This window comes from Pogoniulus pusillus, chromosome 40 (genome assembly GCF_015220805.1).
Source record: "Pogoniulus pusillus isolate bPogPus1 chromosome 40, bPogPus1.pri, whole genome shotgun sequence".
Lineage (NCBI taxonomy): Eukaryota > Metazoa > Chordata > Aves > Piciformes > Lybiidae > Pogoniulus > Pogoniulus pusillus.
The window spans coordinates 3,135,470-3,201,022 of record NC_087303.1 but is presented as its reverse complement, the minus strand read 5'-3'; the positions used below and the strand labels follow the sequence as shown (position 1 = coordinate 3,201,022).

Genomic DNA, 65,553 nt, shown 5'->3' with positions numbered 1-65,553 from the left:
GTGGCCAGATGAGCCCAGGGAGGTGAAGGACTTTGAGTACAAAGTGCAGCTTTGATGGTGAACTCCTGAAGGGAGAACTGAGCAGGGTCTAAGGAGGAGTCACCCCAAGCATTGACCCTCTCTGCAGTGGCATTTCCCAGAGAGGGGAGAACCAGAGAGAGGATGTTCAGAGATCCTGCTGCACAGAATTCCTTGTGGCCACGAGGAGAAAATGCCAGGGACAACCTGGCTTGGCTTAGCAATGGCAGAATTGTTCCCTTTCATGCCAAGGGCAGATGCTCTTCGTAGGAGCTGTGCCAGGATTTGTGTCCCCTCCTTTATTGAACCCCAGAATGGCTCAGGGTGGGAGGGAGCACAGAGCTGAGCTGCTCCAAACTCCTGCCGTGCCCAGGGACACCTCTCAGCTACACTCAAGCTGCTCAAGGACTCGTCCAGCCTGGCCCTGAACACCCCCAGGCAGGAGGCAGCCACAGCCTCCCTGGGCAGCCTGGGCCAGGCCCTCACCACCCTCACACTCAACAACTCCTTCCTCAGCTCCACTCTCACCCTGCTCTGCCTCAGCTCCAAACCATTCCCCCTTGGGCTGGCTCCAGACCCCCTCAGCAAAAGTCTCTCTGCAGCCTTCCTGCAGGCTCCCTTCAGGCACTGGCAGCAGCTCTCAGCTGCTCCTGGAGCCTTCTCCTCTGCAGGCTGCACCCCCCCAGCTCCCTCAGCCTGTGCTCACAGCAGAGGTGCTCAAAGCTTCTCCTTCCCTCACTCTTTGGGTCGCTGTGGCTCTTTCCAGGAGATGAAAGGCCTGCAGACCCAGTCTGGAGGGGATGTGAGTGTGGAGGTCAATGCCACCCCTGGCATCAACCTGATGGAGAAGCTGAACGAGATGCGCTGCGAGTACGAGCGGCTGATCGAGAACAACCGCAAGGAGGTGGAGAGTTGGTACGAGGCCAAGGTAAGGCACTGGGGCCTGGGCACTGAACCCTCCCAACGGCTGCAGAGGGACAGGAACTGATCACTTCCAGTGCAGGGGCCACTGAGTGATGTGGAGCAGTAGTGGAGTAGCAAGGCTTGGTGTAAAGCTCAGGGAATCTGCCCCCCAGCAGCAAGAGGATGAGACTGAGGGGGCCAGCTGAGGGAACCCCCCACTGCCAGCCCACCTCACACCTGTCTGCTCACCAAATGCCTCCATGCTGTGTGTGATGTTTTCAGATGGAAGAGGTTAACCAACAGGTCCACTCCAGTGGGCAGGAGATACAATCAAGCAACCAGCAGATCTCTGAGCTGAGACGTGAATATCAGAGCCTGGAAATAGAGCTGCAGTCACAGATCAGCATGGTGAGTCCAGGGCTGGCCTTCTGCTTATCCTGTGGCACCAGAAGCAAAGCCTGGTGGCACCCTGCAAGTACCCATCTGTAGAGGATGGAGGCTGCTGGGTTACTCATCCTCAAAGATGCTTTGTTGTGGCTTGTGAGGGCCTTCCACTTGTCCACCAAACCAAGCTGAGGTGGCCACATTCCCACCGAGGTGCTGCTTTGGTCTCCCCCTGCAGATAGACTCCCTGCAGTCCAACCTGGAGGACACAGAGCGTCGCTACAACCTGCAGCTGCAACAGATCCAGGCCATGATCGGGCCCCTGGAGGAGGAGCTGGCCAGCATCCGCTGCGAGATGGAGAGCCAGAGCCAGGAGTACAAGATGCTGCTGGGCATCAAGACCCGCCTGGAGCAGGAGATCGCCCAGTACCGGGCACTGCTGGAGGAAGGGCAGCAGGACTTGGTGTAGGTGACCCAAAAAAACGCAGCCTTGGTGGCCCCAGGGGTTGGGGGGTCCCAAACATCATCAGCCCAGGTAGGCAGGACAGGCTCAGCCCTGGGCAGCGTCCCCTGGGTCTCAGGTACCCTGCACTCATCGGCAGCCCAGGGCAGGATGTGAGTCAGGTGAAGAGAGCTCCGCGCAGGATCCGTGAGCTGCTGCTCCGGGCAGGGAAAGGCTCACACAGAGCCCAGCTCCACCTGGCTCCAGCAAGGGGCAGGAGCTGGGCAGGCAGGAAGGCTGCAGGCAGGGAAGTGATCAGAGGTTTCCAAACCTCCTGAACGTCTCTGCAGCTCTCTGAGCCTTCAAGGCTGCTTTGGTTTCCCTTCTGCAAGCAGCCTGCTCCTGCTCCTCAGAGGCACCTGAGGACACAGCCCAGGCTCCCCTGGCTGCCCCTGCAGCTGGTAGCACAGCAGTGCCCTGAACTGAGGGCAGCAGTGCCAGGTCCTGCAAGAAATACCTGAGCAGAACAGGGGTGAGGCAAAGCCTCCTGCACTGAAGCTGCAATCCCAAGAGGAGTTGGTTTCTGACACTCCATCAGGCGTCTGCTGCCTGTGCTGGGCTCTAAACAGCAGAGTTAGAGCTGAGAGCAGCACAGGGCTCCTGGCAGGACCTGCAGGCAGATTGCTGCTGAGAGCAGGAGGGCACCTTGGTAACCAACACCTTGGTAACTCCTCTTTTGTCTTCTCTCTCTTTGCAGGATACCATCAGGAGGCATGGGAGGAGGAATGGGAGGAGGCATGGGAGGTGGTAGAGGTGGTGGCTACACTTCTGGAGGAGGAAGAGGAGGAGGAGGAGGAGGGGGTAGCATGAGTGGTGGATATGGAGGTGGTGGCATTTCCTCCGGCGGTGGAATGGGAGGAGGAAGCAGTGGAGGAGGAATGGGAGGAGGAGGAATGGGAGGAGGAGGAATGGGAGGAGGAGGAGGAATGGGAGGAGGAGGTGGAGGAATGGGAGGGGGAAGTGGTAGTGGATGTAGTAACATTGGAGGAGGAGGAGGAGGAAGGATCTCAGGAGGCATCAGCAGTTCCCACTCCTACACATCATCATCCCAGTCCCAGTCCTGCAGGAGCGGTGGTGAAAGCCAAGGTGAGAACAGGATCCCTGCCCTGCCCTGCCCACCCCATTCCTGATCACTTCCACACTGTGAGCCTCCCCTTCTGGAGGGCAGGAAGCATCTTGAGGAGTGTTTGGTTTCCTTTCACCACAAATACCTGCCCAGCTGTGAGCAAAGCTAAGCTCAGCTCAAGAGCTGCACCCAGACCTGGTCCAGCCAGCAGCCAGCAGCCAGCCATGGGCTCAGCCCTCAGCTGTTTTCTTCATCCTCTCACTCCTTGCAGAACCTCACAAGCAGCCCTGCCTAAAGCAGCCTGAAGTTTGCCTTTTTGCTTCAGGGATGCTCAGGGACACCTGGAACAGCTTCTCTGCTCTCTGCAGGTCCTGGTGGCACTGCTGAAGCAGTCAATGGTTGCTTTGTTTCCCCGCAGGCTGTGGCAGGAGATCTTTTGACTAAGAACACACCTGGAGGACCCTGCAGTGCAAGACCTTTCAAAGAGAAATTGGCCCAAATCCTTTCCCTTCCCCATGCTCCTCGAGGGAGGAAGCTGCTCTTAACAGCTCCTCAACGTTCCTGATGCCATCTGCCCAGCCAGGCCCATCAGAGCTGCTCAGAAGGGCTCCTGCCCACCTGCCATGCACACTATGGGATGCTTTGGGGTTTCAATCATGGGCACCTGGGACTCTTGCTTCAGAGATTCAACCTGTTTGCTTCTTGGCTTCTCCTGTGTCAGGAAAATGGCTCTAATAAAACTTCACTTCTGTCTGATGCAACCAGAACCCTGTGTGGAGGTTTCCTTCCATTCTCTAGAAGAGAAAATAAAGAGCCCTGGCAGAGTGGGGCTCAGGCAGAGAAGGAGAGTTGGGAATGAAGCTCAGAGTGAGAGCACAGCTTCTGAGTATGCAGGGCAGACCCTGATGCTCTTGGAGCTGCCTGGGTTGTGCCTCTGTTCGCAGCACTGAGCCAGAGACCCCTGTGGAGCTGGGCTCCAGGCTCCATCCCAGGCAAACATTGGCCTGGAGCAGACTGCAGAAGCTCAGCACTGTGGGAGTAAAGCTGGCACCAGCTGAGTGCCGGCAGGAGGCAGGGGTGGCTGTGAAAGCAGAGAAGTGTTCCAGGTGTGATTCCCAGAAACTGAGCTGACACTCAGAGGCTGAAACTGGGAGTGCACAAAGTGGGGAGCTGGTATGGGACAGGCAAGAAGGAGGAGTCCAAAGGAAAGCATTTACAGGACCCCCACAAAGCTCCTCGGGAGATGCTGACAGCTCAGCCTTGGCCTTCCAGAGCTGACAGATGCAGGACTTGTTCCTCACTCCATCCTCAGTCTGCTCTGATCTCATCTCAAACCACTGCCCCTGTGCTGTCCCTGCAGGCCTTTGGGAACTGCTCCTCTGCAGCCTTCAGGTCCTGGAAGGCTTCCTCTTCTGGAAGGTCCTGTTACTTCTTCTGTAACAAGGAGCCTCTTCCTAACGCCCCTCCAGCTCGAATCAATCCCCTCACGCTGTGGAGAAGCTGGTTTGGAGGTGGCAGCTCACAGCAGATGCCAGCAGCTCCTTGTGGCTCCCTTCCACCAGCCAAGGGACTCTTGTGCAGGAGCTCCAAGGAGTTCCCTGAGTCACGGGAACTAAGGTGGAAAAAAGCAGCTCAGAGCAGCCTGCCCTGCACAGGCAGTGGAAAAAAATACCCAATGGTTTCTGCCTCTGCTTTGTGTTGCAAGACACTCTCTGAGGGTGGGCAGAGCCAAGTCCTTGCAAGGAGCTCAGCTGATGAGGACATCTCAGATCTAATCTCTGCTGCTGGAGATTTTTCGCCCAGATCATTTTTTTTGTGGCTTTATGTAACTCCAGGAGCTGCTTGGGGAAATGTCCATTTTAACCTGGGGATGGAAAGGTGGAACCTCAGCCAGCTCCCTCCCCCCACCAACACCTCCCCCCCCCCCAGCTTCCTCTGAAGCTGCTTCAAACTCAAATGAAATCAATAGTTCACAGAACCCCTGAACGGCTCAGGGTGGAAAGGAGCTCAGAGCTGAGCTGCTCCAACTCCTGCCATGCCCAGGGACACCTCTCAGCTAGACTCAGCTCCTCAAGGTCTCATCCAGCCTGGCCCTGAACACCCCCAAGCAGGAGGCAGCCACAGCCTCCCTGGGCAGCCTGGGCCAGGCTCTCACCACCATCACACTCAACAACTTCTTCCTCAGCTCCACTCTCACCCTGCTCTGCCTCAGCTCCAAACCATTCCCCCTTGGGCTGGCTCCAGACCCCCTCAGCATAAGTCTCTCTGCAGCCTTCCTACAGGACCCCTTCAGGCATTGGCAGCAGCTCTGAGGTGTCCCTGGAGCCTTCTCCTCTGCAGGCTGCACACCCTCAGCTCACAGCAGAGCTGCTCCAGCCCTGGGCTCACCTTTGTGGCCTCCTCTGGACTCACTCCAGCAGCTCTGTGTCCTCCTGGGGACACCAGAGCTGGAGGCAGCATTGGAGGTGAGATCTGAGCAGAGCAGAGCCCAGGGGCACAATCCCCTCTCCTGCCCTCTCCCCACACTCCTCTGGCTGCAGCCAGCACACAGCTGCCTGCTGGGCTGCAGGAGGCACTGCTGGCTCCTGGGGAGCTGCTCAGCACCCAACACCCCCAAGGCTCTTTCTTCAGGGCTGCTCCCAACCCACTCTGCACTCAGCCTGGGTTTGTGCTGGGCTTGGCCTGAGCCAGCTGCAGGACCTTTGATAGGAAAAGCTTTTCTGTGTCTGCCCTTGCAAAACTCTGCTTTTGTGGCTGGCATCCACTCTCTTTGCTAAGGGAAACGACTGCAATCTCCTCCCTGCACTCCCAGGAGAGGTTAAATCCCACTTGAACTCCCCAGGATGAGCAGGGAGAGGAGAGGAAAGAGTCAGTGTTAGGGTTTCTCCCACGGCAGACGAGGGGGAACAGGTTTGGCCGTTGCCAGTGAACGGGGGCAGGTTTGTAAGCAGCCCAGGTGCAGGTGGAGCAGCCGAGCGGCAGCAGAGGGCTGCAGGCTGCTGGGCTCCGCAATCGCTCCCTGTGATCGGGGGCAAGACAAAAGCTGAACCGCTGAGTTTCACCACGCAGAAGGCGAGAGAAGGAGCCAGCCAGGGAGGAGCCTTCATTAGCTCTGTTACCAGAGATGTGTTGTCAGATACACAAAGCTGGGAGCTGGGACACGATCCCCACAATCCCCAACACAGCCACCCCCGGCCGGTGACGGTGCCTGCCTGCCCTGAATCAACAGCAGCATACCTGAGAGGAGGGGTAATGCCTCAGACAGCGCAGCACATCACTCTTGGCAGCGGCAGCAGGGCTGGCAGCCTCCATGGGAAGCTGGGCACCCTCCCGGCGACACCCACCCTGCCCAGCATAAAAGCCACCGGCGAGGACAGAGCCTGCAGTCTGCTCTGTGCCTCCAGCTGAGCAGGGGACCCGCGCTTGGGGCTTGGGATCCGATTTGCTTCCACCATGAGCTGCAGCATCAAGAGAACCTCCAGTACCTCCTACAGGAGCGGTGGAGCTGCCTGCGGGGGTGGCGGTGGTGCTGGTGTGGGCAGGAACTCTTCGGTGTCCTGCCGGCGCTACGCAGCCTCCTGCTATGGGGGTGGCAGCTACGGGGGGTCAGGGGGCAGCATGGGCTACGGAGGGGGCATGAGCGCTGGCAGCATGGCAGGAGGCCTCTGCGGTGGCATAGGAGGAGGCTTTGGTGTTGGTGGGGACCTGCTGCTGAGCGGCAACGAGAAGGTGACAATGCAGAACCTCAACGACCGCCTGGCAGCCTACCTGGACAAGGTGCGGCGGCTGGAGGAGGAGAACGCGCAGCTGGAGCAGCACATCCGAGAGTGGTACAGGAAGCAGGCCCCTGCTGCTGCCAAGGACTACAGCTCCTACTACCAGGCCATCGAGCAGCTGCAGAACCAGGTAGGACAGCCCCAGCTAGCAGGGCTTCATCCCTGCTTGCTCCTGTTCTCCTTTCCAAGGGCTTGCTCCTGCCCTCGGGCACCAGCTCTGAGGGGCTGGCAGGGGGCTCCTGGGCAGCCTCACTGGGGGTACCGACAGCTGCAGAGCTGAATCTCCCATCTCTTGGGTGAGCAGCCCTGCCCCAGCACTCCTCAAGGGAAAGAACAAATCCCTGGGGGCACAACCCCAGGTCAGGCAGAGCTGCAGCCGGCCCAGGCGTGCTGGTGCATGGATCTGAGATCCAACCTTGCCAGGTGGCTCCAAACCAGGCCCCTGTGGTTTCCAGCCCCACACAAAGCCCCAGCTCCTGGAGTTCCTCATCTGCCCTCCCCTTGTCTCTGCACCCTGCTGCACACAGCAGAGGCAGGACCAAGCCCTTCCCTGTCCATCACCTTTCACTGGTACCAAGAAAGGAGAGCAGAGAGAGGGTGAAGAAGCAGATCACAGGGACAAGGCTGAGGCCATTCCTTGGGACACTGGGAGAAGACTCTAAGGCAAGAAAGAGCAGCCCAGAATGGGGCTTTGGGAGGATGGTTTGAGACAGCCCAGGTTTCATTGGAGCTTTAGCCTCTGCCATGGCCTTGCAGCACTACAGGAAGCCATTCCACAGCCCCCAGCAAGTCCCTAGCAAAGCTTTGAGTCCTCCTTCTTGCCCTGGCTTCCTAGATCACAGAAAGCCTCCTCTGCAACCTCCTCCTTTGCAGATCATTGCTGCCTCTGTAGACAACAACAGGCTGCTGCTGGACATTGACAACAGCAAGATGACAGCTGATGACTTCAGGATGAAGTGAGTGCCCCTGGGAGGGCTTTCCCTGGGGACAGGGCAGCACTGCCCTGACTGCTGGTGCTGATTGCACTGGGGTTGTGAGCTGGGACAGAGGTTGCTGTGCACCACCACCACCTCCTTCCCCACAGGTATGAGAACGAGCTGGTCATCAGGCAGACTGTGGAGGCTGACATCAATGGCTTGAGGAACCTCCTGGATGACCTCACTCTGGTTAGATCTTCCCTGGAGTCTGAGCTGGAGTCCTTGAAGGATGAGCTGATTGCTCTCAAGAGAAACCACGAGGAGGTAGGACCTGGTGCTCAAGAGCATGGCCAAGACATGGTCCTCTGGCTCTGCAGCCTCCCAGAGCTATAGGTAGAGTCAGTTCAGCCTTGTGCCATGAAACTGTCATGGTCTGGCCACCAGCACTGACCCCAGCTCCCTCCTGCTCTCACTGGACTCCCTGCAGGAGCTGAGGCAGCTGCAGGCACAGACTGGTGGTGATGTGAGTGTGGAGGTCAATGCTGCCCCTGGAGAGGACCTGACCAAGATCCTGAACGACATGAGGCAGGAGTACGAGCAGATCATCGAGAAGAACCGCAGGGAGGTGGAGCAGTGGTACGAGGTCAAGGTAGGAAGCACCACACAGCAGGGCCCCTTCTGCGGGGAGCCTCAGAGCCCTGGCACTGGGCACGCAGAGCTTTTGGCTGAGCAGAGGAGGATGCTCCCCTGCACTCCCCTCCCGCACAGCACCGGGGTGCAAGCTCCTCCCCGAGGGCTCCTCCTCACTTCCACTCTGCTTTGGCTCCAGATCGAGGAGGTCAATCGCCAGGTCACCTCCAGCAGCCAGGACATCCAGAGCAGCAGCCAGCAGCTGGCCGAGCTCAGGCGTGAGATGCAGAACCTGGAGATCGAGCTGCAGGCTCAGCTCAGCACCGTGCGTGGGGGACAGGGGCCGGGGAAGGTGAGGGGTGGGCAGGGCCGGGCAGAGCTCTGCCCTTCACCTGCTGCTTCTCCTCTAACAGAAAAACTCCCTGGAGAACTCCTTGGCAGAGACCGAGTCCCGCTACGGCTGCCTGCTGCAGCAGCTGCAGAGCCAGATCCACTCGGTGGAGGAGGAGCTGGCCAGCATCCGCTGCGAGATGGAGAGCCAGAGCCAGGAGTACAAGATGCTGCTGGGCATCAAGACCCGCCTGGAGCAGGAGATCGCCCAGTACCGGGCACTGCTGGAGGAAGGGCAGCAGGACATCGTGTAGGTGTAGCACACGGTGGGGAGGGGATGCAAAGCAGACTCCTGCCTCTGCTGCCCACACAGCCCCACCCCAGCTCTGTCTGTCTGTCTGTCTGCCACTGACTGTCCCCTGCCTGCAGCTCCCTTGTGGATTAATTCCTCTCCTTTTTGCAGTGCTTCCCAAGGAGTTGGGAAATCCTCCCAGGCATTTTCTTCCACTTACTACTCTCATTCCCCGGGTGGAGACATGGCAGGTAAGGCTGCAGTGCTGAGGGACGTGGTTGTGAGTGGGTCATACCTGCCCCCATGACTGGGATGGTTTAGTGGTGCAAGCTGGGCAAGATTCCAGCAGCCCAGGAGAGAGAGAACCTCACTGACTGCCGTGGGGTAAAGCACAGCAGGTTCTGCCCTTCCCTCTGCCTAGATCTGCACTCCAGCAGACGAACTCTGCAGGGCAGGAAACAATTCTTGCTCCTTGGGGTGACCCAGCACAGCTCTGAGACAGTGCCCTCAGCACTGCTGGGCTTGGAGCCCCTCAGCTCCTCTTGCCAGCCTAGGCTGCCCAGGGGAGGGGCTCAGGTCCGCAGGGAGGCTCAGATGTCCCCCTAAGGCCATGCTCTGCTCTCTCTTTCCACAGGACACTCACGAGTGTGCTAGAGAGAGAGCTGAAAGCCACGGTGCTGGCACCCTCCAGCCCAGAATCCCTGACCATGGGCAAGGACAGACTGAACCCATCTGCAGCACAGCTGGTGCCAGGGGAGGGAGCTGGAGCAGCGCCTGGGCTGCTGCCTCCTCACCCCTCTGCCGTTCTGCAAAGCTTCTTGCACTCAGCTTCTCTTGGGGCAGGGCTCCTAAGGGCTTCCCTGCTGCTGCTAGCACAGCCTCAATAAACCTTCCCTCTGCAATGCAAACCAAAGCAGTGTCTGAGAGCTTTCCTCTGCCCCCAGCCAGGGCACTCAGCCAGGGCACCCAGCCAAGCATGGGCTGGCCTGGGCTACAGCTTGTCCACCCTCTGCTGGTCCCAGCACAGCCTGCTGTGCACTAAGGAGATGGACACCATGCTGAGACTGTATCAGAGACTAAAAGGAGCTGTCACCAGTTCCAAAAGGTGTCAGCAGCAGGAGGCTGCTGCCTGGGGAGAGCTTCGCTGCCCTGGGGAATGGCTCTGAGCTGCTCCTGCAGCAGGGGACAAGTGGACAGCACTGAAGCTGCTGTCCCTGAGCAGGACTCTGCAGGTCTACAGGAGCAAGGGGCAAGGCACCAGCCCAGGGGGGCACATCAGAGGAAGAGGAGGGTAGGAGTGAGGCTGTGAGGATCACAAAACCACACAGCAACATCCAGGCTGGCAAAGCCCCTCAGGTCCACCAAGTCCATCCTAGAACCCTACTCTACAAGATTCACCTTAAACCATATCCCCAAGCACCACATCCAAACCACCCTGAAACACATCCAGGGTTGACTCCACCACCCCCCTGGGCAGCTCATTCCAGTCTCTGACCACTCTCTCCATGAAAAACTTTTTCCTCATACCCAATTTAAACCTCCCCAGCCTCGGGTTGAGGCCATTCCCCCTTGTTCTGTCTCCAGTTACCTGTGGGAAGAGCCCAGCAGCAGCCTCTCCACAATGTCCCTTCAGGCAACTGCAGACAGCAATGAGGTCTGCCCTCAGCCTCCTCTTCCTCACACTAACCATCCCCAGCTCCCTCAGTCAGTCCTCATAAGATTCAATCTCCAGGCCCTTCCTCAGCTTTGTTGCCTTCCTCTGGACCTGCTCCAGCACCTCCACAGCTCCCCTGTATTGTGGTGCCCAAAACTGAACACAACACTCAAGCTGTGACCTCATCAGAGCCAAGTCCAAGGCACAATCACCTCCCTGCTGCTGCTGCCCACAGCAGTTTCAATACAAGCCAGGATGCCACTGGTCTTCTTGGCCACCTGGGCACACTGCTGGCTCACACTCAGCCCCCTGGGCACATTGCTGGCTCACATTCAGCCCCCTGGGCACACTGCTGGCTCACACTCAGCCCCCTGGGCACATTGCTGGCTCACATTCAGCCCCCTGGGCACATTGCTGGCTCACACTCAGCCGCCTGGGCACACTGCTGGCTCACATTCAGCGCCCTGGGCACACTGCTGGCTCACACTCAGCCCCCTGGGCACACTGCTGGCTCACATTCAGCCCCCTGGGCACACTGTTGGCTCACACTCAGCCCCCTGGGCACATTGCTGGCTCACATTCAGCCCCCTGGACACACTGCTGGCTCCCATTCATGTCCTGTCTATTACAGCCCTCAGCTCCCTTTCTGCCAGCAGCTCTCCAGCCACACTGCCCCAAGCCTGTAGTGTTGCTTGGGGTTGTTGTGCCCCAAGTGTGGGACCTGGCATTTGGCCTTGTTGAAACTCATCCCACTGAAGCTGGCTCATTGATCTAAGCCTGTCCAAGTCCCTCTGCAGAGCCTCTCTACCCTCATTCAAATCAGCACTGCCACCTAACTTGGTGCCATCTGCAAAGTCACTGCTGGCACTCTCTGTGCCTGAATCAAGGTCACCAATGCAGATGTTAAACAGAGGTGGTCCCAATGCAGACCCTTCACCTCTTGAGAGCCCAGCAGAGTGCTGCAGGCTGGTGGGTGAGGGCTGGGGAAGGCACAGATGGAGCTGCTGATGAAACCCATGGGAGCAGCTCCCTCCTCACCCAAACCACAGCTGACTCATCAGCTGTAAAACAATTAATTACCACTAATTGTTTCTGAGGTTGTCCACTCCCTGGAGATGGATCCAGCAGTGGCATCCAGCAAAGCTCTGCCTGCTGCTGCTGGTTCCTCTGCCAGCCTGCAGTATCTGTTTGTGGCTCTGCAGCCAACTTCACCACTGAGAACCCAGTACTTGGAAAGGCTTCACAGCGCTGCTGCTTCAAAGAAGCCTTTGGATTCATAGAGGTTCACAGGCTGTGGTATAGGCAAAAGGTCTCCCAGGGAAGGATGAATTCAGAGCTCTAGTGGTCTCCTCAAATGGCTGAGGAGCTCCACAGCCTCTGCAACAGAAGATGTTCAACCTCTGTTTGTCATCTCAGAGATGCTAAATGGCATCTAAAGAGACCTGAGGCTTTTGGCTCGTGAATCAGAGTCCTAGAATGGCTCAGGGTGGAAGCAACCTCAGAGCTCAGCTGCTCCAACCTCCTGCCATGCCCAGGGACAGCTCTCAAGGTATCCACAGCCTCCCTGGGCAGCCTGTGCCAGGCTCTCACCACCCTCACACTCAACAACTTCTTCCTCAGCTCGACTCTCACCCTGCTCTGCCTCAGCTTCAGACCCTCTCAGTAAAAGTCTCTCTGCAGTCTTCCTGCAGGATCCCTTCAGGCCCTGGCAGCAGCTCTCAGCTGCCCCTGGAGCCTTCTCCTCTGCAGGCTGCACCCCCCCAGCTCCCTCAGCCTGTGCTCACAGCAGAGCTGCTCCAGCCCTGGGCTCACCTTTGTGGCCTCCTCTGGACTCAACTCCAGCAGCTCTGTGTCCTCCTCCTGCTGGGCTGGATGGACCCCAGGGAAGTCCCTGCTGGTGGGGGGGTCTCAGCAGAGCAGAGTCAAGGGGGAGAATCCCATAACCAGGCTGAGTTGATGTGAAGCTTTGATCTTGGTAACTATGATTGTTCTTTAATTGGTAGCTTTCTAATTACCTGCAGGCCAGGACCCGTTGCTTTGCCTCTGTTGCTGGGCTTGAGTCAGGACCATTAAAGTTTAACCATTGCCTTCTCACTGGGTGTGAGCCCTTACTCAGAATTCCTCCCTGGGTTGCTGCAGTGCCCCTTTTGTCCTCACCGCTGAGCTGCTGATTGCTGCTTGCTGCTGATGCCAGAGGTGTTGATTTTCCATCTCCTTCCCAGCACCGTTGCATCACAGCCTCTGACCCAACGCTTCCAACCCTTCCCAGCACTGTCACTCCGAGACATCAGCAGCAGCCTCGGCTCTGCCTCTCTGTTCCTCTCTGTGCTTTGAAGCTGATCTGATCAGGCTTCCCCCCTGGCCAGGCTGGATGAGACCTTGAGCAACTGAGACTAGTTGAGAGGTGCCCCTGAGCATGGCAGGAGGTTGGAGCAGCTGAGCTCTGAGGTCCCCTCCACCCTGAGCCGTTGTGCGTAGGCAGAGGCAGCAGGGAAGGGGCTGCTTTCATCACCTCTCTTCAGGACAGAAATGACTCCAGAGAACAAAGCCCAGCAATTAAGATGAGTCTCTCTCTGAGTAGCCAGCAAGAGCCTATCTGAAAGGGAATCTAACAGCCGCCCACCTGGGGTGATGGTGCAGGCTTGGGCTGAATCAGCAGCAGACACAGTACCCATGGGGAGGGCAGTCCCAAGCTCCAGCAGAAATTCCCCTTGGCACACCACTCTTGGCAGCAGCAGCAGGGCTGGCAGCCTCCATGGGAAGCTGGGCACCCTCCTGGTGCCACCCACCCTGCCCAGCATAAAAGCCACCGGCGAGGACAGAGCCTGCAGTCTGCTCTGTACCTCCAGCTGAGCAGGGAACTCACACTTGGGGCTTGGGATCCGATTTGCTTCCACCATGAGCTGCAGCATCAAGAGAACCTCCAGCACCTCCTACAGGAGCGGTGGAGCTGCCTGCGGGGGAGGTGGCGGCAGGAGCTCCTCAGCGTCCTGCCGGCGCTACGCCGCCTCCTGCTATGGGGGTGGCAGCTACGGGGGGTCAGGGGGCAGCATGGGCTACGGAGGGGGCATGAGCGCTGGCAGCATGGCAGGAGGCCTCTGCGGTGGCATAGGAGGAGGTATTGGCGGTGGCATAGGAGGAGGTATTGGCGGTGGCATAGGAGGAAGCTTTGGTGGTGGCATAGGAGGAGGCTTTGGCGGTGGCATAGGAGGAGGCTTTGGTGGGGACCTGCTGCTGAGCGGCAACGAGAAGGTGACGATGCAGAACCTCAACGACCGCCTGGCAGCCTACCTGGACAAGGTGCGGCGGCTGGAGGAGGAGAACGCGCAGCTGGAGCAGCACATCCGAGAGTGGTACAGGAAGCAGGCCCCTGCTGCTGCCAAGGACTACAGCCCCTACTACCAGGCCATCGAGCAGCTGCAGAACCAGGTAGGACAGCCCCGGGCCTGGCACTGCATTGCTCTTCTCCTCCTCACCTCCCCTTGTCTCTGCACCCTCTTGGCCACAGGGGAGGAAGGACCAAGCCCTTCCCTGGCAGTCAGCCTCTCTTACAAGGAGATAGGAACAGGACCTCCTGGTAGACCCAGCATGCAGAAAGCCAGCTGCTGGAGATCTCCCACCACAGATGTTCTTGTCCTCCCTCCTCCAGCAATGTTCCTTTCATCAGAGCCTTGGGGAAAGCCAAATTCTTGCCCTCCCCCTCCACACACACCCTGAGCATCTCCAGACTGTTCTGTGGCTCCCGCATCACTGCAGGAGACAAACCCAACCCTTGTAACAAGGCCTTGACAAAGCTTTGGGTCTTCCTGTCTTGGATGCTTTGGACACCAAAAAGCTTCTCTTCAACCCCTCTCTCCTGCAGATCATTGCTGCCACCGTGGACAACAACAAAATGATCCTGGAGATCGACAACAGCAGGATGACAGCCGACGACTTCCGCATGAAGTGAGCGCCCCTGGAGCCCTGCTCCTTCCCTGGCCACAGATGGGGACAGCAGCCCCCAGTGGTGCGTCCCAGCCCATGCAGTGACTGTGCAGTGGCTCCCTGTGCCCTCTGCAGGTACGAGAACGAGTTGGTCATGTCCCAGACCGTGGAGGTTGACATCAATGGCCTGAGGAACGTCCTGGACGACCTCACTCGCACTCGCTCCGGACTGGAATCTGAGCTGGAGTCCCTGAAGGAGGAACTGATGACCCTCAAGAGAAACCATGAGGAGGTGAGGTCCACCCCTAAAGGTGCACATCGAGTCCATCCAGCCACGTGTTGTGACACCATCATGCCCTTGTCCCTTGATACTGCCCAGTCCCCACCTGCCCCAGCCCCACCACTGACTGACCTCTGCTCCCTCCTGCTCTCCTGCCCCAGCTCCACCACTGACCTCTGCTCCCTCCTGCTCTCCTTCCCCAACCCTAGCACTGACCTTTGTTTCCTCCTGCTCTCCTGCCCCAGCTCCACCACTGACCTCTGCTCCCTCCTGCTCTCCTGCCCCAACCCCACCACTGACCTCTTCTTCCTCCTGCTCTCCTTCCCTAACCCTAGCACTAACCTCTGCTCCCTCCTGCTCTCCTGCCCCAACCCTACCACTAACCTCTGCTCCTCTGCAGGAAATGAGGCAGCTGAAGGCTCAGACTGGTGGTGATGTGTGTGTGGAGGTCAATGCTGCTCCTGGGCAGGATCTGACCAAGATGCTGAACGACATGAGGCATGAGTATGAGGACATCATCCAGAGGAACCGCAAGGAGGTGGAGCAGTGGTATGAATCAAAGGTATGGAGTGGGGATGGGAAGGGAAAAGCCACTGGGGAAGCACTGCAGCAGCAAGGGGGGAACAGGCTGGGGCTGATGTGCCAAGGTCAGGAGCCATAGATGCATGCAGCAATCTGAGGCTGTCCTAGATGAGGATGGGCTGATAAGGAGAGGCTCCACAGCCTTCTTAGCTCTCAGGCTGTGAGCTGCCCCCTGAGAGGTCTTCCGCCTCTGGGGTCTTCCTCCCACTGGCACTGGGCATGCAGAGCCTTTGGCTGCTCCCCTGCACCCCTCCCGCACAGCACAGGGGTGCAAGCTCCTCCCCAAGGGCTCCTCCTCACTCCCACTCTGCTTTGGCTCCAGATCGAGGAGGTCAATCGCCAGGTCACCTCCAGCAGCCAGGACATCCAGAGCAGCAACCAGCAGCTGACCGAGCTCAGGCGTGAGATGCAGAACCTGGAGATCGAGCTGCAGGCTCAGCTCAGCACCGTGCGTGGGGGACAGGGGCCGGGGGAGGGAGGGCGGGCAGGGCCGGGCAGAGCTCTGCCCTTCACCTGCTGCTTCTCCTCTAACAGAAAAGCTCCCTGGAGAACTCCTTGGCAGAGACCGAGTCCCGCTACAGCTGCCTGCTGCAGCAGCTGCAGTGCCAGATTAACTCGGTGGAGGAGGAGCTGGCCAGCATCCGCTGCGAGATGGAGAGCCAGAGCCAGGAGTACAAGATGCTGCTGGGCATCAAGACCCGCCTGGAGCAGGAGATCGCCCAGTACCGGGCACTGCTGCAGGAGGGGCAGCAGGACATCGTGTAGGTGCCAGGGGAGCTCTGCCACTGCTCCTCTCCACTGCAGGGCTTTTGGGGGTGCTGTCCGTAGCTACAGTCTAAGCACAGGAGATTGCTTCACAGCATCTGCACTGAAGTGTGGAGATCACAAGCTGGGAGTGCACAGCACAGGGCAGGGCTGCAGGGAATCAGCCTCCCCCCGGGCTGGCTGTGCAGAGGGAATCCCATGGGAGCGGTCGCTGTGGAAAACCAAAGAGGAGAACTGAGCTGTGGCTGCTGCCTCCTGTCTGCAGCTGAGCAGAGCTGGGCTGGGCCAGCACAGCGATCACCTCTGCAGGCTTCTCTTGGCTCTGCTTCCAGAACCAGCCAGGAAAATGCAGTGAAGGAATGAGCTGGAAAGCTAAAAAGGGATGCTTGGGAAGAGCAGGAAGAGCTGAGCTGCTCTCTGCAGCTCACCTGTGTCTCTGTGGATGCTTTCTCATTCCCTCCACTAAAACTCCTTTCCTTGCATAGGTCATGCCAAGGAGGGGGAACGTCCCACTGCTATTCCTCCTCTTCCTACTGTCATGGGCAGTCCAGTGACAAGTCAGGTAAGAAACCCTGCCAAGAGGAGCCTCATTTGTCCTGCCCCACACCTGTCTTTCCCCTCCTCTCCTGGTGATGCTGCCCCTCGTGTGACAGCTTCCACCCCTGCCATAGCAGAGGGATGAAGCCACCACCAGCTCTGCCCAGCTCAGGGTGCCTCAGCTTCAGGAGCAGGCTGAGCTCCTTCTCCACACTCTGCTAGCACAGAAGGACAGCAGTGGAGACACCTGCACTGCCTCTGCTGCAGTCTCTTGCCTTCCCCTCCCAAATTAACAGCTCCTCTCTCACCCCACAGGACAATCCAAGGTGTGTTAATCTGCCACCAACGTGCTGGGCTCCCCTGACCTGCCTCCTGCCACCTGAGCAGCCTGGCCCTCAGCATGCTCACACAGAGCCCCCTCTGAGTGCTCCCCAGACTGCTCTGCAGATGCTCAGGATGAGATTCCCAGCACCTCCTCAGACCTGCTGCTTCCTCCTCTTGTGCTGCTCTTCAGAAGCTCTCACTGCACCCTCACCCCCTGCCTGCAGTGCAGCTGTTGAGCACTTTCTGCTGCTAACACAAGGCCTGAATAAACTTCACTTCCCTGCAATGCAAAGCAAACCTTGCCTAGCATCTCCCTGGTGGGACCCATGAGACCTCTGCACAGAGACACCAAGGTTGGGTGGGCTGTGCGAAGTGATCACCCTGACTCAGCCAGGTGGTGGTTGGGTGGAAGAGCAGAGCCGCAGGAGGAGACTCACATCCAACCCGAGAGTGACACCTGTAGGGAAACAGAGAGGAGGGCTGCAGGGAGCTGCTGCTCTGCCAGCTCAGCAGCTGGGCTGAGGCCATTGGGGTTCATCCACCCCACGATCCCAGCAGAGCTTTGGCAAAACCAAAGCACTTCCCTTGGGGCCACTGAAGGTGACACCAATCCCACTCTGGCAGCCTCTGCTCCCAGCCTCCAGGAGGGCTCTGCTCTGCCCAGGGCAGGCTCAGGAAATGAGAGCTGAGTGTGCCAAGGATCCTCCCTGGGGCACTAAGCCCAGCTGCTGGAGTTGTTCCTCCTGGCACTGGGAGCCCAGGCTCAGGGCTGCTGGTTCACAGCAAAGGAAATGAGTTCTCATTTCACAGGCAGCATTCCCAGCTCCACCACCCTGCCATGCTCTGAGTGAGCAGGGGAGGAAGGCAGCATGCAGCCAAGGTTCACTCTTCTAGAACTGCTGCAATTCATCTTCCACACTGCCAGGATCTGGGCTTGCCAGGAGTTTGAGTCCAGCATCAGTAAGTTTGCAGATGACACCAAGCTAGGAGCAGTGTGGAGCTGCTGGAGGGGAGCAGAGCCCTGCAGAGGGACCTGGGCAGGCTGCATGGGTGGGCAGAGGCCAAGGGGAGGAGACTGAAGAAGGCCAAGGGCAGGTTCTGCACTTTGGCCACAACAACCCCAAGCAGCACTGCAGGCTGGGGCCAGAGTGGCTGAGAGCAGGCAGGCAGAGAGGGCCCTGGGGGTGCTGGCAGAGAGGAGCTGCAGAGGAGGCAGCAGTGTGCCCAGGTGGGCAGCAGAGCCAATGGCATCCTGGGCTGGCTCAGGAGCAGTGTGGGCAGCAGAACAAGGGAGGTTCTTCTGCCCCTGTGCTCAGCACTGCTCAGGCCACCCCTGGAGTGCTGTGTCCAGTTCTGGGCTCCTCAATTCAGGAGAGATGTTGAGGTGCTGGAAGGAGTACAGAGAAGGGCAGCAAGGCTGGGGAGGGGCCTGGAGCACAGCCCTGTGAGGAGAGGCTGAGGGAGCTGGGGGGGTGCAGCCTGCAGCAGAGGAGGCTCAGGGCAGAGCTCATTGCTGCCTGCAGCTGCCTGCAGGGAGGCTGTAGCCAGGTGGGGTTGGGCTCTGCTGCCAGGCAGCCAGCAACAGAACAAGGGGACACAGCCTCAAGCTGTGCCAGGGGAGGTCTAGGTTGGGTGTTAGGAGGAAGTTGTTGTCAGAGAGAGTGATTGGCACTGGAATGGGCTGCCCAGGGAGGTGGTGGAGTGCCCATGGCTGGAGGTGTTGAGGCAAAGCCTGGCTGGGGCACTTAGTGCCATGGTGTGGTTGATTGGCCAGGGCTGAGTGCTAGGCTGGGCTGTCTGAGCTTGGAGCTCTCTTCCAGCCTGCTTGATTCTATGATGCTATGAACTAAAAGAAGTGAAACTCCTCAGTGGCTGAACATGTGGGAACCTGGATCCCAGTGGCTTGCAGTGGGCTGGGCAGGCAGCTGAACAGGGTCTGCCACATCTCAGGTGACTCAGCTGTGCCAGGGATGGGTCTCTACAGCCTCCCTGGGCTCTCTGACACCCATCAATCACTGTGTCCTGGCAATAGCTTTGCACTTGCACCCTGGTTTGCAAACAGATTCGGGTCAGGTCCCTTTGGTCACTCAGGGTTATGCAGAAAGGCCTCCAAGAGTCCCCAGGGCACAGCCCAGGGCAGAGCTCCCAGCACACAGCCCTGACTCAGAGCATTCTCCAGAGGACAAAGGGGATTTGTGCCAGAGCAGACAGCTCCCTGCTGAGTCACCCCAGGGCTCTCCCCTGCAAGCCAGCAAAGGCTCCTGCCCTGCCTCAGCCTCCCTCGTCCCTCCCACACCCACCACTGCCCACTGAAACCCCAAAGCTCCCAGCCCCAGGCACCCACCACAGCCCTGGGGATGGAACCCCACAGGTTAGATGGGAAGAAGGCTTCTGGCCCCAAAAAGGAGCCAAAGGTGTCCTGGGTTGGCTGTGGGCAGCACTCCTGAGGCTTCCTCCCCTCTGCTGTGCCTCAGGAGGGAATGGGGAAGGAAGAATCCTCTGCATGGGGTCTGCTGACCCCTGCTCTGCTGAGCATCTTAAGGGAAATGGAAGTACACCCAGAGCTGAGCTGAGCTGAGCTGAGCTGAGCCAAGCCAAGTCAAGCAGCCCCTGGCCTGCATTTGGCTCTGCTGGCTGAGCTACATGGGGAGCTCAGCAGAGCCTCGTTTGTCCATCCTAAGATCAAAGCCCACCCAAAGGAGCTGGGCTGAGCTGACTCACTGCAGAGGACAGGAAAGAGAAGGGAGGAGTTTTCAGCTCCACATCATTCTGCTGGCAGGTTTTGGGGTGATTTCACACAAAGTCAGCAAACCCAGAGCAAGTCAAAACCTCCTGGATGCTCTCTGCAGGTGTTTCGCTGCTGCTGAAGTTGGTTTGTTTCTGTGTTCAAATCCTTCAGCAGCAGGAGTGGCTGCCACAGCCAGGCAGGGAGCCTGGAACCAGCCAGGAAGGAGCAGGAGCCTTGCTGAGGAGGAGGCTGAGTGCTGGTGCTGCACTGAGAGCAGAGCCCTGCAGGGGGGACTGTGGAGGTGCAGATGGTGCCTGCTGCTGCTGCTGAGCTGCAGCCTCTGGGTGTGTTTGAGTTCCTCAGCTCTGGAAATGAATCATCTCCACCTCCACAAGGGAACCTCCCCAGGAGCTTAGGTGAAGGTGAGAGAGGGGGAAATAGCTGTGTGCAGGAGAATCGTGAACAGGAACCTGAACTGAGCAGAGTCCTTCAAGGGGCTGCATGCTGGGAAGGATGTCCAAGAACCTGCAGGGTGACCAAGAACCTGCAGAGTGTCCAAGAGCCTTCAGAGTGACCAAGAACCTGCAGGGTGACTGTGGAAGAATTTCTCACCAGTCGAGGACATAAAGTCATAAACATGGGTAACTGGCACTGAGAACGTCCTTGGTTCCCAGCGAGGCCAGGAAACCGAGATGTAAACAACTGAGCACCCCACACACAGCTGCAGTGGGCAGAGACTAGATAACTAAGGGGGCTGGAGTGGGTGGTCTGGGAGGCTGACCCTTAGAATGTTGTGATAAGTTAACCTATGCACACCTTACATGTAACTCTGGACCCTCTGACTGTAACCAATCTTAAGCTGAGCACGCCTCTTGCTAGAATGCATATAAGTCACTGTATCACGGAAATAAAGTGGATTTGACCATCTAACCATATTGGTGAACAAAGAGTCATCTTCCCATAGCGCTCCACCGAACGTGATTCCCAACATCTGGCGCTCGAACAGAAGAGTCAGGACACAAGCCGGCCGCAGGTGAGACTGCGTTGGGGGCCGGAGGGTTGGCCCGAAGACAGAGGGGTCCGATCAACTTGTGGGACGTTCTCCGTATCGGAGAGAGTAAGCGTCATTCGGTGCCGCTGGGCCGGGTAGCGCTGCCCCGAGGTGGCAGTAGTCTGGACGTTCATTTCCGGAGTGAACAGCCCGTGTGTAAGGCAGGTAAGGCCCACAGTGGATTTGCTGGGGCACTGCGTTTGCTGGCGTATTTATCTCGTGAGAGAAGTTCGCCGGACACTGAGCTCTGAGAGCTGCTGGCCCGGGCGTATGCGCAGGGTCATGCGAGTAAAGAGCCTCCCGTGATTTTAAGATCGAAAGTGCAGCGGGAGGTCGGAGACGCACTGTGGGACGCGGTTCTTGGCAACGGAACAGACTTTGAGTCGCCCCGCCAGCTAAGTCCCGCCCGGCGGGAGGTGCTCCGCGCGTTACTAAAGATGAAAGCCGAATGCAAGGCGGCGGCGGTGGTCTTCCTGGTACTACTCCTAGCCCTGCCGGCCGCTACGAACAGCTCTGACGCGTGCACGGCGCCAGGTTTCTCCTCCACCCCCGCCCCGAGCGTCTCAAAGAGAGAAGGCTCCGTGGTTCGGTTTTTCGGTCTCGGCAGAGCTGCTTCTGTTAAAGGCGTGGCTGGGAAGGTTGCCAGCTCTGTGGCGGAGTTGAAAATGAGCGTGCCGTACGATCCCGGCGGGCACCCGTGTCGCCCGCCCCGCGCGCCCGCCTCCGCCCTCCTTCCCTACTGGAGCCGTGTCCGGTAACCCGATTGTAGCCACGTTGACCGCAGGAGCGATACGCGGTTCGCAACAAGGTTGCCGGCGATTTGCCTTTATAGTACCATCTGTGACTGAAGCAGAGCCTGCGAGCCGCTCTGAGTACACAACTTTGCCGCGAGGCATGCAGACCACACCAACTCTCTGCTGATTGTTCGTTGCAAAGCATTTGCAAGCCCCCGAGAAGAACTGGGCGTGTGCAATTGTTTATCACTATGTGAATGACTTTGTTTTCTGTCCCCGCTGATGAGTCTTAGTCTCCGAGAGACATCTCGTCTTGCTTCAGCTCTGTGGGCTGCACGTAGAAAGCTAAGGACTTTTTGATCGGTCTAACTGGAGCGCTGGGAGAGATGCGCTTGGGACTGAGTTGCGGCTGACACACCCATGATGGCGGCTGCCCGTAGCGACTCACTGACACACCCGTGATGGCGGCTGCCCGCAGCGACCCGCCGGCAGCCAGTTACAATCGCTTCTCAGCTTGGAAAAGTTTTCGGACCTGCCGCGCGGAGGGCGGCTGCCTGCCGCTGTGTGTACTGTGTCGAATCTGCCGCTGTAGCCCGCGCGTCCCCGCGGATGGCTGCACGCGATACAGGACACCGCTTTTTAGTTTTTCAGCCGGTAAAAGACGTTACTGAAGGTACAGAGGAACGGACGGTAAAGAGAGAACGGACCGACGGCAGACGCGACCGCACCGGACGGCTCGGGACCCTCCCTTTCCCGCGGCTCGGCGGAACAGTCTTCAGATCCGCCCCCTTCACCGCCGCACGCCCGCCCATCTCCGACGGACCGCATCCCAAAGCCGAGGGGTCTCCCGCGAGCCTTCAACAGCTGGGGGACTGAGGGAGCTGCTGAGGGGTCGGTGGGGTGGGAAGGATTTATGGGTTTCCTTGAGTCGTTTCAGAGTTTAGTCAATTTGCGTTTGTATAGCTACAGGGAGATTAGCGGTTCGATAGCTCACAGCTTCACCTCTGCCTTTTTTTCCTCCTCTCTCTGTCTTGAAGAGCCTGAGAGGACAGACGGCAGTTTGGAAGTTTTCAGGGTAGATTTCATGTTGTGTACCAAGGATCGATAGTGGGATGGGAGTCGGACGGAAACACCAAGTGGTGGCTGACCTGAAACAGCTGGGGGTTGGGCGAGATGGAGGGCCGAGGATGAAAGCGGCGCTGCGGCTGCTGGCCTCCTCCCCCTCCTCCTCCCCCCCCTCTAGCCACCTGTGGAGGGCCCGCGGGGCCCCGTTCCCCCCCCCGCCCGTTGTTTCTTTTACGGATTTTTTTTTTCCTTGCTGGGAGGCAGCGAAGCCTCAAAGCTGTTTTGACAACACCAGATGCGAGGAGAGAGCTCTTCACTGAGGGACTGATTGGATACTGGAATGGGCTGCCCGGGGAGGTGGTAAAGTCACCGTCCCTGGTGCCCTGGAGCTGTTCAAGGCAAGGTTGGACGTGGCGCTTGGTGCCATGGTCTGACCTTGAGCCCCGTGGTGAAGGGTTGGACTTGATGACCTATGAGGTCTCTTCTAACCCTGATGGTACTGTGATACTATGCTACTGAAGACAGATGTCAGAAAGTTTATGGGAATGATAGCAAGAATGATGAGGATGACTTAGGACCATTTTTGCCCCTGTTACAGGCATGGACACGCACAGGTGTATTTTTTTAGTCACCTGATGATAACAGTTCGGATTCGAAATGATAGCTGATAGTTCCTGACTGGGGTATTTACCATCGCCTTACTGGTTAATTCTTTCTACAGACTATGCAACAATGACTTTTGCACCCACTGCTCAGTGGCAAAAAGAAAAAGAGGGAGATTGCTAGGATATAGCAGAGATGCCAGTGCCACTGACCATGGGTGGAAACTTATACAGACATGGAAGGCACCAAGCAGGACAGACTAGAACTCAGATGCATTGCCTCTCACAGCGAAGGGTATAGGCACTGAGATCCACATTGCAAGTCACTAACCAGATTCTGGACTAGGAACAGGGAATGATAGAGCTTGTAGGCTAATGCCAGTCAGCTCCTTCCCCCAATAACAGATAAAGACAGGACTAGTATAGAAGTTTACTGGAACAGCTGCTAATTGCATGAAATGAGCCTTGTGACAATTCTGACTTTTCCCTTTTCTGAGAATACCATGGTATTGTTATCTTCTTGGATTTTCTTTGCTTTTCTTGAGGTTCCTATAGCTGATAGATTCTTAGGGTAAGATAAGTTAAGACTAAGGGTTTGTAGTTTTGGGAACTTAGGACATAAGGATGTTATGGGATGTTTTTCTTGGGTATATTTAGGCATTATTGAAAAGGGGAATATGGGTTAGAGGACAGTAGGATAGCAGAAGAAATCTTTTCCTTTTCGGGATTTTTCTAATCACATCATACAGACTAGGCCAGTGGATCTGCTAGCCTAGGCAATGGATGTGTCTGCATTTGTTCTTGTATCTGCTTGTGTTTGACCATTTATCTTCACAGGCCTTGATGAAGACCAACCTGATTATGACCAACCTGTTTTTCCCTAAAGTAAGCAGAAGTTTTGCTCAGATGGCAGAACTGTGAAAGGACTTGAAAGAAGCACTGACATGATGATTGTATTTGTATGGATCTTTAAGGTTTGGACCATGGCTAATGAATTTGAGTATTTTTTACGAGTTTTCAGTGATTGTGGTTTAATGGAATAGGTTCAGTTTGACAGCTTTGTAAAGGCCAAGGCCCACTCAAATTGGCATAAGATGGCAATGTGACTTTTTTCTCTTGCAAGGGCCCTGCAAGAGGTAAAAAGACACTGCCCTAAATTCTAAAAGCAGATGAAGAACTGTGGGAAAAGGCCTAAGTAGAATAGACTGATAGTAACATCTAGGGCATATCTTTGTATTGTATTTAGAGGTCTGTAGTTCTTAAGCACAATAGTCAGACACAGCTCATAGCTAAGGAGTGTAATGAGAACATCGAGTGAATCCAGAACTATGGGAGTCTGAGAAGAATACTCGACAGCTGAGTGATCTGCGAGTCTGCAGCGTCGACTGCCACTCAGAGCCAGCGCAGACGTGGCACACCTGCACTCTCCTGTGACTGTGATGTTCGTCTGCACTTTTGGGTTTTTGAACGAATGACTTACTGTCGCTTGCAGAAATAGCTTTTGGGATTGTTAGCTAAGCTTGGGTTGTTAGCTTGCCAGACTAATGCTACTGATAAAAGCTCTAACAGGTTTATTCTCTTTGTGGTTTTAGCACTGTTGATTTGTAGCTGCACCATTCACCCTTGTGTTAAACAGCCTATGATAACTTCCTTAGCAATGAGGGCGGACACTGCGGTTCAGACAACACTGACAAGGCCCATATTAGACCCTTAGGTGCTTTTGGAACAAACAATTGGTGTTATGGTGTCAAAGCATCAAGAACGGGCCGAGGTCATCTGTTGTGGAACAACAGAACCGCTAAGGCACTTCCCACTGATGTGTTCCTTATTTGTGGTGATAGAGCGTGGCAAGGCATACCAAGAACGTTTATGGAGGTCCATGTTATCTGGGTAAACTGACAATGTTTGCCCCTCATCTTAGTCAGCTCAGGGACCTAGCCCAACGCCGGCCTAAGCGATCTTTAAAATTGAGTCCTAGTTGCAATGACAACGTTCAGTTATTATCTACAGCTGCTCGTGTTGCCTTAGCTGTATTTCTACCAGGAGGAGCAGCTGGAAAAGCATTAGTACAGCTAGAGAGACTCGCGTGTTGGTCAGCAAAACAAGCCAACGTCACCACAAAGGTTTTAGGACAACTATTGGTTGATCAAAATAGCCTTCGTCATGCCCTATTGCAAAATCGAGGAACCGTTGATTTTCTTTTGATAGCCCAAGGACACGGCTGCCAGGACTTCGAAGGGATGTGTTGTTTGAATTTATCAGATCATGGTGAGTCCATTCACAAGAGTATAACCTGGTAGAAAGGCCGTATTGCCAAGATCGAAAAGGAAACATCGACTTTTGATGACTGGTTGCAGAACCTGTTTGGGACAATCCCGGGGTGGTTAAGCAGCTTATTAGGAGAAGGCTTACAGCTATTTGTCATTTTCATAATAATTTTGCTATGCACTTGTATTGTCTTTGCTTGCATTAAGAAGAGCTTAACTAAGGCAGTTAGCCAGGTGTGGGTCGCTCAAAAAGAAAAAGAGGGAATTGTGGAAGAATTTCTCACCAGTCGAGGACATAAAGTCATAAACATGGGTAACTGGCACTGAGAACGTCCTTGGTTCCCAGCGAGGCCAGGAAACCGAGATGTAAACAACTGAGCACCCCACACACAGCTGCAGTGGGCAGAGACTAGATAACTAAGGGGGCTGGAGTGGGTGGTCTGGGAGGCTGACCCTTAGAATGTTGTGATAAGTTAACCTATGCACACCTTACATGTAACTCTGGACCCTCTGACTGTAACCAATCTTAAGCTGAGCACGCCTCTTGCTAGAATGCATATAAGTCACTGTATCACGGAAATAAAGTGGATTTGACCATCTAACCATATTGGTGAACAAAGAGTCATCTTCCCATAGCGCTCCACCGAACGTGATTCCCAACAGGTGACCAAGAACCTGCAGAGTGTCCAAGAGCCTTCAGGGTGACCAAGAGCCTGCAGGGTGACCAAGAACCTGCAGGGTGACCAAGAACCTGCAGAGTGACCAAGAACCTGCAGGGTGACCAAGAGCCTGCAGGGTGACCAAGAACCTGCAGGGTGACCAAGAGCCTGCAGGGTGACCAAGAGCCTGCAGAGTGACCAAGAACCTGCAGGGTGACCAAGAACCTGCAGGGTGACCAAGAGCCTGCAGAGTGACCAAGAACCTGCAGGGTGACCAAGAACCTGCAGGGTGACCAAGAGCCTGCAGAGTGACCAAGAACCTGCAGGGTGACCAAGAGCCTGCAGAGTGACCAAGAACCTGCAGGGTGACCAAGAGCCTGCAGGGTGACCAAGAACCTGCAGGGTGACCAAGAGCCTGCAGTGTGACCAAGAGCCTGCAGAGTGACCAAGAGCCTGCAGTGTGACCAAGAGCCTGCAGGATCTCAGCCTCCAGCCCATGTTCAGCTGTCAGCTGTGCACAGCTCCAACAGCCGCAGGTCCTTCAGCTCTGAGCTCACTTTCCAGTCTCTCCCACTCTCATCTCCCAGGTGTTGGTGCCCCCAGGGCCAGCCTGGCCAATGCAGGCAGCTGTGGCAGGGCCTGGGTCCCTCCCAGCCCCCACCAGGGTCTCACCCAGTGAACCCATACAGAGTTGTGGGAACGAACTCAACTAAGATTAGGTTAATTAATGAGGCTGGAGGTGCCTCTGGTCCACAGCCACACTCGGTGCCAGGCCCAACAGTGGATGCCAGGGGAAAGGTGTTGCCTGCAGCCAGCCTTTGCCATGCCAAGCCAGCGTGGGCTGGTAATGAGTGGGTTAAGGAGCAGGAATTGCAGCCCTGCACAGCAGCTCCTCAGGCAGTGCCAGGGCAGGGAAACAGCTCCTCAAGTGCTGGTTCTCTGGGTCTGGCCTCAGTGTCTGCTGTAGTGTGAGATACTTTGGGGATCAAAGCTTCACACCAGCTCAGCCTGGCTATGAGAACAGAATTCTGCCCCCCTGAGGATCTCTGTGCCTCTTCCTGCAGCATGAATCACAGCCAGGGCAGCCTGGCACTGCCTGGCTCTGTTTGGGATTGGCGGTGCCCTCGCCATTGCTGCTGCCTGCAGAAACCTGACTGGGCAAGGTGGCCTCTTGCCAGCTGAGCAATCGACTCCAGAATCCTTTCCAGCCCCAGCACAGCTTGCTGAGATTTGCCAGCCAGGTGCCAGGGCAGAGGAAGTGTGAAAATGCATCCAGAGCTTTGGCTGCCCCCCAGCAGGGCTGGGTCCCTGCTGAGTCTCTTCCCACTGCTTTTACCCGTGCTGAGGAAATTCTCTTTTCTTTCCCACCTCAGGCACTGCCTCAGCAGCAGAGCCCTGGGCTGCCAGAGAGGTCAGGAGCTTAAAGCTGCTTCGGTTTCCAGGGCAACAGAGACAATGCTGAGGCATTGCCCAAGGCACACAGCAGAGCCACCTGCCTGTGCCAAGTGTTTGCACTGCTCCCAGGGGCGGAGTGTTTGAGCTCCTCGCAGTTCCCTCACACCCATCTAAGCAACACCATGGAGGTGACACTGAGAACACTGAGAAATGCCACTGAAAGTCCCCACACCAGGGAGCTGAAGAGGAGTTCATCCCTGCCAAGCCCAGCTCAGTTCACTGTCTGATCATTGCCTTTCTGCCATGGAGCCCTTGGCCAAGGTTGAGACTGGAGATGGGGAAGAAATTCTTGCCAGTGAGGGAGGAGAGACACTGGCACAGGCTGCCCAGGGAGGCTGTGGTTGCCTCCTCGTTGGAGTTGTTCAAGGCCAGGTTGGATGAGGTGGGAGGTGGGAGGTGGGAGGTGTCCCTGCCCATGGCAGGGGTTGGCACTGGCTCTGAGCTCCCTCCCAAGCCAACCCATTCTGGAGTTCATAGACTCATGGAATCAGTCAGGGTTGGAAGGGACCACAAGGAGCAGCCAGTTCCACCCCCCCCTGCCATGCCCAGGGACACCCTACCCTAGAGCAGGCTGCCCAAAGCCACCTCTAGCCATGGGGCCTCAACCACCTCCCTGGGCAACCCCTGCCAGCCTCTCACCACTCTCCTGCTCAACAACTTCCTCCTCACCTCCATCCTCACTCTCCCCACCTCCAGCTTTGCTCCATTCCCCCCCACTCCTGCCACTCCCTCACAGCCTCAAAAGTCCCTCCCCAGCATTTTTGTAGCCCCCTTCAGACCCTGGCAGGCCACAAGAAGGTCCCCTGGGAGCCTCCTCTGCTCCAGCCTGCACAGCCCCAACTCTTTCAGGCTGTGCTCACAGCAGAGCTGCTGCAGCCCTCTCAGCATCCTCCTGGCCCTGCTCTGGACACTCTCCAGCACTTCCACAGCCCTCTTGTCCCAGGGGCTCCAGAGCTGGATGCAGGACTCCAGGTGGGGGCTTAGCAGAGCACAGCAGAGGGGGAGAATCCCCTCCCTGGCCCTGCTGGCCACACTGCTGCTGCTGCAGCCCAGGCTCTGCTTGGCTTTCTGGGCTGCAAGTGCACACTGCTGGCTGCTGCTGAGCTTCTCCTCCAGGAGCACCCCCAAGTCCCTCTCCCCAGGGCTGCTCTGCAGCCTGGCACTGCCCAGCCTGGATTTGTGCTTGCCATTGTCTCGACCCAGTTCCTCTCCTCATCTTTCAGCTCTGCCCCCTCCCCTGACTTTGACTCTCATCCCTGAGTGCAGGAATCAGGGCCCCCTCCTGCACTCCTCCTCACCAGATCTCATTCCCTCAGCTGTGCAAAAGTGGAAATTTGGAGGAGGTTTGGAGTGTTCTTATCTCTGCTCTTACCTCTCCTCTCCTAGCACTGCTAGCAGCCCTGGCAGCATATGCTGGGACCTGCCCTGGCAGCAGGGAAACATTCTTGTCTCTGCAGCTGCTGGCACCTCCGGGGGCTGTGTGGCAATGAGAAAGTCGAGAGGATTGAAAAGAAATGATTAACGATGGGACAGAAGAGAAGGAAGCCAAAAGCTGCCACTCAGAGCAGCCCTTTCAGCCCCAGCTGCAGCTCAGCACTTGTAGCATTGCCTCTTCCTACCAGGAAGCTCAGGGAGGGGAAAAAAAGCCTCAACAACAGCCAATTTTGTGTTTAATGAGACTCCAGTGCCTGTGACCTTCATCAGGAGAGAAAACCACCCCAGGCTGTGGTTTATAGAGGGCAGAAGCCATGCAGGGTGGGGTGGCTGAAGCTCTCCTGAGCAAGGGAAGAGATGAAGGCTGAAAATGTGCCTGCAAGAGACTCCAGGAGCACACAGCCCTGGTGGAAGCAGAGGCAGGAAGGAAGAATGATTCCCCCCCTGGAACACTGAAAGACTGAGAAGGAGGAATGAGGACAACAACCTGGCTGTGCTCAGTCATCCAGAGGAGCACCCAGGGAGCTGCAGGCACCACCAATGCAGGATAAACCTTCACAGGGTCCATTTCACTGCAACTGCCTGGGAGCAAGAGGAGCAGGACGTGAGGAAAGCCAAAGGTGCAGCAGTGGCAGCTGGGGGCCACGAAAATGGGTCACAGGATAACCAATAAATGCCCTGGAGCAGCAGAAAGGGGGCTGGGAAGCAGCAGGGAAGAGGTTGAGAAGCAGCAGGAAGGGGGTTGGGAAGCAGCAGAAAGGAGGTTGGAAGGCAGCAGGGATGGGGTTGTGAAGCAGCAGAAAGGAGGTTGGAAGGCAGCAGGGATGGGATTGAAAAGTAGAAGGAAGGGGGTTGGGAGGCAGCAGGGATGGGGGTTGTAAAGCAGCAAGGATGGAGATGGAAAGCAGGAGGAATAGGGTTGGGAGGCAGCAGGGATGGGGGTTGGAAAGCAGCAAGGATAGGGATGGAAAGCAGGAGGAAGGGGCTTGGGAAGCAGTAGGGATGGGGGTTGGAAAGCAGGAGGAAGGTGGTTGGGAAGCAGCAGGGATGGGGGTTGGAAAGCAGGAGGAAGGGGGTTGGGAAGCAGCAGGAATGGGGTTGGAAAGCTGCTGCCCAAGGGCCTGATCTGATAGCAAAAGCCTGTGACACACTCGGTGGTGTAACCAAGATCAAAGCCTTCCTCCACCTGGCACAGCCTCTGACACTTTTCCTCTCCTGCCCCTTTCAGCTGCACTGCCCTGAGCTGGATTTCACTCCTGGGCAGCTGTTGCCCCTGTGCTGCAGCCACCCTGCCTGCAGTGCAGCACCAGGGGGTGTCTGAGGGTGTCTGCCTGTGCTCCAGGGGTCTCAGAGGGGAAGCAGAAGCCTCCCAGCTCCCAGTTTTCCAGAGCTGCATCCCACAGTATTGTGCAGCAGCAGTAGTGTGGATTTTATCCTGCAGTGCCCCAGATGCAGATCTCTGAGTGCTGGGGAGTGCAGGGGGAGTCCCCAGAGGGAAGGTTGCTGCTCCCTGGGTAGCAGGGCACAGATCAGGTCACTGCTCCCCTGTGAGCCTCCTGCACCTCTGCTCAGTGGGTTTGGGTTCCTCATGCTCTAACTCTGGGCTGCACCACCCCCACCACTGCCCTGCAGCTCTGTGCCACCCTGACACTCTTCTTCCACCTGCTCCCAGGGACCTGCCAGGCAGGTTTTTCTTCCCCAGGGCTGAGCAGGACATTCAGCTCCTCAGCAAGAAGCTGCAACGTGTCCATGGCAGCCAGAAGTGTCCTCTGCAGCTCTGGCTGGGCACTTCTGCTAGGCAGCCTCGCTGGGCAGGTCAGAGCCTTCTGCCTGCTGCAGACTCCACAAGAAGCAGAGAGCAAGGCTGAGATGTGCCCAGGCTGCAGAGTTGGGCCAGGGGAAGGCTGAGTCAGGCTGTGTCCCTCTCAGGTGAGGTAGCCTGGCCCTGAATCACTGCAGGAGCCCTCTGGCCCAGGCTCGCTGCCGTGGGGCAGGTGGTGCAGCTGCCTCAGCCACCTCCCAGCCTCTCTGTTTGCTCTCCTCCCCTCCCTGCCCTGGCCCTGCTGTTTGCCATCTCACAAACCAGCCCAGCACAGCCTTGGCCTCAGCCCCTCCTGGGGCACTTTTTGTGGCTACAGAGAGACCAGAGGGCCCCACACATGTCCCCTCTGGCTTAGCTCTTCAGTCTGGGACAAAATGCCTTCCTGCAGGTCCACCACAGCAGGCACCTCTGCTCCAAAGGTTGTGCCCAGGGGAAGGCTTTGGAGCTGGAGGAATTTCTGCTCAAAGCTGGATGCTTCCTGGAAGCTGCCAACACTGCTGGGGCAGCTCTCTCCTTCCAGCTTCAGAGCAGTCCCAGGGGGATGGAAGAAGGGAGGGAGGGGTGGGAAGGGAGAGAATGGAGGAAGAGACGTGAGGAATGCTCCTGCCCTGGATGCTGCTGAGCAGCTGGCAGCAACAGCAGCAGTGCTGCTTTGGACAGTTCCTGCTGGGCCTCTGCAGGCATCAGGAGGAGCAGAAGGCTCAGGGTTTGTGTCCCTTCTGCTCAATCCTCTCTTTCAGGACCCCAGATGGCACCAGGGACCTGTTCCTGCTGTTGCTCACTCTTCCAGTTTGTGCCTGCCTCTGCTGTTCCTCGGGCAGGACTCCTGGCTCTGGAGAACAGGAGACTCCTCCAGACCAGGCATGTTCTGTGCCAGGCTCTCTCCTCTGCTGCCAGCCCAGGAGGAACGGAGAGCAGAGAAGGAAACACTGAAAATCCCTTCAGGAAGAAGATTTCTTCTCAAGGGAAGTAAGGAAAAGGGTGGGAAGCTGTGCAGGGCTGTGCAGCTCTTCCCCACCTGGGCTCCTCTCAAGCCCTTCCCTGGCTGACATGGACACAGCCACTGCATGCCCACGGTGGCAGGGCAGGGCTGGGCTCTGCCTTTTGTCCCCAGCCAAGTGAAGCCCAACTGGGCTCTGGAAGTGAGGCCACCTCTGGATCCCACCCTCTGCTCCCAGGGGGAGGGAATGGGCTGCCGTGGGTGCAGGGATCCGGGCAGGAAGCGCAGCCCTTGGGAGCTGCTGACCGATGGGAGGGACCTGCCCTGCTGGCAGCAGCTCCGGGCTGAGGAATTCCACGGGTCTCAGATAACCGCTCCCGGGGACAACTCCCACTGCCACAGGCATAAAAGAGCAGGGCAAGGGGACCCTGGCACACACTCGGGGATCGCTGCAGCTCGGCTCAGGTCCTTGGCACTTCACCACCATGGCCACCTACAGCTTCAGGCAGACAACCTCCTCCGTGGCAGGCGGCCCCGGCGGCTCCTCACTGCGCTTTGGAGGCTCCTTCAGGGCTCCGAGCATCCACGGGGGGTCTGGGGGCAGGGGGGTCTCGGTTTCCTCTGCCAGGTTTGTCTCCTCTGGCCTGGGGAGCGGCCTTGGGGGGGGCTATGGAAGCAGCTTCAGCAGCAGCTTCGGCGGCAGCTTTGGGGGGCTGGGCGGCGGCGATGGACTGCTCCAAGGCAACGAAAAGGCAACGATGCAAAGCCTGAACGAGCGCCTGGCTGCCTACCTGGAGAAGGTCAGAGCCCTGGAAGAGGCCAACTCGGACCTGGAGACCAAAATCCGGGGCTGGTACCAAAAGCAAGGGCCAAGCCCGGCTCGGGATTACAGTGCCTACAACAAGACCATCGAAGAGCTCCGAGACAAGGTAGGTGCCGCCAGCTCCTGCACCCACCTGCGGGGCAAGCACCAACACCCAGGGAGGCAAAGCTGGCTGGGACAGCCCCAGGCAGGGACTGCGGCTGGGGACAGGGCAGGGAGATGCAGGAGCTGATGAGCGTGGAAGGATCTGCCCTTGAAATGCCCTCCAGAAGACACAGAGCAGTCAGCCTGAGCCGCCCTAGAGCCTAACCCTCTGGTGTCTGCTGGTAACAAAGCACCTCTCAGTGCGCACACGGCCGTGGGCAGCTCACGGGGGTGTGACCAGAGTGACAAAAGAGCCCAGAGAGCAGCCTGGGGATCTCTCTGATCTGTTACCTGCCGTGGAGCAGGACAGCCTCAGAGGCAGTGATAAGCACAGGCTGGGAAAGACGATCCTGAGACCAGCAAGATTCCATCACCAAGCTCGCTCCTTCCTTCCTTCCTTCCTTCCTTCCTTCCTTCCTTCCTTCCTTCCTTCCTTCCTTCCTTCCTTCCTTCCTTCCTTCCTTCCTTCCTTCCTTCCTTCCTTCCTTCCTCCCTTCCTCCCTTCCTCCCTTCCTCCCTTCCTCCCTTCCTCCCTTTCTTTCTTCCTTCTTCCCTTCCTCCCTCCCTCCCTTCCTTCCTTCCTTTCTCCCTTCCTCCCTTCCTCCCATCCTTCCCTGTTTCACTCACTTAAGCTTGGAACTGGAATAGGAGTGCTGGGACATTTGGCTTGTGGGATAAGGAAGGAATCAGTCCCATATCTAATGCAGGATTTGCCCCAGCAGCTGATAACAGATCCCTGCAGCTGATACCCACCTGGCAGACACAGGCACAGCTGCTTCAGCTGGGGAAGCATTGAAAGGAAACCTGAGGTTTGCTTGTCCCTGCTCAGCCCTGGGTTCATGACCGAGGGCACTGCCTCCTGCCTCAGCACAGCCACAATCCTGCCTGGCTTCAGCCACCGAGTTGAGCAGAGGCTGAGCTGACAGCCAGACCTCCTCCAGGCCTCCTCCAGGCTTCCTCCTGGCTTTCTCCTTGTAGTTTTTCTTTCCCTCCTGCCATTGCTCTCTACTTAAGTGAGAGGAAAATGTTCCAGCTGCTTTTGTGACTGACTTCTTGAGTCTGCAAAGAGGACTTGCAGCCTTCTGGGGGAAGATGAGCAGGGACTGCTTCTAATAAAGCACAACCTCCTCTGGAGGTGCATGAGAAGAACCAACAAACACATTCTGGGGCATGAGGATGTGCCCAGAGCCTTCCCAGGTGCACTGTGACCCCCTCTTGTTCCCACCACATAAAGGTGTCCTTTAGTTTGCAGTCCTGCAGCCCTGGCAGTCACTTCCCACTGTTAGGAACCCTGCAATGGGAGGAGGCTCTCCAGGGGTGTCTGCAGCCTTGGTTTCCTTTGCACTTCTCCAAGAAACAGGTTTCTGCCTCGGTCCTCAGAGCTGCTGCCAGTGCCTGAAGGGATCCTGCAGCAAGGCTGCAGAGAGACTTTTGCTGGGGGGGTCTGGAGCTGAGGCAGAGCAGGGTGAGAGTGGAGCTGAGGAAGGAGTTGTTGAGTGTGAGGGTGATGAGAATCTGGCACAGGCTGCCCAGGGAGGGTGTTCAGGGCCAGGCTGGATGAGGCCTTGAGCAGCTGAGTCTAGTTGAGAGATGTCCCTGGGCATGGCAGGAGGTTGGAGCAGCTCAGCTCTGAGCTGCCTTCCACCTTGAGCCACTCTGGGATCCTAACCAACCACTCCTTGCCTCACTAAGGTCTTCCCCTCCAAGGCAGCACCAAGCACTGTGGCACTTGAGCTGAAAGCCAGAGGAGTGCAGGGACCTACTCACGAGTGCCAGTGGTGGCCAAAGTGCTGCTCTAACTCAGTGCTGCCTGCTCACTGCAGGCTGTGGATGCTTCCCTGCCCAGGACACAGCAATCTGCTTGCACTTGCTGTAGCTACAAACCAAAGAGAATCTCAACTCTTGATCTCCAGAGCAGGAAAGCAGACACCAGAGCTGCCCCAGCCCCAGCACTCAGCTCCCTTTCCTTGCAGATCCTTGATGCCACCATCGAGAACTCCAAGATCGTCCTGCAGATAGACAATGCCAGGCTGGCTGCAGATGACTTCAAAACCAAGTGAGTCATTTCTGGAAGCAAAAAGGGCCCTGAGCAGGCAGGAATCCTCCTGGAGCCAAAGGGCTGCCTGTAAAATCCATGTGAGAACCAGCTTGGTTCTGACCCTTGCTGCCTTTGCTGAGAGCACCATGGGGAGAGTTGTGCCACGTAGGGTATGGGGAGGAAGGTTCAGTGCTGGGCACCACTCACCACATCAGCAACCTCCCAGCCAGATGTGTCCTAGCAGAGGGTGAGCTGCTTCAGCAGGCAGCCTGAGAGCTGGGTTTGGCCTTGCCCAGGTTTGAGACGGAGCAGGCTCTGCGCATGAGCGTGGAGGCTGACATCAACGGCCTGAGGAAGGTCCTGGACGAGCTGACCCTGGCCAGAGCTGACCTGGAGCTGCAGATCGAGAACCTGAAGGAGGAGTTGGCCTACCTCAAGAAGAACCACGAGGAGGTACAAAAATCCCCCAAAGTGCTATTAAAAAAAAAACAGTCTAGAAGTGTAGAGGTCCTCAGGACTGCCCTGGGCTACCTCCAGCAGCACGGGAAGGAAGCTCAGGATTCCCCCACGAGGGTTTAAGGGCAGTCAGACAGAGCTCAGCCCGTGGAGGAGTGGAAGGTTGGTCAGATTTGCACTCTGTGTCTCCTCTTTTGTCTTCCTCTGCCCTGTCCACCCAGGAACTGGCTGCCCTGCAAGGACAAGTAGCAGGTCAAGTCAATGTGGAACTGGACTCTGCTCCAGGCGTTGACCTGTCCAAGATCCTGGCTGATATGAGAGATCAGTATGAGAACCTGGCTGAGAAGAACAGGAAGGATGCTGAGGCCTGGTTCCACAGCAAGGTAGGGAAACCTCCCTCCTGTGCCAGCACCGACCCAAAAACTGCCGTGAAAGCCTCCTGAGCTCTGCTGAGAGCTTCCCACTCCTCCTGAGCCTCCATCCCTCACCTGCTCCTCTCCCTGCTGCAGACGGAGGAGCTGAACCGCGAGGTTGCCGTCAACACCGAGCAGCTGCAGAGCAGCAGGTCCGAGGTCACCGACCTGAGACGCACCCTGCAGGGGCTGGAGATCGAGCTGCAGTCCCAGCTCAGCATGGTACCCTGAGCCCTGCCCCCGAGCAGCACCCCCCTCTGCCTCCCCCTGACCCTGTGCCCGCAGAAGGCAGCTCCGGAGGGCACACTGGCACACGCCCTGAGCCCTGCCCTGCCTGCCCCCGAGCAGCACCCCCCTGTGCCTCCCCCTGACCCTGTGCCCCTGTGCCCGCAGAAGGCAGCTCCGGAGGGCACACTGGCACACGCCCTGAGCCCTGCCCTGCCTGCCCCCGAGCAGCACCCCCTGTGCCTCCCCCTGACCCTGTGCCCCTGTGCCCGCAGAAGGCAGCTCCGGAGGGCACACTGGCACACGCCCTGAGCCCTGCCCTGCCTGCCCCCGAGCAGCACCCCCCTGTGCCTCCCCCTGACCCTGTGCCCCTGTGCCCGCAGAAGGCAGCGCTGGAGGGCACGCTGGCAGACACGGAGGCGCGGTTCGGCGCGCAGCTGGCACAGCTGCAGGGGCTGGTGGGCAGCCTGGAGGCGCAGCTGGCAGAGCTGCGTGCGGACATGGAGCGGCAGAACCAGGAGTACCGGAGCCTGATGGACATCAAGACCCGGCTGGAGCAGGAGATCGCCACGTACAGGAAGCTGCTGGAGGGGCAGGACGCACAGTAAGGAGCTCTGTGGCTGTACCGAGCCTCCCTGCCGAGCCCCACGGCACCTGGCCGGGCCACGGTGCTCCTCTGCCCCGGCGAGCACAGCCCCACGCTGGGCACACGGCTGCCAGACTAGGAGACAGCTGAGAGGCTGCTGAATGCCAGCGCAGGTGGCGCAGGAGCTGATGCCTCGCAGGGTGTAAGATCAGCACCAACCTCCCCTAAGCCTCCTGTTAGCAGTGAAACAGCTTCTGCCACCTGGGGAGCAGAGGGGGAGGAGATGCTGCGGGGAGGGGAGGCAGGAGGTGGCTGTTGGACAGCCGCGGGGTGGTCCCCCCATGGCAGCAGCACTCTTCACGTGGAGCCTGAAGGAAGGAGGTGGCTCAAGGTCTGGGACCAAAAGTAATGAGGTAGGGGTGGAGAGGTTTGGGTGGCATCGACTCATTGCTGTCTACAACTACCTGCAGGGAGGCTGTAGCCAGGTGAGGTTGGGCTCTGCTGCCAGGCAACCAGCAACAGAACAAGGGGACAGAGCCTCAAGCTGTGCCAGGGCAGGTTCAGGCTGGATGTTAGGAGGAAGTTGTTGGCAGAGAGAGTGATTGGCATTGGAATGGGCTGCCCAGGGAGGTGGTGGAGTTGCCACTCCTGGAGGTGTTGAGGCAAAGCCTGTCTGGGGCACTTAGTGCCATGGTCTGGTTGATTGGGCAGGGCTGGGTGCTAGGTTGGAGTGGATGAGCTTGGAGGTCTCTTCCAACCTGGTTGATTCTGTGACTCCTCCTGCTCCATGAGTGCCTTCTTTCTCTCTCTCTGCAGGTTGTTTGGCTCTTCTGGAACTGCTGGTAAGAATTCTTTATTTTCAGGAAGCCTTTGAGACTCAAAGGGGTTTGATCTTCTGGAAGGCAGTAGAATGAAGGCAGCATGGGCACCGTGCCCACCCCAGAGCCTGGGCTGCTGCTTTGACTGCTGCCACAGGCAGGAATCTTAAGCAGCAGCAAAATGTGGCTCTGGCTAGGACTGAACCAATCTGTCACCAGCTGAATGCACCTCACAGCATGCTGCAGTAAGGCCCCAAATGTTTAACCACCCCCAGGTGGAAGGACCCAGGCAATGTGAGCTTGGGCAGCTCTGGGGAGCTGCAGGAACATGCAGGTGAAACTCAGCCCTGAGCTTGTGAAGGTCACAGTGCAGAGGGACACAAATCACTGCTGTGAGGGAGGAAACTTCTGGGAGAAGGGGATGGAGGCTGAGGGCTGGGATGGGGGCTGAGACCTGAGCTGGGCTCAGTGCCTGCTGCAGTGGTATCCTGCAAGCTGTGCTCTTCTCTCTCTGTTGCTGCAGACAAGAGGGACAAGCTGGGTGATGGGAAGTAGCTCTGCAAGCCCTCCAGTGTCACCTTCCAGCTGAGGGAAAGCAGCCAGGACACAGGAACTGAAAGGCAGAGCAAGGCAAGAGCAAGCTTGAGCCAAAAGACATCGCTGAACAGCTGGAGATGACTCCTGGAGCTGAGGAATTCTTGGACACACCAAGTTTAGATTGATTCATCCCTGTAGTGGTGATTACCTTGTGAGCTGGGTTAGCTTCTCTGTGGGTTTTGGTTCTTCATGTGCTGCTGTAGCTGCTCCAATAAAGAGAATCTTCTCCCTGCAAGAGCTTCTCCTGGCTTCTGGTGTGGTGGGGTTATAGCTGGACTCAATCATTCACAGGCTCCCCAGGGAGGTTGTGGAGTCTCCTTCTCTGGAGCCTTTCAAGGCCTGTCTGGATGTGTTCCTCTGTGATCTGTGCTAGATTTTGTGTGGTCCTGCTCTGGCAGAGGGGGTGGACTCTATGATCTCCTTGGGTCCCTTCCAACCCCTAACACCCTGTGAGCCTGAGATCTCAGAGGTCTTTACCAGCCTCAATGATTCTGTGGTTCTGTGGTCACTGTGCCACTGCTCCTGGCTTCCACCCAGCAGGAATCTGCTGCCAGGTGATGCTCTCATGGTCTGTGCCCAGACTGTCCCACACTAGGGCTGCACTGTCCCACAGCAGATCACCCTGCAGTGCCAGGGAACCACAGAATCACAGAATCAGGCAGGGTTGGAAAGGACCACAAGGATCAGCCAGTTCCAACCCCCCTGCCATAGACACCTCACACTAGATCAGGCTGGCCACAGTCTCATCCAGCCTGGCCTTAAACACCCCCAGGGATGAGGCTTCCACCACCTCCCTGGGCAATCCCTTCCAGGCTCTCACCATCCTCATGCTGAAGAACTTCTTCCTAACATCAGTCTGAATTTCCCCATTTCCACCTTTGTTCCATCCCCCCCAGCCCTATCACCCCCTGACAGCCTAAAAAGTCCCTTCCCAACTTTATTGTAGCCCCCTTCAGATACTGGAAGGCCACAAGAAGGTCACCTAGGAGCCCTCTCCTCTCCAGACTGAACAGCCCCAACTCCCTCAGGCTCTCCTCATAGGAGAGCAGCTCCAGCCCTCTGCTCAGGGACACATCAGCAAATCCTTCAGCACTCCTTGGATTTGGGAGGGGATGATGCTGTCAGCCTTGCTCATAGCTGCCTACTCAGAACAGACTGATGGAAGAGTTCACAGACTCCTAGAATGGGTTGGGTTGGAAGGGGCCTCCAGAGGTCACCCAGCACAGTCCCCTGCACTCAGCAGGGACATCTCCACTAGAGCAGCTTGCTCGGAGCCTTGTCCAGCCTCAACTCCCTCCCTGGGCAACCTGCTGCAGTGTTCCAGCAGCCTCACAGTGCAGAAGTTGTTCCTCACATCCAACCTCAACCTGCTCTGCTCTCATTTCAAACCATTGTCCCTCGTCCTGTGCCTTTGGGAACAGTCCCTGTGCAGCTTCCTTGGAGCCTGCTCAGGTACAGGAAGGCAGCTCTGAGGTCTCCCTAGAGCCTTCTCCATGCTGAGCACTGAGCAAGGCACAGCCCACAGCACAGAGCTCCTCTGTCAGGGTGGGACAATGCTCTTCAGTCAGGAGCTGGGGCTTGGCTGTGGCTCTCAGTGACTCAGGGAACCTGCCAGCATCAGTTGTCAAGGGCTGACAGGGACAATCCCAGCCCAGCCTCAGCAGGTCTCGCATGACAGCATCATGGGGACAGAGGGAAACTCTGCCAGGAAATAAAACCAGTCACAGGAGGTAAGAAACAGCAGAGAGCGAGAGAAAAGAGGGAGAGGAGGGAAGAGCAGGGGGCCTAAAGTGGGAATAAGAGCAGCTGGCACACAGAGGGTGCAGGTGGTCCTCTGGGAGCTCACCCATCACAGCCTGAGAGGCAGGACAAAGCTCCTGGGTGCTCAGTGCTTCAGCACAGGCTGCTCCTGACACCCTTGCTAAAGAAACTGGGGGCTGCAGAGGCTGGAGAGAGCCTTGCCAAGGGCTGAGTCGTTGAGTTTATCACCTGCTTGTAGTTCATAACTGCAGGGATTCTGTGCCATGTCTGTAGGGTAAGGAGGGGTTGCAGGAGGAACGGTTACTGTGCAGTCACTCAGAGGCTGCAGCACCCAGGTGCGGGTCAGGAGAGCCTTTGCTCTCTAGAGGAGTGTCCTGAGTGAGTGACGGTTGGCAGCAGACTGATGGGATCAACAAGCTGCTTCTTGAAGGGAACTCTGTGCTCCTGAAAGCAAAGGCTGGAGTGTGCCAGCCTTGCTAATCCTGGAACAGGAGCAGTAAAGGAGTTTGCAGGGCTCAGGCATGTCAGGGGATGTCCTCCAGGGAGGCTGGGTGAGGCACGGAGCCCATGCAGAGCGCCCAGCAGGGACAGCAGCAGCTCCTGGCGGGGAGGGGGTCCCAAAGTGTTCATCTGCCAACAGCTCAGAGCCAGGCACAGGCACCCTGCAAAGCAAAGTGTCTTTCACCAGCGAGTGGAGCCAGAACAGGTGACCGAGGGAGGAGGGACCGAAACCCCCTCCGGAGTTCCCCCTCCCTGTTCCTGATGTCTCCTTCAAGCGATTTTGAGAGGTGACTTTTTTTCTTCCCCCAATGGAATTTGCTGTTGCCTGCTTTGGGCTCCCTCAAACAGGCCCCCAGCGGCACTCGCATCCCACCCCCACCCCTCCTCAGCCTGTTTCCATCACAGGGGGCTGGAGGAACCTTTTTAACCTTCAGGAGGGTTTGCCTCAACTTGTTCGCTGCGCTCCTGCCTCCCGCAGATCGACAGCTCTGGCAAGCGCTGCCCTGGCAGCTCCGCGGAGCATTCATCTGCCCCGCGGCGAGGCTCAGCCCTTGTGGCACAGCTCCAGGTTCCGTTTGAAACATGTTTCCAGCGCTGGGAAACACCCTCCGGGGGCCGGCAGCCGGGGCAGGGCGCCCTGCTCAGCACCAGGCTCAGCACCAGGCACAGCGCCCTGCTCAGCGCCCTGCTCAGCACCAGGCACAGCATCCTACTCAGCACCAGGCTCAGCACCGTGCTCAGCACCAGGCTCAGCATCCTGCTCAGCACTCTGCTCAGCACCAGGCACAGCATCCTGCTCAGCACCAGGCACAGCATCCTGCTCAGCACCAGGCACAGCGCCCTGCTCAGCACCAGGCACAGCATCCTGCTCAGCACCAGGCTCAGCACCCTGCTCAGCACCAGGCACAGCATCCTGCTCAGCACCAGGCTCAGCACCCTGCTCAGCACCAGGCACAGCGCCCTGCTCAGCACCAGGCTCAGTATCCTGCTCAGCACCAGGCTCAGCACCCTGCTCAGCACCAAGCACAGCACCCTGCTCATCACCAGGCTCAGCACTCTGTTTAGCACCAGGCTCAGCATCCTGCTCAGCACCAGGCACAGCGCCCTGCTCAGCACCAGGCTCAGCACCCTGCTCAGCACCAGGCACAGCGCCCTGCTCAGCACCAGGCTGCTGCACTGCCCCTCGCAGCCGGGTCCGGGATGGTTCTTTGCTCCCCTGAAGCTGCAGCAAGGTCTCAGCTGTGGATGTCACAAAGGTCCCAAGGTCTGTTCCAGCCTCGGCTCATCCCAGCTGGGATTCTTAGCTCGTTTGTACCCCCAAAAGCTCTGCTAACCCCAACGCTGCCAGCAGAGATGTCTTTTGTCTTTGTTACTTCAAAGGTTCATTTTCAAATCCCTCTGCTGGGTCCAGACTGGAACCCAGAGAAAGTTCCTCCCATCTTCACCTCAGCCCTGCTCTTCTCCCTCCTTTCAGCCCCCGTTTCTTAGCCACATGCTCCACCTCAGCTGCAGCTTTTTGTCCCACCAAACCCCAGCCTCTGCAGCTGCAGCCTGGGCCTTTCATCTGCAGAATGTCACCCTGCTGCTGGCCAAGGACCATGGGGATCTCCAGAGCCCACAGCGTTGCCACCCTGCCCACAGCCCTCACCCCAGTGGCACACCCAGCAGGGTAAAGGAGCACTCTAAGCTTCCCCCACCCCTCCCCACCTGCTGCCCCTGCCCACAGAGCACTGCATGGGGCTGAGTCTCTGCCTTTGGGGGTCCCACTGGCAAACCACCCCGACCTGAAAGCCACCAGGGCCCCAGACCTCACTCAGATGGGGAACTCAGGTGACTCTCCTGAGTGCTTCTCACATCCTGCCCTCTGCAGTGGCCTCCTTTAGCAGCACAGCTTGGCCCTGGACATCTGAACAGTTTCTTCTCAGCACAGGCTGTTTCCACAAGCCTCAGGGATTCATCCTCCCACACTTAGCCTTCCAGTCTTGTGCTGCCCCTCTGGTCTGTCCCACAAGCAGCAGCAGCAGATCTGTGCCTGCTCTCCCTGCACAACTGTTCCTCCTTTTGTGCTTTTTGGACCAGGAATTCAGACTTCCAAAGTCTCAAACATCAGCTCCAAGCACAGGGCAGGAGCAAGAACATCTCAGATTCAGTTCCAAGTGTTTAATAAGGCAATGCAGAGATCAAACCAGAGGAGTTCATGGTGAGAGGAGCTGCTGACTGCAAATTTGTCAGTGGAAGGTGGATTTTACTGAACCTTGACTTCGGGAAGGAGCTGATTGCCTGACATTAGCCGTGGGGGTTGGTAAATGGGTGCCTGGGTGTGGCTGGACTCACTTTGCTTTTCCATTCTTAAACGCCGGAGAAATAAACTCCCAAGTTTCAGAACTATAGCCCGAAGAAAAAAAAACACTGCCCTGAATCATCCCTTTTGTCTAGTGAGGGAAAGCAACCCCAAGCCCCTGCCATGTGCTGCCAGCTCTGCCTGGCAGCAGTCATCAGGATTGGCCTCACCTCTAAGGAGGAGGAATTTTGGAGGGAGGGCTGCAGGTTGGGTTTGTCTCCCAACACCCTCTCTCGAGGATATAAAAGCAGCTGCAGGGCAGCGAAGGCAAAGACTTCTGGCTCCTCTGGCTCCTCTGCCCTCGGTGCCTCCTGCTGCAGCCATGGCCACCTCCTTCCTGCACAGCTCTTCTTCTACCTACGGCGGCGGCTTCGGGGCCGGGGGGAGCAGCAGCTCTCGCCTGTCCTCTGTCCGGGCAGGGGGAGCCTGCCGAGCCCCCAGCATCCACGGGGGCTCCGGTGGCAGGGGGGTCTCCATCTCCTCAGCTCGGTACAGCTCTGTGGGCGGTGGCCTGGCCTCTGGCTTTGGTGGTGGCTATGGAGGAGGCTATGGAGGAGGCTTTGGTGGCTTCGGGGGTGGTGCAGCCTGTGGCTTTGGGGGGGGTGCTGGCTTTGGGGGGGGCGCTGGCTTTGGGGGGGGCTCTTGCTTCGGGGGAGGTTTTGACCTGGGTGGTGGTGATGGCCTCCTGTCTGGAAACGAGAAGATCACCATGCAGAACCTGAACGACCGCCTGGCCTCCTACCTGGACAAGGTGAGGGCCCTGGAGGAGGCAAACTCCGACCTGGAGGTGAAAATCCGAGACTGGTACCAGAAGCAGGCTCCCACCAGCCCCGCCCGGGACTACAGCCACTACTACAAGATCATCAATGACCTGCGGGACAAGGTATGGCTGAGGCTCTGCAGCAGGGCTCGGGCTGCACCAGAGCAGGGCAGTCGCAGCTTCCACAGCGCCAGAGCAAGTTCAACTCACGGCAAAGCAGATGTGAGATTGCCCAGCCCCAGGCACCCTCTGCTGGCAGGGAGCATGCCAGTGGAAAAGGGTAGCCAGGTCTGGGCTGAAGCTCCAGATGTGCTCCCCTGGGAACGGGAAATTGATGTGAGTGCAGGGGAAGTTAGCAAAGCCTGGCAGGAGGGGGCTGGACTCATCCTGGTTGTTCAGCGACCCCCCCCAGTAAAGAAGTGCTGGCTAGGCCCCAGAGGCTGAGGACCACATTCCCTGTGCAGTTAGGATCAGGTGTTGCACAAACTGCTCCCTGCCACCTTGCTCCAGGTGTTGCACAAACCTCCCTCTCAGGTGCCTCAGCTCTGGGTTGCTGTGCAGCTCAGTGCCTGGGGGGAGTCTCCCTGGGACAGCTCTGAAAGTCACACTCAGAGCAGAGAGCAGCAGCAGCCCTTGCAAGCCCCAGCACAGAGGCATCACCACCAGGGTCCTTTTCCCTACCCTCTTGGAGGGTTCCCAGCCTCAGCAACCAGCGACCCTGCACTCAGGACCCTGCTGGTTGGGCACCACTCACAGGACCCTTGCTCTGTGTTTCTTCATCCCCAGATCCTTGCAGCTACCATCGACAACTCCAGGGTGGTTCTGGAGATCGACAACGCCAGGCTGGCTGCAGACGACTTCAGGCTGAAGTGAGTTCACCTGCAGCACATTTGGCTGCTCTCTCCTGGGCTCTCCTTCTTCCTCCAGGCAGTTCTCTAACGTTTAGCATCACTTTTCATCCAAAAAAGAGCTTCTTCACCCACTGAAGGAGCTGCTTTGCAGGGATGGGAAAGTATTTTCCCTTGATAACCCCTGGCAGAGAGAAGCAGCCTGGTGAGGGCTGGGTTTGGAACAGACACAGGTCAGATCTCTGAGCTGTTTGCATCAGGAATTGTGGCTCCTGGCAGAGGTTGTTGGTGATGTTCCTGGCAGCCACAGGGGGAAGGAAACCAGGAACAGATTAGGAAGGAGCAGGGTGGAGTGAGGAGGTGACGGCGGAAGGATCAGGGTTGCGAGGAGGTGACTGGGGAAGGAGCAGAGTGGAGTGAAGAGGTGACCAGGGAAGGAGCAGGGTGGAGTGAAGAGGTGATCAGGGAAGGAGCAGGGTGGAGTGAAGAGGTGATCAGGGAAGGAGCAGGGTGGAGTGAAGAGGTGATCAGGGAAGGAGCAGGGTGGAGTGAGGAGGTGACCAGGGAAGGATCAGGGTTGTGAGGAGGTGACTGGGGAAGGAGCAGGGTGGAGTGAGGAAGTGGCTGCTGAGTGCTGCAGTTCCCTCTCGGGCAGCCTGAAATGCAAACAGCCTGGGCAATCTGTGCTGCCCTTCAAGCCACCTCGGAGAGGATGCTACAAACAGCCTGTCCGGGGGCACCCTGCCTGTGGCTGCTGACAGTCACTGTCATCTTCTGCTCACTTCAATGCTCATGGTGCTGCAGAACAAAACCAGGTGGCAGTGTGGACCCTGCACATCGCATCTGGGTGCCGGAGACTCCATCTTCCCTCCTTTTACTCCTCTTTTCAGTGTCCAAGTTCTCATTCCCAGATCACTGCTCCTCCCCCATTCCACAGCAGTCTCATCCTTTCCCAGCCCTGCTGAACACAGCCTCAGAGCTGCTCCAGAGCTGCTTTCTCCTGACGCTGCAGGTATGAGAATGAGCTGTACCTGCGCCAGAGCGTAGAGTCTGACATCAATGGGCTGCGCAGGGTCCTGGACGAGCTGACCCTGTCCAGAGCCGACCTGGAGATGCAGATTGAGACCCTGAAGGAGGAGCTGGCCTACCTGAAGAAGAACCACGAGGAGGTGAGAGTCCCTAACAGCACAAAGAGGAAATGAATTCCCTTTGTGCCTCTCGAGTGGGGAGGGGGAAGTCCAAACAGCAAAACCTGACTGACAGCATCGCAGCTTGGTGAGAAGGAAAACGTAATGATGAAAGAATCCAAAGTGTGTCCTGAGAGGCCTTCCTCTGCCTGCAGAAGACTCAGGCCTGGTGGCTTCAGGCTGACATCCAGAAGCAGCAGAGAGGTCACTGGGGCAAGCTAGGCTGAGTAAAAATCACCTAGGTGTAAGTCACTGCAGAGCAGAGGAAGGTTTCAAAGCTTCCTTCAGCACCTTCTAGGGCAGGAGGTGAAAGCTTCTTCTGCCTGTTCCTTCCAACAATGATTCCTTTTTATCCTTCCCTCTCTTTGAAAGCAGGCAGGAAATGTGCAGTGTGAGTGTGCAGAGAGCAGCTGCAGTGGGACAGAGCAGGATCCACACCTCCATGTGCCGCCAGCGGCACAGGGGTACACAGCACAGGAGAGGGCACAGCCTCATCTCCGTGTCCTCTGCCCTCTGCCCACGCAGGAGATGAAGGAGTTCTCCAACCAGATGAGTGGCACAGTCAACGTGGAGATGGACGCGGCGCCGGGCGTTGACCTGACCAGGATCCTGGCGGAGATGCGGGAGCAGTACGAGGCCCTGGCCGAGAAGAACCGCAAGGACGCCGAGCAGTGGTTCTTCACCCAGGTACGGCTGCCCCCCGCCGCCCTGCCCCCGCCGCTGCCCGCTCTGCGCCCGAGCTGTGACAGAGGCTTCTCCCTTGCAGACCGACGAGCTGAACCGGGAGGTGGCCACCCACACGCAGGAGATCCAGAGCGGCAAGTCGGAGATCACAGAGCTGCGGCGCTCGGTGCAGAGCCTGGAGATCGAGCTGCAGTCCCAGCTCAGCATGGTGCGAGCCGCCCCCTGCCCGCCGTGCATCACCCCCTGCCCTGCCTCCCCTGCCCTGCCTCCCCCTGCCCGCCGCACATCGCCCCCTGCCCTGCCTCCCCTGCCCTGCCTCCCCCTGCCCGCCGCACATCGCCCCCTGCCCTGCCTCCCCTTGCCCGCCGCACACCGCCCCCTGCCCTGCCTCCCCCTGCCCGCCGCACACCGCCCCCTGCCCTGCCTCCCCTTGCCCGCCGCGCATCGCCTCCTGCCCTGCCTCCCCTGCCTCCCCCTCCGCAGCACGCATTAACCCCTGCTGCCTTCCCCGGCTCTAGAAAGCAGGCCTGGAGGCCAGCCTGCGGGACACGGAGGGTCGCTACTGCGCGCAGCTGGCGCAGATCCAGGCGCTCATCACCAGCGTGGAGGAGCAGCTGGCAGAGCTGCGCTGCGACATGGAGCGGCAGAACCAGGAGTATCGCTGCCTGATGGACATCAAGACCCGCCTGGAGAAGGAGATCTCCACCTACCGCCAGCTGCTGGAGGGGCAGGACACACAGTAGGTTGCTGCCTCCCGAGGCTAAGGTGATGAGATAAGGGCAATGAGCAGCCGTAATGAGCTGGCACCTTCGTGAGAGGCAGTTTGTGGCAGCTAAGCTGGCTCCGGGTTACCAAATCACAGCTCTGCACACGCAGCTGAGCACTGGCAGTGCCCAGCGTGGTCCCAGGTCCTGCTCTCATCCCAGCTCAGCCTGCAACTGAGCACTGGCAGTGCCCGACACGGTCCCAGGTCCTGCTCTCATCCCAGCTCAGCCTGCAACTGAGCACTGGCAGTGCCCAGCATGGTCCCAGGTCCTGCTCTCATCCCAGCTCAGCCTGCAACTGAGCACTGGCAGTACCCAGCAGAGACCCAGGTCCTGCTGTGACTCCAGCTCAGCCTGCAGCTGGATACTGACAGTACCTACCAGAGTCCCAGGTCCTGCACTCACCCCAGCTCAGCCTGCAGCTGGGTCATGCTGCTGGCTTGGCAGTGTCACTGCAGCCATCCAGGCTGCGATGGCTCCAGGAGCACCTCCTGTGTGCCTTGCACAGTCCTCTGGCTGCACTGCAGCAGGAGCCTTCAGCCTGACATTGCCTGTTGCAGACTCCCTGGGTGCTTGCTTTGCCCCTGGTGCTCTGCACCTGTGCACAGGGGAGACAATATTCAGCACCAGCCACCAGTGCTGCCAGCTAGAAAGGAACCTGGCACAGACCACAGCTTCCTTCAGTGCAGTCCACGTTTCAGTGCCCTGACCTGCACGTGGAATTGCTTTGATTTCTGAGGGAGAAATCAGATCCTGAGATTGTCTCTAGATGATGACATCTTGAGAAGCCTGTAGAGACATCTCAGGGCCAAGAACTGCTCTGGCTACTGCTCAGATGTCCTGTGGAGCTGCAGGAGTGGCCTTCAGAGCACTTTAACAGCACCAGGAGCAACCCAGCTGGGAACAGCCCACAGCAGGCAGCTGCGTGGGACCAGGCTGAGTCCCAGGCTGTGGTTCTGGGGCACCTGAGTGCTGGTCAGTGACCAAATGTTTCCTCTTTCCTGCAGGCTCTCTGGAGTGATCCCTAAGGATGGTAAGGAAAAATTTGATTTGAAAAGGGGCTGAAATGAGCTGACAAAACAGAGACCTGGCTTCGTGGCTGAGGATTTCTCCTTACCAACAGAAAGTCCTCAGTGACCACATCCTCTATCCCTCAGAGACATAACCATCACACTTGGGCTTATTTTATCTGCACTTCTGAAGTCTGCCTGCCAAAATGACTCCATGAACTCCTCCTGGGGTTCTAAAATGCCCAAATCCCAAAGATTCCCACACTGACACCATACAAAATGCATCCAAAGTCAGCCTGGGCTGTGCCCCCAGGATTTACTGCAGGAGGAGCTGCAGGGAGGGGGCAGGGAGGCAGCTCCCCTTCGGGGGCAGTTTCTAGCAGTGCTTTTTCACTTGGACCTGATTTTCTCTTCTCCTCCCACCAGGATCTCTGAGCACTCCCAGGATCCGCTCAGGCATCGAGGACGATGCGAAGCCTGCATCTCGTGACAGGAGGTTCTAAGTGCTGAGAGTCCCTTTGTGACCCCACACAGGACACCCCTGCAGCCACTGCTCACAGAAGCTCCCTTCTGCTGCTGCCAGATCCAAGAGTGCAGTAGCTCAGGGTCTCTCCTGCACTTTCTTTCCCCTTTCAGATGCTCCCCTGGCTCTGGCCCATGTCAGTAGCTGTGTAGCTTCCTCAGAAATTCCCCCCCCCCCCCCCCCCCAAATAAAGTTTCTGTTCTGCTTCTGCAAACCCACCCAGGCTGTTGTTGTGTTTTGGAGTCAGTGTGGCAGTGCCACACATGAGCACCCTCCTGGCACAGTGTCACCAACCCAAGAGCTGCTCAGTAAGGAACAGCAATAATGACTTTAATACTGATGGTAGAGCCACAGAATGGCTCAGGTGGGAAGGGAGCTCAGAGCTCAGCTGCTCCAACCTTACCACCATGGGCACCTCTCAGCTAGACTCAGCTGCTCAAGGTCTAATCCAGCCTGGCCCTGAACACCCCCAGGCAGGAGGCAGCCACAGCCTCCCTGGGCAGCCTGTGCCAGGCTCTCACCACCCTCATACTCAGTGACTTCTTCCTCAGCTCCACTAGAACCCTGCTCTGCCTCAGCTCCAAACCATTCCCCCTTGGGCTGTCTCCAGACCCCCTCTGCAAAAGTCTCTCTGCAGCCTTCCTGCAGGATCTCTTCAAGCACTGGCAGCAGCTCTGAGCAGCCTCTGGAGCCTTCTCTGCAGGCTGCACTCCCCCAACTCCCCCAGACTGACCTCATGGCAGCCTCTTCCCAGCAGCAATCTGGGGCTGCAAAGTGACAGCAGAGCCACTGGGGGCAGATCCTTGTGAAGATGTAAGAGCTCAGCTCCAGAAGCATGGAGAACACTCACAGGAATGCTGCCCTTTGCCACCTGGGACACAGCTGCCAGCCTGCTCCTGGGGTGTTTGGATCCCCAGCACAGCACCAGTGAGAATCACAGCACACAGCTCTCAATTTGTTTTCCCTCCAGCCTCCTTCAGGCCTCCTTTTGCTGTCTTTCCTTTTCTGGCACTGACAAATCAGTCTCTGCACTGCTGGAAGCAGCTCCACAGCCTGTCAGGGTCAGCAGCCCTGGGGAGAGGCACAGGGGCTGCTGGGGGTATCTTGGGAAAGAACCATGGAGAGGTTTTGCCACCTTCAGCAGAGCAACATCACAGCCTCCCAGAGTAGCACACCCCAGCAGGCATCACCCAGCCAGGGACAGTCAAGCCAAGACCCTCTGGAGCTGAACCACCAAGTGATGGCTGCAGGACTTTCACCCTGCAGGTGTCAGAATCTTCTGCCTGAGCTTAACCTGCAGCCTGGAAATTCAGCTCAGGCTTCTTTTTATCTCCCAGCTCAACAGAACAAGAGCAGAGCAGCTGGGGACTGTGCCCTTCCTCTGCTCCACCAGCCTGGGCCTGCTCAGAGCAGTTGGTGCCCATCTCAGAGCGGTTGGTGCCATCTGCTGACAGCAGGGCACCTCCAAAGCAGCCACCACTGCACGCTGAGGAGCTGCCTACAACCCAGTGCTGTGCAAGTGGCGACAGAGCAGAGCCCTGTCTGGCTCTGCAGGAAGTGCTTTGGCCTTTTCCATGGATCCTCACCAGCTGTTGATGGGAACTGGGTGGCATCTTAGAATCATGGAATCGAGCAGGTTGGAAGAGAGCTCCAAGCTCACCCAGCCCTGCCCAACCAACCAGACCATGGCACTCAGTGCCCCAGCCAGGCTTGGCTTTAACACCTCCAGCCATGGGCACTGCACCACCTCCCTGGGCAGCTCATTCCAGTGCCAATCACTCTCTCTGGGAAGAACTTCCTCCTAACATCCAGCCTGACCCTGCCCTGGCACAACTTGAGGCTGTGTCCCCTTGTTCTGTTGCTGGGTGCCTGGCAGCAGAGCCCAACCCCAGCTGGCTACAGCCTCCCTGCAGGCAGCTGCAGACAGCAATCAGCTCTGCCCTGAGCCTCCTCTGCTGCAGGCTGCACCCCCCCAGCTCCCTCAGCCTCTCCTCACAGGGCTGTGCTCCAGGCCCCTCACCAGCTTCGTTGCCCTTCTCTGGACACATTCCAGTACCTCACCATCTCTCTTGAATTGAGGAGCCCAGGACAGGCTGAGCTTCCCAGGAGCACTTCCAGGCAGCAGAGCAGCCATGGGTTGTGCCAGCTGTGCTGTTCATGGTGGGTGATGCTCCATGGAGCCCTGGGGGCAGAGGCTGTGCTGCCTCACAAACCATCATCTCACTGCTGGCCTCACTGTGTCCCTCCCTGAGCAGCAAAGGAGAAGCAAAGGCTTTGGTTTATCTCACTTGATGAGCAGGGGCTTGTCTTTAGTGCCCTGTTCCATGAGCCTGCTGAACTGCCAGGCAGCAAAATCAACCTCTGCTGAGCTGAGCTGAGCTGAGCTGAGCAGAGCAGAGCAGAGCAGCAGGATGCTGTTGTTGGTTCTTCCATAGTTTGGGGTTTATTTTAAGTTAGGCTTTCAATTTTTTTGTCTTCTGCTTCGAGCCCTTCTCCCTCTCCAGCAGCTGCCACCCAGCTGCATCTCCTGGCAGCAGCTGCCACCAGAATGGTTCATGCCACACCTTGTCCTTACTGGAAAAACGAATCTGCAGGGACAAACGCCAGCAGCTGCAGACAGGGAAATGTGTGAGGAGGAAGAAGGAATCTGTGGGAATGGAACTGGCACCGAGAGAAGCAGCAGGTGCTGAGCAGAGCTCAGCCAGGGCCACGAGGAGGAGCTCAAAACCTGCCCTACGCAATGGGCCAGGAGACAGCCCAGGGAGGGTGAGGCGCAGCAGAAAACCTTTAGAATGAGGCACAGGAACCAAGACCCCTGCGGATTTCCTCCAGGCCAGTGGAGTTTGGGTCAGCTCAATCTCCCCCAGCCCCCTGCTCAGAGCAAGAGTGGCAGGGGAGAGCTTGGTGAGGAGCTGAGCCTCAGCTGCTGGAGGGCAAACAGCTGCCCCAGCTGAGAGCCCAGTGCCCACCTGGCTTCCCACCTCTTCCCAAACCTTCTTCCTCTATCCCACCTCTTGCTCACGGCCTAGAACTCCTCTGACAGCCCAGGCAAACCCAGCAATCCCAGCTGTGGCCGTGGGAATGCTTCACAACTCACCACCCACTGGAAAGCTCTGCCCAAGCAGGCCTGGCCCCTTCCCTGCTGGGTGGGAGAAGCTTGGCAGGAGGCTGCTGAAGCTTTCAGCCTCTGCATGGCTGCCAGCTCAGTCTGCAGGGCTGGCAGCTTTGCATGCAGGTCAAGCGTCCAAGGGCCGTTACAACCCCCAAATATTTGCTGTTGATAAGCATGGAAATATCCTAACATGGAAACAGAACCCCTGGGATAGCAATGGCATTGCCACCCGTGCCAGGGGCACCTGCTGAGGCTCAGCCGTGGCTCCAGCCGGGAGAAAGGCAGCGACAGGTCTGAGGAGCCAACCCTCAGCCGTTTCGCCTGGAAATGGGCAGCCTAAGGGATGAACTGGACCCTCCCCTCCTTGGGCTGGGGTTTTGCTCAGGTGGCAGAGGCTGGATCGCTGCATCCCAGCCGCGGGTGGCTGAAGCTGCTGGGCATGGTGCTGACAGCTTGACAGGATGCGCTGGGTAGGGACGTTCAGAGGCTGCTGAAGGAGAGCGGCTCCTGAGGGAGCAGAACCTGCCCCAGCTCCCCCAGGCAGCCTGCACAGGACCAAACTCTTCCCCTTGGCAGGCGGCAGAGCAGAGCAGATCGACTCCACGGTTAGCGAAGCGTCTGAGGCAGAGCTGCTGCCGCTCCACACCTCCTGATTTCAGCCACACCTCAGCATTAGAATATGAAAAGGAAAAAAGAGAGGGGGAGAGGGAAAAAAAAAAAGGCAACAACCCAAACAACCCAAGGGAAGGATCCGGTGTGAGCCTGCAAACAACAACAGCTGTGCAGGCTCGGGGAGGCTGCAGAATTGACCAAGAGGAAGCACGTTTGGTGATGACACAATCTTGTTGCTGTAGTCATTCATCGAAGGGAAACTCCCACAGGAAAAGGCATAAAGCTGCCCGGGGAAGGCTAAGGAACTGCTCAGTGCTGCTCAAACACTGAGGCAGAGTCACAACAGAGCTAAACATGAGCACCAGCCAAGGCCCTTTGCAGTTCTTTCCTGGGTCCCTCAGGGGTAGCTCAGGGTGTGGGTTGGCCCCGCCAGGACCTTCCTACAGAGCCGCGGGTGCAGACGCTGGTGCCAGCAGCACCCATCCGTTCTCCTCTGCCAGACCCCTCTGGCTGCCTGCTGGAGGAGGGGCAGCCTGGGCAGGCTTCGGCGAGCAGCATGGGGAAAGCATCTTCCTGGGTGGGAATGAGAAGCAGACCATGCAGAACCTGAATGACCGTTTGGCTGCCTACCTGGACAAGGTCCGTGCCCTGGAAGCAGCCAACGCTCAGCTGGAGAGCTGCATCCTAGAGTGGCACAAGACAAAGTCCCACGGCAAGAGGCAGGACTTCAGCCAGTACGAGCAGCACGTCACTGACATGCAAAGACAGGTAAGGCAGAGCTGCGAGGGACTGGGTCACCACCTGCTCTCCTAGGCAATCCGGGTGGCTTTCCCTGAGGAAGTGACAGAAAACCCTTGGGAACGTTGGAAAGGCTGCGAGGGGCTGCAGGAGCTGGGCACAAACCCTTTGGGTGCTCCTGAGGAGTAGGACCGGAGGACAGGCTGGCAGGAGAGCCGGGGCGGGGGGTTCTGCAGAGCCCTGGCAGCACGCAGAGCCCTGGCAGCTCTGCAGGAGGCTGTGGGGGAGCAGCTCTGGCTGCTGGCAGAGCTTTGGTCTCTTTGGCCGCTGGTGGATCCGAGCGGATTCCAGAGGCAGGGAGCTGAGCAGCTGCCTCCTGGCAGGCAGGCTGGCTGCAGACACTGCTGCACCTCGCTGCTTTGATTCCTGTGCTGGCAGACAATGAAACTCCAGGAGTTTGGGATCCAATGAGCTTATGTAATCAGGTGGAAAAATACTTCATTGTAATTAAGAAAATGGCAGTGACAAATTCCTTGTGGATGTTTTCACTGTAATTAAAAGGAGAATTTCTGGTTCCTGCCAGTCGTTAATGCAAAGGTTCAGCAGCAGCTCTCAGCCTCCCAAACTCAGTGTCCTCACCTGCAGCACAGCTTCACCTGGGTCCTTGGGGAGCACAGCACTGGAGCCATCTCTCTGACCCAGCAGGGTCACTCACCTTGTGCAGCCCTCTGGGGCACAACCCAGAGCTGCTCCAGCTGGCACTGAGCTCTTCCCTCCACGTTTCAGAGCACAGGCAGAGCAAAAGTGGGGAGAGAAGAGAGGGCTGGGAACGGTGCTGGCCCCCAGCTCTACTGGCTGGGGCCAGGGACTGAGCCAAGCTCCCTGGCAAATGTGTTGCCTGCAGGCAGATGAGGCACTCTGACCACAGACAGTGTGAGAGAGGCAGAATTGTCACCACCTGCCTCTGTTTTAAGGCCAAAGAAAGCTCAACCCTCTCCAGACCCCTGGCTTGAGCCCTTCTTTTGAAGGGCCAGGGAGAAAACCTTGTCCCTCGGGAACAGGACTCTGCTCCCTGGATTTGGGACTCAAACCAGCAAGGCTTAGACAGGCTCTGAGACTGAGGGTGTAAAGTTGATGGGGGTAGAGTCCTCCCTTGGCTCTGCTGGCAGCCAAACCACTCAGTTTTGACACCCAGCACCGAAGCAGCTCTCCCTGGCACAGGCACCCCCAAAGCAGCTCTCCCTGGCACAGGCACCCCCGAAGCAGCTCTCCCTGGGCATCTGCAGCTGGCTGAGCCTAGTCCCAATGTGGGGCTCATACTGGGAGGTAAAACCATTCAGGGATGATTTACAGGAGCCCCAAAGTTCTGCTTTCTCTATAAATGATTGCAATTAGCACCCTGAGTGGCAGTCAAGTGAGGCAAAATGCAGCATCTAATTATTAACCATAATTAATTTAATTAACCATGAATTTAAAACTGAAAGTAATTTAGCACCTAAAATGTCATTTAGAGACAATTTAGGGTGCTGTGGGCAACAACCCAGGCAGGCCACGCTGTGCTGCCTGCCTGAACTGGGAGACAGGCAACCCTTTAGGTCCTACAGCTTGGACCACACTTGTCTGAAGCCTGGATGCAGGTGCCAGGGGGAGCAGACTGGGTGAAGGTGCCAGATGGAGTGACCTGGGAGAAGGTGCCAGGGGGAGCAGCCTGGGTGAAGGTGCCAGATGGAGTGACCTGGGAGAAGGTGCCAGGGGGAGCAGCCTGGGAGAAAGTGCCAGGAGGAGCAGCCTGGGAGAGAGGGTGCCAGGGGGAGCAAGAAGCTGCCTCGCTCCAGCCTGGCTCCCCAGACATAAGCAAGCTGGCACCAGTGGGTGAGGGCAGTGCCTTGTTCAAATCCTCTGCACTGCTAAGTGAGCAAAGTGACTGAGAGAGCACCCAAGGGTGCTGCTGGGCAGAGGACATGGACATGCTGAGGACAAAGCAGTGCAGGGAAGTCAGGCTTGAGAAGGACTTTGAGGGCATTTCTCATGTCACACTGTGAGGGTTCTTCACTGCCTGACTGAGGACTGGTTCTAGTGTTGTGCCCACTGGTGCTGGCTGAAGGGCTCACCTTGGCAAGGCACACCAAGTGCCCAGCAGCAGGAGCCCACAGCAGCTGGCAGAACACTAAGAGAGGCTCAGGTGGCAAAGCCTTTGTAGGAGCTTGCTGCCACGTGGCATGGCTAGGAGATGGCACAAAGCTGAGGAACCCAAACCTTGCTTCCTCATCACCTTGTTGCCTCCTGCAGGAGCATTTCCCACTCTCTAAGGATGGATTCAGGTCTTGCCTCTCCTCTGCCAAGAGCAGCAGCAGGTTCAGGGCACTGTTTCACTCCAGCTGGCCTTGGTCATGTCCCAGGGCAGCATCCCCAGGTGCTGCTAATTGCTCAAGAGGGCTCAGCCTGTACCAGCTTAGCTGCTGCCTTCCACAGGCACCTTCTGCCCTCCTCAAGAGAGAAACTTATGCCTCTCCAGGACACTTCTGTCATTTCCTTCTCTCTCTGTGACTCATTCAGGTGTAGGAAGTTTCCCTCCAAGGTGCTAAGAGCTCTGTAAGTGGTTGATGAGGATGTCTGCAGAGCCCAAATGCTCCTCTCTTTGCTGTCTGGGTGCTGAGCGGAGGCAGCTGCTGCCCTGCTCCTCTTCCCTCCTTGCTCAGCCAGGGCACCATGCCCCACAGGTCTGGGTTGCTGCCAGTTGTGCAGGAGGTCCTGCTGGACTTCTGTCACCTTGGAATGCAGCACTCAGCTTTTCATCTTCAGCTCCACAGTCCAAAGTTGGTTGATGTTGGTAGGCACTCAGGAGGCTGCCCAATGCATGCTGAGCACTCAGTGCCTGCTCCTCCTGCTCCCTTCTGAGCTGTTTGCAGCAGCCCCGAGCAAAACCATCCCTGGGTCACTGCCTGCTGCTGGGCAGTGCACTTGGAGGTGAATGAGGAGTGGACCATGACTATGGGATGTTGGTGCTGCTCTCCAGCAGCTGTCCTCCAGCAGGTCTAGGGAGGTTTTCTTCCCCTCCTCCCTCTCTGCTCTGCCCTGGTGAGGCCACACCTGGAGCAGTGTGTCCAGTTCTGGGCTCCCCAGTTCAAGAGAGAGCAGGATCTGCTGGAGAGAGTGCAGTGGAGGCTGTGAGGGTGAGGAAGGGACTGGAATATCTCTGCTGTGAAGAGAGGCTGAGAGCCCTGGGGCTGCTTAGGCTGAGAGGGGACCTGAGCAATGTCAGTAAACAGCTGAGGGTGGGTGTCAGGGTGAAGGTGCCAGGCTCTGCTTGGTGGTGCCCAGTGTCAGGACGAGGCACAGCAGGTACAAGCTGGACCCCAGGAGGTTCCACCTCAACAGGAGGAGGAAAAATCTTTGGTGTGAGGGTGCTGGGAACCTGGAGCAGGCTGCCCTGAGAGATTATGGAGTCTCCTTCTCTACAGAGCTTCCAGCCCACCCTGGCTGTGTTCCTGTGTGCCCTGCTCTGGCTGATCTCTGAAGCTCCCTTCCAACCCCTAGCACTGTGTGACTCTCAGGCTGATGAGCTCCAGAGTGAAGCACACAGTGGCCCTGAGGGGTCCTGCTCAGGGCTCCCTTTGCACCTCAGCAGTGACCCTGCCAGGGGTTCATGCACCCAGTTAATTGTTGGCATCTGATTAACTCCAGCGTTTTAATTGTGCTCAGCTAATGGCTCTGCCCTGAAGGCTGCTTTCTGGTGATGCTGAACAGAATCAAACCCAGCTCACAGAAAGCAAGAGCAGGGCAGAGACTGCTGGTCTGTAACTCACCAGGGAGGCTGGGGGCAGGTTGTTCATGTCCTCTACCTAGCCTAGGAGAAGGTAACTCCTTCTTCATCTGCAGGAAGGTGAGACAGAGAGGAGAGAGACCCTGGACGAGTGCTGCAGGGACATCTGAGACCCTCTTATTCTGTAAAATGGGGATTCTGCTCTTTAGGTGCTTCTGCCCAGGGCAGGACAGGTTGTTCACCAGCCCCTAAGGCAGCTCTGAGTCTCCAGAGGACTTCTGTCTTTTGCAGATTGAGGACAGCAAAATCACCAACGCCAGCATCCTGCTGCAGATCGACAACGCCAGCATGGCCTCGGAAGACTTCAGGCTCAAGTATGCTCCTCTCTGGTTATCCTGAGGAGAGGATTAGGGAGAGACTGCTGCTGGAGGGAGGCCAGAGGATGAGCCACGGGCTGGAGCAGCTCTGCTGTGAGCACAGGCTGAGGGAGCTACAGAGGAGAAAGCTCCAGGGACACATCAGAGCTGCTGCCAGTGCCTGAAGGGATCCTGCAGGGATCCTGCAGAGAGACTTCTGCTGAGGGGGTCTGGAACCAGCCCAAGAGGGAATGGTTTGGAGCTGAGGCAGAGCAGGGTGAGAGTGGAGCTGAGGAAGGAGTTGAGTGTGAGGGTGGTGAGAGCCTGTCACAGGCTGCCCAGGGAGGCTGTGGCTGCCTCCTGCTTGGGGGTGTTCAGGGCCAGGCTGGATGAGGCCTGGAGCAGCTGAGTCTAGTCCCTGGGCATGGCAGGAGGTTGAAGCAGCTGAGCTCTGAGCTCCTTTCCACTCTGAGCCATTCCAAGTTCTGTGTCTTGTCCCAGTTTGAACCTGCCCTTGCTGAGGCTTGCTGCTGACCCTGGGCAGGTGAGACCAAGGTAGCAGAAATAACCCAGAAAGGATGAAAAGGATGTGAAAGCCACAAGCCATTGGTGAACAACCCTGAGTCACTCTGTTGATGATACTGGAGCTGAGGTCCTGCAGAGCAGGTTTTACAGCAGACACTTGATGCTTGTGACAAAAGGCACTCAAACTGTCACCGGGGAGTACAAATTAACTCCTCTCTGCCCCAGCTTCCCCAGGCCAGCCCCAATCCGTTTCCTGTGCTCAGCACCCCCCTGCCCAGCTCAGCAGGAAATTCCTGTCCCAGCTACCTTCTGCTCTGCAGCCTCCCAGGTTTTGCTGCAGCCCATGGCTGGTGCTGCCTTGGCTGCCCAGAGCACACTGGGGGCATGGCTGGAAGATGATCCTGAGACCAGCACGAAGCCAAAGTGTTCAGGGAGAGAGCTGGCAGGCAGCTCAGAGAGGGCTGCAGAGCTCTGCAGGTGGCTGCTGGGGGCTGTGGAGGTTTGTCCTTCATGGTCCCCTTCTGGTGGCACTGCTCCAAAGAAGGCAGCTGAGCAGGGAGCCCTTCCCCAGCTGCCTGCCCTCCTGCAGTGTGCCAGAGAAAGCAGCCCTGGAGCTGCTCTGGGGCTGGCATCACAGAACAGCTCTGAGGCATCATCAGGGCCCACCAGCAATGAGGCACAGGGAGAGAGGCTGAGGAGCAAAGGAGCTTCCTGTGCCCAAGGGACGACACAGCAGAGCCCTTCTGAGCGAGGCTGACAGCGTGGGAAGGTGCAGGAGGTTAGAGAGGGCCACCAGGAACTGGGCCACTGCTGTGCTCTGAAGGGCTGCCAGGTGAGCAGGAGGCACTGACTGCTGCTGCTGCCCTCACCCCTGACAGCCACAGCCTCGGGGCTGCAAGCAGGCCAAGGACAGCAGGAGCAGAGCAGCAGGTGTGAGGAGGAAAGGAAAACCCTGTGGAACTCCTCCTCTTCTGAGCAGTGTCCAGGGGTACCCAAGGAACATCTCTGAGCAGCAGGGTTTGTTTCCCGAGCTGCTTACCCTCTCCAGCTCCCTACTCAGAGCACTCACAGAATGGTCTGGGTTGGAAGGGACCTCCAAAGGGCATCCAACCCCCCCTGCCCTCAGCAGGGACATCCTCCACTGGAACAGGTTGCCCAGAGCCCTGTTGAGCCTCACCTGGAATAGCTCCAGGGATATTCCTCAACCACCTTAGACTTAGCTTTGCCACTCTGACATGACCTGCAGAGGCCAGAACCACCCTGCTCCCCCCTCCCCTTGCACCCTGCTCCCCCCTCCCCTTGCACCCTGCTCCCCCCTCCCCTTGCACCCTGCTCCCCCTGTCACTCTTCTCCCCCTGGTACCCTGCTCCCTCTAAACCTGCACCCTGCTACCCTCCCCCTGGTACCTTGTTCCCCCCAAACCTGCACTCTGTTGTCCCCAAACCTGCACCCTGCTCCCTTCCCTCTGGTACCCTGCTCCCCCCCAAACTCGCACCCTACTCCCCTCCCCATGGCACCCTGCTCCACCTGGCACCCTGCTGCCCCAAAACCTGCACCCTGCTCCCTCCAAACCTGCACCCTACTCCCTCAGGAACCCTGCTGCCCCAAAACCTGCACCCTGCCCCCCTCTCTCTGGCACCCTGCTCTCCCAAAACCTCTACCCTGCTACCCCAGGCACCCCGATCCCCCCAAAACCTGCACCCTGCTCCCCTGCCTCTGGCACCCAGCTGCCCCTGGCAGCCTGCCCTGTGTCCCCAGGTACGAGGCAGAGCGAGCTCGCAGGCAGGGGGTGCAGCTGGACGTGGAGAACCTGCGCAAGGAGCTGGATGGGCTGACCATAGTGACCACAGACCTGGAGATGGAGATCGAGGGCCTGAGAGAAGAGCACATCCTGAGGAGGAAAGACCACGAGGAGGTAGGAGAAGTTCCCCTGGGTAAAATCCTCCCACCCAAAAGCCTTTCCCACTGTGTCCCCAGCTGCAGGTCAGACCCAGCGTGGCCTGGGTGGTGCAGGAGCTCAGCATGGCTGCAGCAGAGCCACAGATGGGGGACAAAGCCTGGGCAATGACATTGGGATTTGGGGAAGGAGCACAAATTGCTGCATTTGCTCCCTCCCTTCCCTGGTTGCCAACCTGTGTGCCAGAGCCAGCTAAGGACTTGTCTGCTCTTAGGCTCTCAGAAACTCTCTGGGGTGAGCTCAGAGGCTGCAAGGCAGAGGGAAACGTTTGAGGCTTTTACACCTCACAGACCTTTCCCTCCTGGACCTGTCCCTCCACAGAAGCATGGAGTGGTTGAGGTTCAAAGGACCTCTGGAGCTCACCTTGCTCACTGCCCACAGCTCAAGCAGGTCCTCTAGAGCAGGCTGACCTGAGCTGACCACACCTTGAGCTCCTGAAGGATCACAGTGGAAAGGACTGGCTGGGGAGGCCAAGGGAGCTGACTTCTGCTTGCCCCTTGCCCTGTCCTTGGCCATCCCTGAGCAGAGCCTGGTTCCAGCCCTGCACAGCCCTGGGGCAGCCCTCAGGCTCCTCCACTCCAAGCAGCCCCAGCTCCTCTGCCTGGCCTCACAGGAGATGTTCCACTGCCTGCAGCAGCTCTGTGGCTCTGGGCTGGATTCTCCTGAGGTCTTTCTTGAGCTGAGGGGCCCAGAACTGGATGCAATGTTCCATTTGGGCTGGATTTCGAGCTCAGACATTAAAAAAACTTGGGAACAGAGAAACTTAGAAGTGGAAGAGTATTGGAGTCTCTGAGTGGAGAGTGGAGGAGGTGCTTGGGAATCTGCTTTAAGGTGAATCTCACAGAGCAGGGTTCTAGGTTGGACTTGGTGATCCTGAGGGGCTTTGTTCCTGTGGCTCCAAGGATAGGCCATAAAATGGCAACAATGGCTAAGCTGATATCATTTCATTGGAGCATCAGGAGCTTGGTGCCTGGGAGCACAGCCTGGATCTGCTGCTTCTGCTGCTCTCTTCCCCCGGGCACTGCTTTTGCTGCCACTTGCTGCTTCACCCTCCCCTTGCCCCCACCCCCACCTGCTCCAAGGTGGTTGTATTCTGCAGCAGTTTGTTCCATAGATACCCTTAGTTTGCTCTCTCTCTCTCTCTGCTGTTATCTTTAGTTTCAACTGCACAAACCCAAAACTACCACACCACAATTTCGTTTTTCCTGACTTCCCAAACTCTGAGCTGCAGTCAACTGGCTGGGGCAGGGATCCACTCTGCCCCATCGCAGGCTGTGCCCAGGGCAGAGCAGGGAGGGGGAGGAGAGCAGAGCCCTCGGCGTGTCCAGCTGATCTGCATGCTGGAGGCTGTGATGTCATTCCCTGCCTGGCCTCTGCCAGGCTGCTCCTGCCGCTGGTACCCAGCGCCCGGCACTGCGCTAGAGCGAAAGGAATGCAGCCAGGCCGGCCCGACCCGTCCCTAATGATGTTGTTTACACACTAATTATAGGCTTTAATCCAATTACTGCTCTAACAATTACACAGAGCTTTTTACGTTGCTCTCCTGTAAACTTCGTTATGGTCCCATTAATACTAACAGGCAGGCTCGGAGAGTTGGAACTGCTGTGAGGCTTCCAGCAGAGCTTTGGGCTTCTGATGGTGAAAGCAACACGAAGTGGCAGAGCTGCTCCTGGAGCTCAGCTCCTCCAGAGGCACTTGGGGATGAGGTTTCCTGCCCTGATCTTCTGGGGTCTCCAGCACACAGGCAGGCAAAGGCACAGCTCTCGGGCACAGGCAGCTGCCAGCTGGTGCTAACTGAACACAAATCCAACACCACCAGCCTGCCCCAGTGGACAGATGTCTGGGGGCTGAGGGAGGATGGAGCTGAATGAGGCTGAGGGATCTGGGGTTGTGCAGCCTGCAGAAGAGGAGGCTCAGGGCAGAGCTCGTTGCTGCCTGCAGCTACCCGAAGAGAGGCTGTAGCCAGGTGGGGTTGGGCTCTTCTCCCAGGCAGCCAGCAACAGAACAAGGGGACACAGTCTCAAGTTGTGCCAGGTGAAGTTCAGGCTGGATGTGAGGAGGAAGTTGTTGGCAGAGAGAGTGATTGGCATTGGAATGGGCTGCCCAGGGAGGTGGTGGAGTTGCCACTCCTGGAGGTGTTGAAGCAAAGTCTGTCTGGGGCACTTAGTGCCATGGTCTGGTTGATTGGCATGGGCTGGGTGCTAGGTTGGGCTGGCTGAGCTCAGAGCTCTCTCCCAGCCTGGCTGATTCTATGACTCTATGATAAGGTGAGAGAGGAATGAAAGCTTCCCACCCTCATAACCAAGTTCCCTCCTTTCCTCTGCTAATCCCTGAGCAGGACATGGAAGCAAATCGCTCACCACAGGACCTCAGAGTGGATGTCAGGGTGAAAGCTGCACCCCCTGAGGACCTGGCCAAGATTCTGGCTGCAATAAGGGAAGATTACGAAGCCATCATCGAGCAGAATCGGCAGAGCCTGGACAGCTGGTACAGAGAGCAGGTAACAGCTGCCTGCTGCCCATGCCCGGGGGCACTGCTGCAGGTGGCTGACCTGACTCAGCTCCTCTCACCTTTGCTCTGCAGAGCTCAGCCACGACCCTGGCAGCAAGCCCTAACCCAGAGCAGATGCAGCACAATGAGCAGGAGATCAAGGAGCTGAAGCGCACCTGGCAGGCGCTGGACATCGAGCTGCAGGCACAGCTCAGCAAGGTACCTGCTGCAGACAGCCCCTGCCTGGCCTCTGGCACCTCCTGAGTGCTCAGAAACCATCCTGGGCCAGTCCCTCATTAAATCCAGAGCCTGGCCTGACCTTATTATCATTATTAAGTACCAGCAAAACTGGAATTGAGACTGTGCCTCACTGAGCAGAGCAGAGACAGCAACCACCAGAGAGAAGGGCAAAAATGACCCAAAATTAGAGCAAAGCGTGGGAGAAGCAAGAGAAAGGAGAGCTGCAAGCATGTCCAGGCAGACAGGGACACATCCAGATCCCTCCCATGGCCAGTAGGACAAGGGAGGTTCTGCCCCTGTGCTCAGCACTGCTCAGGCCACCCCTGGAGTGCTGTGTCCAGTTCTGGGCTCCTCCATTCAAGAGAGATGTTGAGGTGCTGGAAGGTGTTGAGAGAAGGGCAGCAAGGCTGGAGAGGGGCCTGGAGCACAGCCCTGTGAGGAGAGGCTGAGGGAGCTGGGGGGGTGCAGCCTACAGCAGAGGAGGCTCAGGGCAGAGCTGATTGCTGCCTGCAGCTGCCTGCAGGGAGGCTGTAGCCAGGTGGGGTTGGGCTCTGCTGCCAGGCCCCCAGGGACAGAATAAGCCTCAAGTTGTGTCAGGAGAGGGTCAAGCTGGATGTTAGGAGGAAGTTGTTGTCAGAGAGAGTGATTGGCATTGGAATGGGCTGCCCAGGGAGGTGGTGGAGTGCCTATCTCTGAAGGTGCTCAGGAAAATCCTGGCTGGGGCACTTAGTGCCATGCTCTGGTTGACTGGCTTAGGGCTGGGTGCTAGGTTGGACAGGATGAGCTTGGAGCTCTCTTTCAGCCTGGTTCTATGATCCTATGGGCAGTCCTCTCCTGATGCCTGCCACAGACGAGCTGTGGTGAGGACTCTCCAGTAGCTCTGCTGCAGCAGCTCCACAGCTACTACCTGGAGAGCTGCAGCAGCTGTGGGCAGCCAGTGCAGAGCTGACCAAAGAGCCTGGAGCTGAGGAGCAGAGCTCCTGAGCAGGAGGAGCAGAGCAGGGAGGAAGGACTCAGGGACTGTCTCTCGCTGTGCCAAACATCACTTCAGGACACAGTCATGCCAATGCATGAGGGTGCAGCAGGGTTGCCCAGGGAGCTGCTTGAGGCCCTCACATTCAAGGTGAGGCTCAGCAGGGCTCTGGGCAGCCTGCTCCAGTGGACGATGTCCCTGCTGGCTGCAGGGGGGGTTGGACTGGATGCCCTTCAGGGGCCCCTTCATGCCCAGGTCTGTGCATTCAAACCACCTCAGCCTTCACGCCAAAAGCTGCCAGCTGCAGAGTGAAGCTGCTGCTGCCTCTGCACTGCCCCACGCAGGGCAGTGCCAACCCTGCCCTGTCTGCCCTGGCAGAAGCAGATGCTGGAGGACAGCTTGGCCGCCACACGCAGCTCCTACGCCGCTGCGCTGCAGGACATGCAGCGAATCATCTCCAGGTGTGAGGAGGAGCTGGGGCAGCTCCGCCACGACATCAAGCAGCAGAACAACCAGTACAAGGTCCTGCTGGGCATCAAAATCAGGCTGGAGAAGGAGATTTCCACCTACCGCCTGCTGCTGGAGGGGAAGGCTGATGGGTAAGGCTGGGGCAGGGCAGAGGGGAGCAGAGCTCTGCTCTTGGGTTGGTTTGGTTGTTTGTTTGTTGATGCTCGAAGCTTCTGAGCTCCCAACTACACCAAAGGCTGCTGCTTGAGTGGGCTGGGGCAGAGCAAAGAGCCTGAGCCACTTAGCAGAGCAAGCAGCTCGGGTCTGTGCAGCTGAGATTTGCCTCCCTTGATAGTTCTGCTCGTTCAAAATCGCTCTGCCCTCCCACTGCAGGCCTGGCACAGCACAGCAGAAGGGTCAGTGCCAGGCAGATTTGGTCATCTTCTGTCCTGAGGGAGCTGGGGGAGGTTCAGCCTGCAGAGGAGAAGGCTCTAGGGACACCTCAGAGCTGCTGTCAGTGCCTGAAGGGATCCTGTAGGGAGGCTGCAGAGAGACTTCTGCTGAGGGGGTCTGGAGCCAGCCCAAGGGGGAATGGTTTGGAGCTGAGGCAGAGCAGGGTTCGAGTGGAGCTGAGGAAGAAGCTGTTGAGTGTGAGGGTGGTGAGAGCCTGGCACAGGCTGCCCAGGGAGGCTGTGGCTGCCTCCTGTCCTGGGGGTGCTCAAGGCCAGGCTGGAGCAGCTGAGTCTAGCTGAGAGGTGTCCCTGAGGCCAGCCCAGTCACTGCTCTTTGTTGTCTGTTTTGTTATCTTTGCAGGATAGCAAGAAAATCTGAATCAAAAGCTAAAGGTAAAAGTCCCTCATTCGATGCTCTACAGCAGCTCTTAATTGCTGTCATCTCCCCTCAGGTGTTCCTCAGAGCCTTACAGGAGGAGCTCAGGAGGCTCTGCACGGGTTGGTTGGTCTCCTAGCAGGCAGCTCCCCAGAGCTGGGGCTGGGATCCAGGGGTGCCTGCAGGCTGAGCTCTGTCAGTCAGACCCTGGCCAGAGCCCAGATTCAACACCAAAGCTCCCATGGGATGTGGGGGGGTACAGAGAGAGGCTCCCTGTGGTGGCTGAAGCGGTGCTGGAGCTGGGAGCAAAGAGCAGGCTGCATGCCTGGGGACTCATCCTGGCAGGACCACGACCTGCAGGTGCAGCATAATCAGCTCTGGAGCTGCATCCCCTGGAGGGGGCTGCACTGCTCACCTGCTCTGGCCTGGCCAGCACTCAGTGGCCTTAGGGCAGGGGATGTCACCCAGGGGCTGGCTCAAAGAGAAGTCAGCTGAGGAGGAGGTGGTTGGTAAATCCCTGCAGACAAAGCTTGTCCTGCATCAGCCTGGCTCAGCTTTGCCTCCTGTCTAATTAACTTTGCCTTCTCTCCCAGGGCCTGCTGGGCTGCCCAACAGGAAGATCAAAGCCATTGTCCATGACAGTGTGGACGGGCAGGTGGTGGCCTCCACCATCAATGAGCTCCACCAGCAGGCTTGAGGCACAGACTGCTGCTGGCTACTGGGCTGTGCTGAGCTCCGAGACCCTCCTGTGCAACTCCCTGCTGTAAGACAGGATGCTGGAGTCAGCTCTCTCCTCAATGATTCACAGCCCAGCACTGAGAAGTGCCTGGCAGAGCTGGGTGCAGCTCGTACTGGTAGGTTCAAGGGCTGGTAGCCATCAGAGTGGCAGAGAGAAGCTGCTGGCTGAAGGTGGCTGGAGGAGCAGGGCAGACATGTCCTGTGCACACCCCCTGGGGCATGGATCTCTGCCTGTGGCTCGCTCACAGCTCTGCACATTAACTCTCATTTAAGGGGAATAACCTCTCAGCTTTTCTCCTGGCCTTGTGTATCCCATCACAGACCTCACTGCAGCCAATAAATCCTTTTCCATCACCTTTGCTGGTCCTTGGAAGTGTCCTGGGTTTGCTTTCTCTTCTATGTGCAGCAGGCCCTGGTGGAGGTCAGGGCTGCCACAGCCTCATTGCTTCAGGAGGTGTCAAACTGGAAGGACACCAAACAGCAGAGCAGAGGTGGCAGGAGTTAGAGGGCACATTGGCACAAGCAAATTGAGGCTCCCCTGAGTGACCTTTTCAGTGCCAGCTTCAAACAGCATCTTCTGCAGGGTGGCTGCTGAGTGCCCTGCGCTGCAGCGGTCACCCCAAGGAGGTCCCTTCCCTCTTCAGCTCTGCAGGA

The 65,553-nt window shown here is 57.7% G+C and overlaps 6 protein-coding genes across 6 annotated transcripts in view; all 6 read left to right on the top strand.

Moving 5' to 3' along the window:
• The window catches only part of LOC135191744 (keratin, type I cytoskeletal 10-like), a 5,731-nt gene extending 2,118 nt beyond the window's left edge, over positions 1-3,613 (top strand). Inside the window, exons 4-8 of the mRNA XM_064174311.1 lie at positions 785-946; positions 1,204-1,329; positions 1,544-1,770; positions 2,505-2,893; positions 3,292-3,613. Coding sequence (XP_064030381.1) covers positions 785-946; positions 1,204-1,329; positions 1,544-1,770; positions 2,505-2,893; positions 3,292-3,317 — 930 coding nt within the window. The 3' untranslated portion in view covers positions 3,318-3,613. The remainder of the gene's footprint in view (positions 1-784; positions 947-1,203; positions 1,330-1,543; positions 1,771-2,504; positions 2,894-3,291) is intronic.
• Positions 3,614-6,256: 2,643 nt separating this feature from the next.
• LOC135191772 (keratin, type I cytoskeletal 14-like) lies at positions 6,257-9,731 on the top strand. The gene is made up of 8 exons (XM_064174359.1): positions 6,257-6,779; positions 7,523-7,605; positions 7,734-7,890; positions 8,054-8,215; positions 8,396-8,521; positions 8,610-8,836; positions 8,990-9,069; positions 9,453-9,731. The coding sequence occupies exons 1-8, from the start codon at positions 6,327-6,329 to the stop codon at positions 9,470-9,472; spliced, it is 1,308 nt and encodes a 435-aa protein (XP_064030429.1). The 5' UTR covers positions 6,257-6,326; the 3' UTR covers positions 9,473-9,731.
• Positions 9,732-13,334: 3,603 nt separating this feature from the next.
• Positions 13,335-17,163, top strand: LOC135191765 (keratin, type I cytoskeletal 14-like). Its single transcript, XM_064174347.1, has 8 exons — positions 13,335-13,901; positions 14,335-14,417; positions 14,532-14,688; positions 15,077-15,238; positions 15,581-15,706; positions 15,793-16,019; positions 16,509-16,585; positions 16,876-17,163. The coding sequence occupies exons 1-8, from the start codon at positions 13,371-13,373 to the stop codon at positions 16,893-16,895; spliced, it is 1,383 nt and encodes a 460-aa protein (XP_064030417.1). The 5' UTR covers positions 13,335-13,370; the 3' UTR covers positions 16,896-17,163.
• Positions 17,164-31,934: 14,771 nt separating this feature from the next.
• Positions 31,935-37,976, top strand: LOC135191778 (keratin, type I cytoskeletal 19). Its single transcript, XM_064174366.1, has 8 exons — positions 31,935-32,570; positions 34,582-34,664; positions 34,943-35,099; positions 35,324-35,485; positions 35,612-35,737; positions 36,124-36,344; positions 37,143-37,168; positions 37,668-37,976. Exons 1-8 carry the CDS (start codon positions 32,127-32,129, stop codon positions 37,697-37,699), a joined length of 1,251 nt encoding a protein of 416 aa, XP_064030436.1. The 5' UTR covers positions 31,935-32,126; the 3' UTR covers positions 37,700-37,976.
• A 4,631-nt stretch (positions 37,977-42,607) lies between these two features.
• LOC135191761 (keratin, type I cytoskeletal 15-like) lies at positions 42,608-48,319 on the top strand. The gene is made up of 8 exons (XM_064174343.1): positions 42,608-43,227; positions 43,891-43,973; positions 44,965-45,121; positions 45,665-45,826; positions 45,906-46,031; positions 46,342-46,562; positions 47,595-47,620; positions 48,024-48,319. Exons 1-8 carry the CDS (start codon positions 42,667-42,669, stop codon positions 48,098-48,100), a joined length of 1,413 nt encoding a protein of 470 aa, XP_064030413.1. The 5' UTR covers positions 42,608-42,666; the 3' UTR covers positions 48,101-48,319.
• Positions 48,320-52,036: 3,717 nt separating this feature from the next.
• Positions 52,037-65,265, top strand: KRT23 (keratin 23). Its single transcript, XM_064174361.1, has 8 exons — positions 52,037-52,612; positions 56,637-56,719; positions 58,985-59,141; positions 61,522-61,683; positions 61,767-61,892; positions 63,265-63,485; positions 64,147-64,178; positions 64,755-65,265. Exons 1-8 carry the CDS (start codon positions 52,199-52,201, stop codon positions 64,856-64,858), a joined length of 1,299 nt encoding a protein of 432 aa, XP_064030431.1. The 5' UTR covers positions 52,037-52,198; the 3' UTR covers positions 64,859-65,265.
• The last annotated feature ends 288 nt before the right edge of the window (positions 65,266-65,553 follow it).

Excerpts from the sequence above, each read along its gene's own strand:
- LOC135191778 (XM_064174366.1), top strand. The coding sequence starts at position 32,127 with ATGGCCACCTACAGCTTCAGGCAGACAACCTCCTCCGTGGCAGGCGGC. Across the intron at positions 35,486-35,611 it reads AGGCCTGGTTCCACAGCAAG|ACGGAGGAGCTGAACCGCGA; the intron begins GTAGGGAAACCT and ends TCCCTGCTGCAG. Across the intron at positions 36,345-37,142 it reads CTGGAGGGGCAGGACGCACA|GTTGTTTGGCTCTTCTGGAA; the intron begins GTAAGGAGCTCT and ends CTCTCTCTGCAG.
- KRT23 (XM_064174361.1), top strand. The coding sequence starts at position 52,199 with ATGAGCACCAGCCAAGGCCCTTTGCAGTTCTTTCCTGGGTCCCTCAGG. Across the intron at positions 63,486-64,146 it reads CTGGAGGGGAAGGCTGATGG|GATAGCAAGAAAATCTGAAT; the intron begins GTAAGGCTGGGG and ends TTATCTTTGCAG. Across the intron at positions 64,179-64,754 it reads ATCTGAATCAAAAGCTAAAG|GGCCTGCTGGGCTGCCCAAC; the intron begins GTAAAAGTCCCT and ends CTTCTCTCCCAG.
- LOC135191772 (XM_064174359.1), top strand. The coding sequence starts at position 6,327 with ATGAGCTGCAGCATCAAGAGAACCTCCAGTACCTCCTACAGGAGCGGT. Across the intron at positions 7,606-7,733 it reads GCTGATGACTTCAGGATGAA|GTATGAGAACGAGCTGGTCA; the intron begins GTGAGTGCCCCT and ends CCTTCCCCACAG. Across the intron at positions 9,070-9,452 it reads CCCGGGTGGAGACATGGCAG|GACACTCACGAGTGTGCTAG; the intron begins GTAAGGCTGCAG and ends CTCTTTCCACAG.
- LOC135191765 (XM_064174347.1), top strand. The coding sequence starts at position 13,371 with ATGAGCTGCAGCATCAAGAGAACCTCCAGCACCTCCTACAGGAGCGGT. Across the intron at positions 15,239-15,580 it reads AGCAGTGGTATGAATCAAAG|ATCGAGGAGGTCAATCGCCA; the intron begins GTATGGAGTGGG and ends CTTTGGCTCCAG. Across the intron at positions 16,020-16,508 it reads GAGGGGCAGCAGGACATCGT|GTCATGCCAAGGAGGGGGAA; the intron begins GTAGGTGCCAGG and ends TTCCTTGCATAG.
- LOC135191761 (XM_064174343.1), top strand. The coding sequence starts at position 42,667 with ATGGCCACCTCCTTCCTGCACAGCTCTTCTTCTACCTACGGCGGCGGC. Across the intron at positions 43,974-44,964 it reads GCAGACGACTTCAGGCTGAA|GTATGAGAATGAGCTGTACC; the intron begins GTGAGTTCACCT and ends CTGACGCTGCAG. Across the intron at positions 47,621-48,023 it reads TGGAGTGATCCCTAAGGATG|GATCTCTGAGCACTCCCAGG; the intron begins GTAAGGAAAAAT and ends TCCTCCCACCAG.